Below are 72,089 nucleotides of genomic sequence, written 5' to 3'. Positions count from 1 at the left end.
TCTTTGTCTTCTCAAATGCACTAATTTAGGTATTCCAAAATGGGTGAAAGATACATCTCTTTGTCACTGTTTAAAACTCCACAAAGAGACTCTGAAATCCAAACACTGCATGTTCTCACTCATGAGTGGAAGATGAACAATGAGAACACATGGTCACAGGGAGGGGAACATCACACACTGGGTCCTGTCGGGGGTTGGGGGGCTAGGGGAGGGAGAGCATTAGGACAAATACCTAATCCATGTGGGGCTTAAAACCTAGATGATGGGTTCATAGGTGCAGCAAACCACCAGGGCGTATGTATACCTATGTAACAAACCTGTACGTTCTGCCCATGTATCTCAGAGTTTAAATTAAAATAAATAAAAAATTTTCAAAAAATTTATAGTTTAGTGGCCTAAACTCTTTAAATCTGATTTAAATCTCTCTTGTTTCAATTTAAATTCAATGCCTCTTCTATAGTTCTTGGAGTAAAGAGAGAGACTGCCCTTCTTGGGAAAACAGATTCCTCTGCCCAAGCAGATCTACAACTGGTTAGGGTATGGCTGCACATAGTGTGCTTTATACTGCAGTGCAAAACACTGCGTTCCGTAAACATTTCTAAGAATTATTATAAAGTATTAAGGCTGCTCTGCCAATCAGATTCTAAGTGAGCTGAACACTCCTTACCCTCTCATAACAGAGTACATGTTGCCTGCAGCTCTGGCTGTTAAAAGGACAGAGCAATGTTCCTAAACAGATTGGGTGGTGAGCAGAGGTCCCGTGATTCACCCCTAAATTAGTTTTAACTGACAGGTTTTGGAAGTGAGGCTGGCTAGGGTCTGGCTGCGTGGATACCACGTGCTGCTCTGTCCAGTCCGAATTGCTCAGAAGGAATCTTGAGCTGTGTGATTGGGTAGGGTGGGGGTGGGCAGCTCAAGAATGTGGGGTTAAAAATAGGAGCAATGATTTCCAAAGTCCTTGGCCAGCTGTGTGGAACCTAGTGTCTCATTCAGCACATGTTCCTTGAAGGCAAACTACCAGATCAAGTTTGGAGAGATTGTTGTTTGGGCTGGTTTGTCCTTTGGGTTTTGTACAACTTTGAAAAGAACAAACAAGAAATTGGTGTTTCTCTTTCATACTCAGTCTCATTCCATTCTCTATTTTATTGGATTCCACTGTGTCAGCTGAATAGAAGAAATATACAGCCCTTGTCTCATATTTCCATAAGCACATATTTTACTCATACTACAAAGTAGTAATTATTCCCATAAAATAATGATGTAATATTAACAAAGATGAAATTTTGAGATTGACACCAACAATGGCAAGATAAAGATTATTTATTATTGCTATTATTGAAGTGTTTCGTATTGTACTCTTTGTCCAAGGCTTCACAGATAATTAAAATTCATGGACTGCACAAGTGTCTCATGAAATGTGTTAGATTGTTTTCTGATATGCGAAAATGTCCTGACATGGTTTGTAAATGTGTACTGCACATCTCCAGCCAATTACCATACAAAATGCAACTATTTCTTTTTGTCTATCACTGAAGCCTGAACAGACAGCATTAGACTCCACTGCATAATTCTGGCCTAATTTTCGTGTCTGATACTGTAGTGATGTTGTGAGGCATTGACTTAACAACAGGAGTAAATGTTCTTTTTGAATACATATTTTTTTCTTCAGCCTCTTTGGAAATATGCCTACATGAAGAAGCACTCCTTCAGCCTCTTCAGAAAAATGAGCATGTGTTTACACCCCTTTTGCCCCCACCCTTTGTTTTCTCTTCCTAATTTGTGATGATTTTGATGGGATGAGGGTTTGTGCTGGCAAAATTCCAAACGGTGGACAAATTGGGCTGTACTTTCATTAATGCAAAACTGAAAATATTGCTAAATTATTGTGGCTAATATGATTTGTGTCTGCTCAGGCTTTGTATTAGTTTGCTAGGGCTAGTATAAGAACCACAAACTGGGTGGCTTAAACAACAGAAACTTATTGTGTCACAGTTCTGGAGACTGGAAACCCAAAATCAAGATGTCAGTGGGATTGGTTCCTGCTGAGGGCTGTGAAGGAAAATCTGTTCCAAACCTCTCTCCTGGCAGTTTGCTGGCAATATTTAATGTTCCTTGGCTTTTACATCTCTGCCCTCTCTCTTCATATGACATTTCTCTGTGTGTGTATCTATGTCCACATTTTGCTTTTTCAGAAGGACACCAGTCATACTGGACTAGGGACCCATTTTACTCCAGTATCTTAATTAATTACATCTCTTAATTAATTACATCTGCAATGACTCTATTTCCCATTCTGAGGTACTTGGTCCCATTATGGGATACTTGGGATTAGGATTTCAACATAAGAATTTTGGAAGGACACAATTTAACCCATAACAAGCTTCAAATAAATAATAGACTCTGTAATTCAATGAATATATATTGAATTGTAGGTTCAAAAATAATGAAATAGAGAAACTGGTTTTCAAGATTAACATGATATTTGCTTTTCAACTCCCCCAGAGGAGTTAAAAGTGGCTCCCCCAGAAGGACTCTTATATCTTGATTTGCCAAGCAGTAGGAAGAAGAGTTATAACTAATGGAGTGAGCCTCGCTGTTGGCAGAACTTTAGTCCAGCCTTTCCTAGTTCAAGATATAAAAAAGACTTTTTATATAGTGAAGTTTTCAGTGACTTCTATCACTTCTTCCTTCACTGCTTCAATTGCTTCTGGTAAATATACAAGAGCATGTGCTTACTTAGAGGGGCACAGCATTTATTGGGGTTTGACCTGGCTCAATCACAAAGTATATAAAATGAGCCAAGGACCTTTTGAGGTTGAATTCAAAATCCAGTGCTTGTCATCTTCTAGACCCTAAAAAATACTGTAACAGAGTAGTGGGTTGGTTAGTAAGTGTCCCATCGAAAGGCACGGCTGACCAGAGCCTTATTAGTTATTATAAGATATATAGACTAAAGAATCCAGAAATTAGGACTAGAACTGCTCAAGAGAAGGTAGGAAAGGAAATGTATGTATTTGAGATACAGGAGAGAGGTTCAGTATAGCAGGCAGAATATAGTATCTGAAAAGGCCTGGCAACAGATAGCAGGTGGCATGCCAGGATAGCACTGGGGGGCCCAACTTGAAGACACAAGGGTCTGTGGTAGAGCTTGGCCCTGGGAATCCAGGAGCAGATGGTGATCAGAAACACAGGCAAGCAGTTGGGATCTGAGAAGTCAGAGCCAAGCCTCAATGTTTCTTAGAATTTTGCTCTCAAATATGGTATAAACCCTCCTTGACACTTTTCAGTTCTTAATATGTTGGAGGCATTGATCTTTCTCTGCTAGAGTCTTATCACTGTGACATTGCTCTAATTCTTCTCAATTCTCCTGCCTCCTAACTATTTCTTTACTAAATCCATTCACTTTGTGTTTCAGGGAAAGAATGGTGATCTTAACGAAGGCAGATTCAGTAGCATGGTGGGGTTATAGATGTGAACTGGAGTTGGTTGAGGAGAGATTGGAAGATAAGAACAGGAGAGTCTTACCATGATGGGAAGCAGCCCACCTGCACCCACTCTGGAAGTCATGTCATCTTGCTCCTTCTCTTCCAATGTCATCCATACTTTGATGACTCCTCAATTTGTATCTTCAAGCCTGACTTCTCTGCTGGACTACAGACTCCTATTTCCAGCTTGCTGGAGCTCTCTACTTGTACGTCTCTAAGAGAGTCAACACTGCAAAAAAGCCAGAGGGATTTTCTGAAAATGTGAAGTAGAGCATGCCATGTTTTACTTAAAGCCCTCCCATGACTTTCTAAAATGCTTAGAATAAAATCCGAATTCCCTATTATGACCTCCAAGACCCCCAGTAATCTTCCTCCCTAATCTCACTTCTATGACTTTATAGTTGCTCCACTATTCTCCAGCCAGTCACACTACTAGTCTTCCATTTGTTTATTGAGCAAGCCTCATGTGCTTCTCTGATTGCAAACTTGCAGTTCATTCTACCTGGAGCAATCACCCACCTGGCTTCCTTCTTCTCATCATCCATGTCCAAGCCAATAGGTTCCCTGGTCTTTAGAGTAGCCTTTCCCAAAGAGATAATCTGAAGTAGCAAAGTAGCATCCATCCACCCAGCCAGTCACTCTGTCACATTAAACTGGTTAATTTCTTTCACACTACATATTGCTATCTGAAATTTATCTTGCCTATTTCTTACAACTATGTTGCTTGTTTCTGCCCCCAACTTCCCTTCTCCAAATTCAGAGAGGAATAGAGACCATGGGTTCGATTTTTTGCTACGCATGGCTTTTCCAGTAATCAAAGTAGCATCAGTACATAGTAGGGACTTGATAGACATTGAAAAAGTGAGCAAAAATAGGTCCAAAATTCAACCTACTGCGCTGGTGCAAGCCACCACCTTTTCTTGGGTCAATTACTGAAATAACATCCTAGTTGGTTTTCATTCTGCTTTTGTCTCCTTCGGTCTCTTCTCAACACAGCTCTCAGAGTGAACTCATTAAAAAGGAAGTCATTAAAAAAGTAACCACTCTTGTGCCTAAAATCCTCCAATGACTTCTTATCTCAGTGTGAGAGCTGGAGTCCTCATATCTTTTGCTCCCTCTCTGACTTCACCTATTATTTTCTCTCTTCCTCATTATACTCCATCTATACCGACCTCTTCAGTGTTCCCTGAGGACACCAAGCAGCTCAGGGTCCAGGAATGTTGCACTTGCTGTTCCCTCTGAGTGGAATGCTCTTCCCTCAGATATCCATATAGCTGGCTCCTTCACTTCCTTCAAATCTTGACTAAAATATCACTTTACCAGCAAGAACTTTAAAGGCCACCATAATATAAATATTCAACGTAAGTTCCAATCTTAATGAAAATAAAAAATATCAGTAAAGGGCCAAACATTTAGCTCAATATGATTTTCATCAAAAATCTTGATATCATTTATTCAGCATTAATAATTATGCTATTTCAGGCCTGGAGTAATTAGTTGTCTATTAAGATATTGGCTATATTCTGAGATACATCTCTTGTGAAAAACCCTTAAAAGCATTAATCTGGTCTTTATTGATATTATCAGGGTCAGAGGGAAATGATTTTCCCTTTCCTCATTTGAAATCCTCTTATGACAACTTATCAATGAAAAAGGAGCAAGATATTTAATAATTATTGCCAATTTACTTGCTCATTGGATCAAAAAGATGTGGGCTTATTGGCTAGAACTTGATAAAATTTGTTTCTTTCTCATTTTATTCAATATTAGATCAAGATCAGGAAACATTCTGCCAACTGTTTTCTTTGCAAACAATAAGGTTCTAGCACTCAAGTACTTTATGTTCCTTTAATGTCCACAATAGCATATGTAGATGATCTCCTTTGATCCTGATCCCAATATGCCTACTGCATGATTTCACTATTTGTTTAACTCTAGTAAAATGGTTTTGTTTTTCTTACTAGTAAAATGTTTTCTTCCTATAGCATGGCTTTCCAATATTAACATAATAAAAATATGTTGCTTACTTCTTCATATGTATTCTACACATGCTGAGAAACTACTTAAATGTATACATCAGTGGTTTCAGCCAAATGTGAAGCAAAGTGTATGCTATCAGCTATACAAGCTCCTACCTATTTTATGTAGTGATACTATTAGTACATTATTATCAATGTTTTAGTTTCTGAAATTAGAACTGACTGTATATTCCCTGGAATCATCAGAGGTTTATGGATCACACTTGAAGAAATACTGCTACATTGATGGGAGCCAATAAAGCTGTTTTAAAAATTATGTTTAAAATATATTTAAAGGAAAGTGAGTAGGGCAGATGAGGAAACAGGCAGAGAAATGGTGGGATGAAGGAAATGGATGTTCATTTATATCTACTCACCCTTCCAGTCGACTTCACCAAGGCAGGAAGTCGCATTGGGAGCAACTGGAGTCCTACTACCAGGTGACCCCATTTCTCCCATGCTGTACCTCTAAAAGGACATAAGAGATTGAGTGCTCTCAGTTCTCAGTGCTCTCAGCTCAGCAGCTCCAATCTTTTCTTGTCTGGGTTTCTCTGAGAACACAGTGCATTCTTCTTCTTTTCTGTCTGTCAGTTTCCCACAAGGAAACTCTTGAGCAGTGTTTTGCACATTGGAATGGGAACAGTTTAAGCAGAGTAGAAAGCCCCACTAGCTTCTATCCATGGTTGGCCATCATCATTTCATAGCCTAGTGCAGAGCATAATGTTCACCATGAGGACTCCACACAGAACTTCACTCTTAAAGTGCTTTCACATTCATTGTTTTCTTAGGTGTGGCTAAGCTGCCCAGCCCAAGGAAATTTTTCTCCAGCACTGGCAAGAGGTTTATTGAAGGTACAATTCAGTCATAATACCTCCTCCCATTGAGGCAAAACATTTATACAGTTGATAAACTCTACAATTCAGAAAGATAATGAAAGTCTTCAACCATCTTATTCTGTTTCTGAAACTTAGGTTTTGCTGAAAGAAAGGCACAGAAATTTCTAAGAAAAGGATCAGGGTGAAAATGGAGTTCAGGTCATTAAGAAAGGAAGAAATGGGTCTCTCAAAATATGGGAGCAGCTCAGAAATATTTGCCTTATTCAAGAAATAAAATTTGCTAACATGGGTGGCAAGTATCAGAGCCTACTAAGAACGCAAGTTCCTGCAGTTCAGACATGTAGCTTAACAGATATGTAATCTATGGTGCAAGCAGCTAAAATCTTTAATCATATTGATGGAATCTTTGGGATTTCAATGCACTTGAGAACATGAAGTAATTCTCAAGGACAGCTGCATTCATGTGCCAGATATCAGAACCAGGAAGTAGGTTAGATTCTTCTTTTTCTGTTAGTATCATAGTGATGGTCAGGAGCTGCTCCTCCCTTTTTTTTCATCTCTTTTTTACTCTCTTTCTCCCATCCCATACCCTCTCCTCTCTCTCTCTCCAGAATTATTTAGCCCCTACCATGAGCCAAGCCTGGTACTCCATTCCAGAAATTCTGAGATGAATGTAGCACTTTGCCTGCCTTCAAGATGCTCATACACTAATGAAGAGGCAGACATCTGGTTCATGCTCTACCAACTCAGGGCATCTCCGCTTGTCAATATCTCCCATTATGTCTCATTAATACAGTGCCACTTCCTTAAAGGGGATTTAAATAGCTGTGTAATTCCATCCTGTCTCACATTCCCAGGGCAAAAATGCAACAAATTAAAATTAGAGTATGATGGAATTACTGAACATAGAATATACTTCATTAATGTATTCTATATGTTAATTAGAGCCCTAAATTGGGGTGTGATTTCTACATATTTATAAGAACTTTTGACATGAGTGCTTGTGCAGTGATTCAAGCCACTAACAGAAATATTAAATGTAGGAAAACACTTCCTAAAAGATATGCAGTAGGAAACACCAAGCCCTGCTCTGTGATCATTACAACTGACCTTATGCTACTCTTCCTTTGTGTCATTAGGTGGACTAAATATAATGTAACTTCAAATCTGGCATACAATTATCATCAAACTCTTCAAACTTTGAGACATTTAAAGAAACAAATTCAGGTCTTCTTGTTCATTAAATAATGTGAATTTACCTGAACCCCATCTTTCCTCATAAGCACATAATATATAACATTATTTTAAAATGTGTAGTCGAGGTAACAGGAAAAGTAAGAAAAATCCCCAGGTGACAGGTATTCTGAGAGGCAGGGTATAATACTGTGAGGCACAGCTGAGGCTTTCATGGTTAGTTAGCTCTGGGTGACAGGGTCTGTGAGAGACTGGGGTAGTAGAGTTTGCCAGTTCAAGTAGCCTAAGAGCTTTTATGTTAAAGTCCTTAAGGTAACAGAGTACATTACTCAGAAGCCCATGAGGGGAGAGCTGGAAACCTTGAAGGACTAGGCCTCAGTAAAATACAGGACTAAATCATCTGTGCCCACTGACACAGGAAGACAACAGAAAAGCTTACCTATCTCTGCTTGAGTTCCTGAAGAATTTGTACTCTGAGCCTGTTTCATGAACAAGTGTGTGGTTCAAATTTGTACTAGCTTCAAAATCTTCAATGTTCAGGAATATCCAAAATAAGAAATTAACGTAAATATGCTCCTGTACCAGTGATAATTCTGGACACCTGTTAGACACAATGACAACATTAGAGCATGTGTGCTCCACAACTTCCACAGATAAAGTACCTCTAAACTTGAATCTTCACAAGTAAATAATCTAAAATGGATGAGAAACTAAAGACACAATAGGTAACAGCATTAGAAGATCAATATTTTCACATTAGAGTGTCTTCTAATAGATAATATAAACTTATTGTGTTCACATAATTAAAAGTAATGAGAATTAAAGCTGTAAGAAATGTACAAAAAATAAAATAAGCAAAAGCCACATAGATTAAAACAAATAAAAAGGACTTTTAAAATCAAGCCATAAACAAGTAGCTTATGCTGCATATTAAAAACAACTAAAAGCAAATATTTTGAATTAGAAGGTAGATTTGAGGAAATTAAATGAAATGTATCAAAGGAACATAAAGAAATTGAAAATGCGAAAGAGATTATTCAGTGACATGAAGGAGAATGAGATCTAATATATGTATGCAAAAAGTACAGGAGGAAAAAGAGAAAGAATGACAAAGAGTCATAATGTAACAAAATGGTGGCTGAGAATTTTATAGAACTGATGAAAGACATGAATCCTTAGATCCAAGAATTAAAAGCTTTAACTAAGATAAACAAAGGAAAAACTCTTGACAATAGACTTCTTATTGGTAACAATAGAGGCCAGAGTATAAATGAGCATTATCTTTACATTGCTGAGAAAAAAATAACTGTCAACCTAGAATTATATACTAGACAAACTATCAATCAAGACTGAAAGTATAAAAAGGGCAATTTTGGACAAAAAAAGACATACAGGCTTTATCATAACATACCCTCACTAAAGTAGCTATATACCTCAGAAAGAAGAAACTTGAACACAGAAGGAAGAAAAGAGTTTCCAAAGGCAATAATGGGCAAAATAATTGGCAAACATAAGGTAAACCTAAACACATGCTAATGATATAAACATGAGAATAATGATACACAATGTGGGGTTCATAAAAATAAAGTTAAAGTAAAAATCTTAGACAAATGGCATATAAGAGAAGAGGGGATAATCAGAATTAAAGTTTCTAAAGGCTTTGTAATATTTGAAAAGGTTGTAAAATTATGAATTCACTTTGGACTTTGTTCAGACAGGCATACATTTTAAAAATGAAATGGTAAATCATAAAAGTATAGAGATTAAATGTGTAATTTCCAAACCAATGATAGAAAAGAAACAATTAAGAAAAATAAATCAGTCTAATACTTGTTTTCAGAGAAAACCCAGATATAATATAAAAATCATAAAATAAAGTAATATAAATAAAAACTGCCAAAATAAAATAAACTTAAATGAACTAACCTCATCAGTTAAAAGATTCCAAGATTAGATTAAGAAACAGAATATAGCTCTTTAACATCTACAAAAGTTATATTTTGCCTTGTTCTGGTGGTATCAGTATGTTTGGGCTACCATAACAAAATACCACAGGCTAGGGTGGCTTAAACAATAAACATTTCTTTTCTCATAGTTTTGGAGGCTAAAAGTCTCATATCAAGGTACTATCAGGGTTGGTTTCTGGTGATAACTCTCTTCCTGGCTTCTAGACAGTCACCTTCCAGCTGTGTCCTCACATGGCCTTTCCTCAGTGTCTGCATAGAGAAAAAGAGGGTGAGGTTCCCTCTGGTATCTCTCCCTATAAGCTCACTAATCCTATTGGCTTAGGATCTCACCCTTATGACCTTATTTAATCTTAGTTACTTCCTTTGGCCAAATACAGCTACAATGGGGCTTTAACATGAATTTTGAAGAGACACAACCATTTAGTCTGTAACATTGGCCTTCCACAAAACAGAACACAAGGCAAGGATTAAGATACTAACACTTTTTAGTAAATGGAAGCATGAAGCAGGATGAAGAGGAAAAAAAAAAAAGGAAATAAGCCACTGAAGAAAAAGAACAAACTTGGAAGGTTCATACCACTTAGTATAAACCAACAGTAATCAAGACAGTGTGGTACTGGTGAAAGAATAACAGATAAAGAAAACAGAATAGAGGTGGGTAGAACCAAGATGGCTGAATAGGAACAGCTCCAGTCTACAGCTCCCAGCGTGAGCCACACAGAAGATGGGTGTTTTCTGCATTTCCAACTGAGGTACAGGTTCATCTCACTGGGGAGTGCCAGACAGTGGGTACAGGACAGTGGGTGCAGCACACCGTGCATCAGCCGAAGCAGGGTGAGGCATCACCTCACCTGGGAAGCACTAGGGGTCAGGGAATTCCCTTTCCCAGTCAAAGAAAGGAGTGACAGACGGCACCTGGAAAATCGGGTCACTCCCATCCTAATACGGCACTCTTCCAACGGGCTTAACAAACGGCACACCAGGAGATTATATCCCGTACATGGCTTGGAGGGTCCTATGCCCACAGAGCCTCGCTCATTGCTAGCACAGCAGTCTGAGATCAAACTGCAAGGTGGCAGTGAGGCTGGGGGACGGGTGCCCACCATTGCCCAGGCTTGAGCAGGTAAACAAAGGGGCTGGGAAGCTCAAACTGGGTGGAACCCACCACAGCTCAAGGAGGCCTGCCTGCCTCTGTAGGCTCCACCTCTAGGGGCAGGGCACAGACAAACAAAAGGCAGCAATAAACTCTGCAGACTTAAATGTCCCTGTCTGACAGCTTTGAAGAGAGTAGTGGTTCTCCCACCACGCAGCTTGATATCTGAGAACAGGCAGACTGCCTCCTGAAGTGGGTCCCTAACCCCCGAGTAACCTAACTGGGAGGCACCCCCTAGTAGGGACGGACTGACACCTCACACAGCCAAGTACTCCTCTGAGACAAAACTTCCAGAGGAACCATCAGGCAGCAGCATTTGCCGTTCACCAATATCCGCTGTTCTGCAGCCACCGCTGCTGATACCCAGGCAAACAGGGTCTGGAGTGGACCTCCAGTAAACTGCAACAGACCTGCAGCTGAGGGTCCTGACTGTTAGAAAGAAAACTAACAAACAGAAAGGACATCCACACCAAAAATCCATCTGTATGTCACCATCATCAAAGACCAAAGTTAGATAAAACCACAAAGATGGGGAAAAAACAGAGCAGAAAAACCGGAAACTCTAAAAATCAGAGCACCTCTCCACCTCCAAAGTAACGCAGCTCCTCACCAGCAACAGAACAAAGCTGGACAGAGAATGACTTTGAAGAGTTGAGAGAAGAAGGCTTCAGAAGATAAAACTACTCCGAGCTAAAGGAGGAAGTTCAAACCAATGGCAAAGAAGTTAAAAACTTTGAAAAAAAATTAGATGAATGAATAACTAGAATAACCAATGCAGAGAAGTCCTTAAAGGACCTGATGGAGCTGAAAACCACGGCACAAAAACTACGTGATGAATGCACAAGCCTCAGTAACCGATGAGATCAACTGGAAGAAAGGGTATCAGCGATGGAAAATGAAATGAATGAAATGAAGCGTGAAGAGAAGTTTAGAGAAAAAAGAATAAAAAGAAATGAACAAAGCCTCCAACAAATATGGGATTATGTGAAAAGACCAAATCTACGTCTGATTGGTGTATCTGAAAGTCACAGGAAGAATGGAACCAAGTTGGAAAACACCCTGCAGGATATTATCCAGGAGAACTTCCCCAATCTAGCAAGGCAGGCCAACGTTCAAATTCAGGAAATACAGAGAATGCCACAAAGATACTCCTTGAGAAGAGCAACTCCAAGACACATAATTGTCAGATTCACCAAAGTTGAAATAAAGGAAAAAATGTTAAGGGCAGCCAGAGAGAAAGGTCGGGTTACCCACAAAGGGAAGCCCATCAGACTGACAGTTGATCTCTCGGCAGAAACTCTACAAACCAGAAGAGAGTGGGGGCCAATATTCAACATTCTTAAAGAAAAGAATTTTCAACCCAGAATTTCATATCCAGCCAAACTAAGCTTCATAAGTAAAGGAGAAATAAAATCCTTTACAGACAAGCAAATGCTGAGAGATTTTGTCACCACCAGGCCTGCCCTAAAAGGGCTCCTGAAGGAAGCACTAAACATGGAAAGGAACAACCAGTACCAGCCACTGCAAAAACATGCCAAATTGTAAAGACCATCAAGGCTGGGAAGAAACCGCATCAACTAACGAGCAAAATAACCAGCTAACATCATAATGACAGGACGAAATTCACACATAACAATATTAACGTTAAATGTAAATGGGCTAAATGCTCCAATTAAAAGACACAGACTGGCAAATTGGATAAAGAGTCAAGACCCATCAGTGTGCTGTATTCAGGAAACCCATCTCACGTGCAAAGACACACATACGCTCAAAATAAAAGGATGGAGGAAGATCTACCAGGCAAATGGAAAACAAAAAAAGGCAAGGGTTGCAAACCTAGTCTCGGATAAAACAGACTTTATACCAACAAAGATCAAAAGAGAAAAGGAAGGCCATTACATAATGGTGAAGGGATCAATTCAACAAGAAGAACTAACTATCCTAAATATATATGCACCCAATACAGGAGCATCCAGATTCATAAAGCAAGTCTGTAGTGACCTACAAGGAGACTTAGACGCCTACACAATAATAGTGGGAGACTTTAACACCCCACTGTCAACATTAGACAGACCAATGAGACAGAAAGTTAACAAGGATATCCAGGAATTGAACTAAGCTTTGCACCAAGCGGACCTAATAGACATCTACAGAACTCTCCACCCCAAATCAACACAATACACATTCTTTTCAGCACCACACCACACCTATTCCAAAATTGACCACATAGTTGGAAGTAAAGCACTCCTCAGCAAATGGAAAAGAACAGAAATTATAACAAACTGTCTCTCAGACCACAGTGCAATCAAACTAGAACTCAGGATTAAGAAACTCACTCAAAACTGCTCAACCATATGGAAACTGAACAACCTGCTCCTGAATGACTACTGGGTACATAATGAAATGAAGGCAAAAATAAAAATGTTCTTTGAAACCAACGAGACAAAAGACACAACATCCCAGAATCTCTAGGACACATTCAAAGCAGTGGGTAGAGGGAAATTTATAGCACTAAATGCCCACAAGAGAAAGCAGGAAAGATCTACAATTGACACCCTAACATCACAATTAAAAGAACTAGAGAATCAAGAGCAAACACATTCAAAAGCTAGCAGAAGGCAAGAAATAACTAAGATCAGAGCAGAACTGAAGGAAATAGAGACACAAAAAACCCTTCAAAAAATCCATGAATCCAGGAGCTGGTTTTTTGAAACGATCAACAAAATTGATAGACTGCTAGCAAGACTAATAAAGAAGAAAAGAGAGAAGAATCAAATAGATGCAATAAAATATGACAAAGGGGATATCACCACCAATCCCACAGAAATACAAACTACCATCAGAGAATACTATAAACACCTCTACGCAAATAGACTAGAAAATCTAGAAGAAATGGATAAATTCCTCGACACATACGCTCTCACAAGACTAAACCAGGAAGAAATTGAATCTCTGAATAGACCAATAACAGGATCTGAAATTCAGGCAATAATTAATAGCTTACCAACCAAAAAAAGTCCAGGACCAGATGGATTCACAGCCAAATTCTACCAGACGTACAAGGAGGAGCTGGTACCACTCCTTCTGAAACTATTCCAATCAATAGAAAAAGAGGGAATCCTCCCTAACTCATTTTATGAGGCTAGCATCATCCTGATAACAAAGCCTGGCAGAGACACAACAAGAAAAGAGAATTTTAGACCAATAACCTTGATGAACATCGATGCAAAAATCCTCAGTAAAATACTGGCAAACCGAGTCCAGCAGCACATCAAAAAGCTTATCGACCATGATCAAGTGGGCTTCATCCCTGGGATGCAAGGCTGGTTCAACATACAAAAATCAATAAACATAATCCAGCATATAAACAGAACCAAAGACAAAATCCAGTTGATTATCTCAATAGATGCAGAAAAGGCCTTTGACAAAATTCAACAACCCTTCATGCTATAAAAACTCTCAATAAATTAGGTATCAATAGGACGTATCTCTAAATAATAAGAGCTATTTATGACAAACCCACAGCCAATGTCATACTGAATGGACAAAAACTGGAAGCATTCCCTTTGAAAACTGGCACAAGACAGGGATACCCTCTCTCACCACTCCTATTCAACATAGTGTTGGAAGTTCTGGCCAGGACAATCAGGCAGGAGAGGGAAATAAAGGGCGTTCAATTAGGAAAAGAGGAAGTCAAATTATCCCTGTTTGCAAATGACATGATTGTATATCTAGAAAACCCCATTGTCTCAGCCCAAAATCTCCTTAAGCTGATAAGCAACTTCAGCAAAGTCTCAGGATACAAAATCAAAGTGAAAAAATCACAGGCATTCTTATACACCAATAACAGACAGAGAGCCAAGTCATGAGTGAACTCCCATTCACAATTGCTTCAAAGAGAATAAAATACCTAGGAATCCAACTTACAAGGGATGTGAAGGACCTCTTCAAGGAGAACTACAAACCACTTTTCAATGAAATAAAAGAGGACACAAATAAATGGAAGAACATTCCATGCTCGTGGGTAGGAAGAATCAATATCATGAAAATGGCCATACTGCCCAAGGTAATTTATAGATTCAATGCCATCCCCATCGAGCTACCAATGACTTTGTTCACAGAATTGGAAAAAAAACTACTTTAAAGTTCATACGGAACCAAAAAAGAGCCTGCATCGCCAAGTCAATCCTAAGCCAAAAGAACAAAGCTGGAGGCATCACGCTACCTGACTTCAAACTATACTACAAGGCTACAGTAACCAAAACGGCATGGTACTGGTACCAAAACAGAGATATAGACCAATGGAACAGAACAGAGCCCTCAGAAATAATGCTGCATATCTACAACTATCTGATCTTTGAGAAACCTGACAAAAACAAGCAATGGGGAAAGGATTCCCTATTTAATAAATGGTGCTGGGAAAACTGGCTAGCCATAAGTAGAATGCTGAAACTAGGTCCCTTCCTTACACCTTATACAAAAATTAAATTCAAGATGGATTAAAGACTTAAATGTTAGATCTAAAACCATAAAAACCCTAGAAGAAAACCTAGGCAATACCATTCAGGACATAGGCATGGTCAAGGACTTCATGTCTAAAACACCAAAAGCAATGGCATCAAAAGCCAAAATTGACAAATGGGATCTAATTAAACTAGAGAGCTTCTGCACAGCGAAAGAAACTGGCCAGTCATGGTGGCTCACTCCTGTAATCCCAGCACTTTGGGAGGCCGAGGCGGGCAGATCACGAGGTCAGGAGATCGAAACCATCCTGGTTAATACCATGAAACCTTGTCTGTACTGAAAATACAAAAAATTAGCCGGGTGCGGTAGCAGATGCCTGTAGTCCCAGCTACTCGGGAGGCTGAGGCAGGAGAATGACGCGAACCTCGGAATGGGAGACAGAGCTTGCAGTGTGCTGAGATCGCGCCACTGCACTCCAGCCTTGCGGACAGAGCCAGACTCCATTTCAAAAAAAAAAAAAAAAAAAAAAAAGAAACCACCATCAGAGCGAACAGGCAACCTAGAGAATGGGAGTAAATTTTTGAAACCTACTCATCTGACAAAGGGCTAATATCCAGAATCTACAATGAACTCAAACAAATTTACAAGAAAAAAACAACCCCATCAAAAAGTGGGCGAAGGATATGAACAGACACTTCTCAAAAGAAGACATTTATGCAGCCAAAAGACACATGAAAAAATGCTCATCATCACTGGCCATCAGAGAAATGCAAATCAAAACCACAATGAGATATCATCTCACACCAGTTAGAATGGTGATCATTAAAAAGTCAGGAAACAACAGGTGCCTGAGAGGATGTGGAGAAATAGGAACACTTTTACACTGTTGGTGGGACTGTAAACTAGTTCAACCATTGTGGAAGTCGGTGTGGCAATTTCTCAGGGATCTAAAACTAGAAATACCATTTGACCCAGCCATCCCATTACTGGGTATATACCCAAAGGATTATAAATCATGCTGCTATAAAGACACACGCACACGTATGTTTATTGCGGCACTATTCACAATAGCAAAGACTTGGAACCAACCCAAATGTCCAACAATGATAGATTGGATTAAGAAAATGTGGCACATATACACCATGGAATACTATGCAGCCATAAAAATTGATGAGTTCATGTCCTTTGTAGGGACATGGATGAAGCTGGAAACTATCATTCTCGGCAAACTATCGCAAGGACAAAAAACCAAACACCACATGTTCTCACTCATGGGTGGTAATTGAACAATGAGAACACATGGACACAGGAAGGGGAACATCACACACCGGGGACTGCTGTGGGGTTGGGGGAGGAGGGAGAGATAGCATTAGGAGATATACCTAATGCTAAATGATGAGTTAATGGGTGCAGCACACCAACATGGCACATGTATACATATGTAACAAACCTGCACATTGTGCACATGTACCCTAAAACTTAAAGTATAATAATAATAAAAAAAAAGCAAAAAAGAAAAAGAAAAGAAAACAGACTAGAGAGCCTGGAAAGAGACCCACACAATCAACTGGTCTTTGACCAAGGAGCAAAGACAACCAAATGGAGAAAAGATACTGTTCCCAGTAAATGGTGCTGACATTGACAAGTGGACATCCACATGCACAAAAAGAACATAGACATTTACTTTATTCCCTCCATAAGATATTAACTCAAAATTAATCATAAAGCTACATGTAAAAGAAAAAACTATGAAGCTTCTAGGAGAAAACGTGGGAGAAAAAATCTGTAAACTTGGATTTGGTGATGAGCTTTTAGCTACAACACTAAAAACATGACACATGAAGGGAAAAAACTGATAAGTAAAATTTATTAAAATTAAAAAATTTTTGCTTTGTGAAAAACCTGTTAAGAGAAAGAAAAGAGAAACCATATACTGAAGAAAAATTTGCAAATATTTGCAAAACATATATTTGAATAAGGACTTATATCTAAAATATGCAAAGAATACTTACAGCTCAACAAAAGAAAAGAAGTTAAAATGGGCAAAAGATCTAAACAGACACCTCACCAAAGAAAAGATGCGGATATACATATGTAAAATGTTCAACAAGATCTGCTGGTAGAAAATTGCAAATTAAAATAATGAGATACCAATACATACCTATTAGAATGGCTAAAATAAAGTCAAAAAGAAAAAGTTGGCAATACTAATGGTCAGAGAAAATTCAGAGCAATAGGAATTTTTATTCATTGTTAGTGCAAATGCAAAATGGTGCATGCAGCCACTTTGGAAGACAGTTTGGTAGATTCTTACAAAGCTAAACATAGTTTTACCATATGATTCAGCAATTGTTTCTAGATATTTAGACAACTAATTTGAAAATACACATCCATTAAAAACCTGTACACAAATGTTTAGTTTTATTCAAAATCCCCCCACCCCCCAAACTGGAAGCAACCAAGATGTCCTTCAGTTGGTGAATGGATGAATAAACCATGGTATATATACATAATGAATATTATTCAGCAAAACAGAAAGAGAGCTAGCAAGCCATGAAAAGACATGGAGCATTAAAAGTGTATTTAAATGAAAGAAGCCAGTTTTAAAAGGCTACATATTATATTATTTTAGTTATATGATATTCTAGAAAAGGTAAAACTATAGAGACAATAAAATCATCAGTAGTTGCCAGGAGTTCAGGGCATGTTTAGGGGCAGTGTTTAATGAATGAAGCACAGGGGACACTTTTTTGATGGTCAAACTATTCTGTATGGTGCTGTAATGGTAGATACATGTACTATGCATTTGTCTGAACCCACAGAACTTCACAGCACAAGGAATAAGCCTTAATGTATGCAAAGTTTTAAAAAATCATTTAGATTTGAGGAGTCCAGATTGAAGTTCAGAATGTGACAGAACAATCCAACAGTATTAGAATATGTACAACTTCACTGAAGAGCATGGGAAATAAAGGAGAAAAATCTAAGTAACATTGAAAATGACTGGAAAGTATAAGACTAAAAGCAAAAGAACTGTATGTAAGCACTGAACTCTAGTTGGTAAAGTTGTTTTCCATGGGGAAATGGGTTAACAGTTCTGACGCTGTTTTACATATATGCTGGATAATGGATAGTGGGAACCCGATTTCTCATTGTTATAGTGGTAGGATATAGATAAGCAAAGGGAAGGCTGGAATGATCCATATGGTAATGGATTCTGGTTGGAGATATCAGTATGAACTCATGTTTAGCTTACTATTTACAGAGATTATTACAAGTAGAAATATTTGTAGCTATGTGTGTATACAGAGGTGAATATAACACACATATTTCCTTGTTCTGCCAGCTAAGAGGACCTGGAGGCAATGATGTCCCAGCAGCAAGGAACATGCCTGATTTCTAACACTATATTCCAATTAAAAAAACTTATCAGGGCTCCTTGGAGAAATGGCTGATTCTAGGATTTGGGCAGGAAGTATACAAGATGAGTCTGGAACATCTTGTGCCAGAAAATAAGGAAATGCTCCAAGTAAAAATTTATAGGATACGTCAAAGAAATACAGGAGACAATTGAAAGAATTCCCAATAGTCAAAACTGAAACAATTTAAGAAAACAAAAACAAAAACAAAGTGTTGCATTATAAATGAAAGTATAAGATAAAATTCATGAGTTCATATTGACATAAATAAATGATAGAATAAGTAAATAAAAGGGGGAGAAAACACAAAACCCCCAGGCAGAATAATTCCAAATAATTTTTGTAGATACTCTGCCCTCAAGGGTAGGAGCATAATTCCCCACTTCTTCAGCATGGGCTATGCATAGGGACCTCTTTCTAAACAGTTCAGTATGGAAAGGGGAAGAAGAGTAACTTAACTGTGGAGAAACCTGACAAACACTACCTCAGGTTATCAAGGTTAACATCAGCAGTGATAAACCATGCTGATAGTATGTACTTTTGATGACATATGATGAAAATAGCAATCTGTGGTCTATCTCCTCAAAAACATATAATTCTAGTCTAATCATGAGAAAAACATCAAATAAATTCCAACTGAGAAAGATTCTACCAATTACCTCACCGGTATTCCTCAAAATGGTCAAAAGTTATTAAAACAAGTAAAGTCTAAGAAACTCTCTTGGTCAAAAGAAGCCTAGGGAGACATAATGACGAAATGCAAGGTGATAACCTAGGTAAGATTCTGGCACAGAAAGGGGATATTTAGATAAAACCTAAGGAAATCTGAATAAAGTATGGACTTTAGTTTTTAATAATGTCTCAATATTGATACATTAGTTATAACAAATGCACCATAGTAATGTAAGATGTTAACAATAGGAAAAATTGGCATGGGGTGTATGGAAACTCTTTATATTATCTTTGCATATCTTTATATACCTAAACTCTTCTAAAACAAAGTGCTTATTTTGAAGGACGTGAGGCAAAGAAAAGTGAAATACAAAGCAATGCAAAGTGTTCCTGCACTGGCTGCCTCCTTCTAATATGGTCCAAGAGACTCAGCAGGTAGCTAGGCAGCCATGTTCAGTTGGTACACAAGTCTCCAGAATGGTATAGAGGAGAACTTGTACCTTTGAGCAGTTAACGGGAGAGAAAAAAAGGGAGAATTTGTCTCACTTCTCCTTTCCTCTTAATTCTCTATTAGTAATGGCTCACTCCCTTGGGAGCTAATTTCTCTACATGTATGGATGATATCATTTGGGCCCTCAGTGGCTACTCAGGAAGCCAGGTTCCCCATCCCATGGTGTATGGCTTCACCAAATGCCAAAACTGAAGAGGCAGCAGACTGTTGGTGTGGTGACAACCAAGAGCAATAAAGCAAGGAGGTTAAAGGAAACTGGAAAGACACTCAATGTCTGTGTTCCAATGAATACCTATAAAAAGAAGACACAGGAAAGTTTAGATAAATGGGAAGAAAAATACAATGGAAAAAAATTATACATAATAAAAATTGTTCTGTTGATATTTGATAAAGTAGAATTTAAAATGAAAAACATTATTAAACATAAATATGTGTCACTGGCTACTGCTAAAAATAAAAATTAGGAAGGAATATATAATTTTTCAAAATCGATATATAGATAATAGCATAACCTCCAGATATAGAAAGTTAAATAGGAGTTGAAGAGAATATTTATAAACATCCATTATATTTGAATTAAAGTACATCTTTCTGAAGAGTTGATCATACATGCAAACAAAATTCTACAATATCTGAACTACAAAAATGAATTCTTATCCAATAAAAATTTATAGATCTCTGCAGTAGTAATTAGAGAATAAGAATTCACTTTGTGCTCATATGGACCATTATAAAATTTGCTTATGTATCTGACGTAAGGCAATTGTCATCAAATATTGAAGGACTGATATCTAAACACCTTTTCCAATCACCATGCGGGGGTCTCGTTTCAAATTCTTCAGAAGCATACCTTTAGACAAGGATTTGATTGAAGATGGTTTATTATTCCTGAATCTATGAACATTAGAAGGTGGGTGAGGAAGTGATACAGGAAAGGAAAGTCAGACAAGAAAGAATATCTTTTAAGACAGCTACAACAGTGGATAATTGGAGTTTAATTCAATTGAGAAACTCTGACAAATTGTGTAAATATGTCTCAAAATTATCCTACCCAAGGCGTGAGAGTACTGGGGTGTTTATGCACTAACTCCCCTTAGTCATTGGCTCGTGATAGTTCCTAGGGGATACTAATTATCCAGCACTTCCCTCCTGTATTTAAGCAGAACACTGTTTCATGGTTCCAGAAAAAACTCTCTGGCTCAGAGAAGCACATAATAGCAATTGGAAGTTGTCTGGAGTACAATGAAATAATAAGTCTAAGGAATATAGGTAGAAAAAATCAGCTATTGTAACAAAGCAAAAAAGCAATTTTAAAAACATAACAAAACCAATATGTTTATAAATTTTTTTATTTCCAATTTTTAAGTTTAGGGTTTAACGTACAGGATGTGCAGGTTTGTTGCATAGGTAAACGTGTGCCACGGTGGTTTGCTACCCAGATCATCCCATCACCCAGGTATTAAGCCCAACAGCCACTAGCTGTTGCTATTCCTCCTGATCCTCTCCCTCCTCCCACCCCCTGCCCTCCAACAGACCCCAGTCAGTGTGTGTTGTTCCCCGCAATGTGTCCATGTGTTCTCATCATTTGCACACACACATACAGACACATTAATTAATAACTCATAGGGCAAAGAAAAAACTTAAAACTTAAACTTGCAATTAAAGGCAAATTCTTGGAGATAGAAAATAGAATATACCAGGGACCGAGAGGAAGGGAGAATGGGGACTTATTGCTTACTGGGTACAGAGTTTTCTGAGATACTAAAAAGTTCTGGAAGCGAATACTGGTAATAGTTTGTGACATTCCGAATGAACTTAATGTCATTGAACTGTACATTTAAAATGGTTAAAATGATGAATTTTATGTTACATATGTTTTACAACAAAATTTATTTTTATTGCAATAATTTTATTGCAATTAAAAATATTTAGAACACAAATAATGGAAATACTATATGTTAAAACTTTTGTAGTCAAGTACTGGTGGACTTAGAAATTTATAGTCTTAAATGAACATATTAGAAAATAAAAACATATCAAAAATTAATAAGCCAAACATATAACTCAAAAGATTACAAAATATTTGAATAATTTCTATGACTGTGCAAAAAAGAAAAAATACTACTAAAAAGATAGTCCTAATTTGATTGTCCAAGAAAAAGGAAAGATGGCAAAAATTATAATACTGGAAATAAATGAGAGGTCAGAAATTAGGATTTAATACCACATGTTCTCACTTATAAGTGGGAGCTGAACAATGAAAACACATGGAGGGGGAACAACACCCACTGGGGGCTGTCGGTGGGGGCGGGGGACAGGAGCACATCAGGAGGAATAGCTAATGGATGCTGCACTTATTACTGAGGTGATGGGTTGATCTGTGCAGCAAACCACCATGGCACACATGTACTTATGTAACAAACCTACACATCCTGCACATGTACTCCAGAACTTAAAATAAAAGTTGATGGGAAAAAAAAGAAATTGAGATTTAATGGAGACTTAAAATTCAGAAATAAAAAAAGTTTTGGTTCTGGCTGTAATAGAGTGGTAAGAATCACATTCATCTTTCCACTGTAAATACCTATAAAACAAACTATATGAAAAAGCTGTTCTTTGGCATCGTACAATAGACAACATAAGGCTCTGATTCTCAAGAGAAGGGCTGCAGTTGTTGTCGTGAGTCATGCCTGTAATACCAGAATTTTGGGAGGCCAAGGCAGGAGGATCACTTCAGGCCAGGAGTTCAAGACAAGCCTGGGGAACATAGTGAGATCCCATCTCTAAAAACTTTTTTTTTTTTTTAATTAGCTAGATTTGGTAGTGTGCGCCTGTAGTCCAGCTGCTCAGGAAGCTGAGGTGAGAGAATCGCTTGAGCCCAGGAGTTTAAGACTGCAGTAAGCTATAATTGTGCCACTACACTCCAGCCTGGGCAACAGAGTGAGACTCTATCTCAAAAAAAGAAAGAAAGATACCGCATGTTCTCACTCAGAAGTGGGGGTTGAAGAATGAGAACACATGGACACAGGGAGGGGAACAACACACACCAGGGCCTGTTGGGGACTGGAGGGTGAGGGGAGGGAACTTAGAGGACAGGTCAATAGGTGCAGCAAACCACCATGGCACACGCGTACCTATGTAACAAACCTGCACATTCTGCACATGTACTCCAGAACTTAAAATAAAAGTTGATGGGAAAAAAAAGAAATTGAGATTTAATAGAGACTTAAAATTCAGAAATAAAAAAAGTTTTGGTTCTGGCAGTAATAGAGTGATAAGAATCACATTCATCTTTCTACTGTAAATACCTAAAAAACAAACTATAGGAAAAAGCTGTTCTTTGGCATCATACAATAGGCAACATAAGGCTTTGATCTCATATTGTCTTTTTTTTTTTTTAGAAGAAATTAAAAAAAAAGAGAGAGAGAGTAGGGATCCACATGAGGTGAGCCCCACATTCACCCAGCTCTCTCCATGAGGCACTTTCCCAATTGTAGCACAGGGAAGTAGGAACCTACCAGAGAGTAGAGGTCTGCCTGGTTCGAGCATGCACATATTAGAGTTTGGAGCTGCTGAGGCAACTGGGATTTGTGGGAACAAGGTACTAGGAGGAGAGAGCTGCACAAAGAAAGACTCCCAGAAATCTCCAAAAGGGTTCTCTGGACTCTTTGGCTAAATATTAAGCTATGCCTGCACAAAGCAAGACTCTGGAGGGCCAAAGAATAGCTTCTGGGGCAACCATGAGCAAAACAGAGATTCCGAGAGTGACACGGCACTGGGAAACAAACCACAGTGGGGAGACCTCACAAACAACCCAGGATCTCGGTTGAAATTCCAGAAATATGGTGCCTCAGGAGTAGAGCTACTGTGGCTCTAGGGTAGGGGCTGTTCTAGACTTATCCAAAAATGCCTAAAATCAATCTCAAATAGACTTAACCGTAAAATCCAACACTCCTTAAAAGAAGACTGCATAAGCCAAACTCTCACCAATGAAGCACCCCTGAAGTTGAGCATACAATAAAACAATTACTAGACATATAAAGAAGTAAGAAAGCATAAGCAAAACCAGGAGAGAAAACAGTCAATCAAAACAGCCAGAGGTGAGACAGATACGGGAATAAGCACACAAAGACGTTAAAACAGATAACAGAAATATGTTTAAGGTCTTAAAGGAAAAGCTGGACAAAAATCAGAGGATGGGTGGGCAAGCTAGCAGAAAAACAGAAGTTACAAAAAAGATGCAGGCAAATTCTAAAGTCAAAATGATACAATATCTAAAATTTTTAAAAATCACTAGAAATAAGTAGTTTGGAAACTACAGAAGAAAATATTAGTGAATCTGAAAATAGATTTTAAAAGCTATCCAAATTTAGACATAAAGTGGGAAAAAGAGCAAAAATAAGTAAATCGTGCCTATGAGATAAGAAGCAAACACATGTAACATTGGACACACAGCTAACCTACATATCATTGGAGATCCAGAAGGAAAGGGGAGGGGGATTGGGGTAGAAAAATCATTTGAAGAAATAATGACTAAAAGTTTTCCAAATGTGATGAAAATTATAAACCGATATTTCCAAAAGGCTTTAAAAACCCTGAGCAGAATAAACACACACATACAAATCACACCTAGGCACTTCACAATCAAGTGGCTAAAAAGCAAAGTTTAATAACAATCTTACAGGCAGCCACAGGAAAAAAAAAAAACAAACTCAGGGGAAAAATGATTTTTTACTTTTTATTTTATTTTATTTTTTAACCTATTATTATTATTATTATACTTTAAGTTTTAGGGTACATGTGCACAATGTGCAGGTTAGTTATATATGTATACATGTGCCATGTTGGTGTGCTGCACCCATTAACTCATCATTTAACATTAGGTATATCTCCTAATGCTATCCCTCCCCCCTCCCCCCACCCCACAACAGTCCCCAGAGTGTGATGTTCTCCTTCCTGTGTCCATGTGTTCTCATTGTTCAATTCTCACCTATGAGTGGGAACATGCAGTGTTTGGTTTTTTGTCCTTGTGATAGTTCGCTGAGAATGATGGTTTCCAGCTTCATCCATGTCCCTACAAAGGACATGAACTCAGAAAAATGATTTTTTAAATACTTGATAACATATTGGGACAGCTAAGATAATGGACAGCATTTTAAAGTGCTGAAAGAACAAACAAGAATAACACAGTCAACCTAGCATTCTCTATCAAGTGGAAATTTCATTCAAAAATAAAGGCAAATAAAGCCATTTTCATATGAAGAAAAGCTGAGAGAATTCATCACTAATACAGCTTTAGTACTACAGGAAATATTAAAGTACGTCCTTTAGGCCCAAGATATAATACTGGATGGAAATTTGGACCTTCATTCAGGAATAAACATACATCCTGAAAAATATATATGCACGTACAGAAGCTAGCCATATAACAGAGATGACATTTCACTTAACTGAAGAAAGGATGGGATCTTCCCTTACTGGTGGGGTGTTATATATACCGGTAACACTAAATTACATATGTATCTCATATCATATACAAACAATAACATCAGATGAAGACAAATTTGATAAGTTAAACTTAAAATTATTAGATGAAAAATAATTTCATTGGAATAAGGAATTATCTCTTAGTTAAGATAGAGAAAAACACAAACAAAAAAGAAAAAACATGACAAATTTGGCATTATCACTAATAATAAATAAAAGCTTCTTTTAATAATAATAAAATCTTTTAATGACAAAATGACTTACATGCTAAAAGAAAATATGTGCCATTTATTTATTAGACAAAGAATAAAGTTCTAGAACACATTTTTAAATATCTTTAAAAATAAGAGAAACAAAGTCAACCCAGTAGAAAAATGGTCAGTCTTGATCATGTGATTCACAGAGGAAATATAAGTGACCAGTGAGCTTGTGTTCAACCCACAAGTAATTAGTAAATATAAATTAAAACAATTGGTATTTCAAATTGGCATACTATTTAAAACTCCTCCAAAACATAATAACTAGCCTGAAAATACCAAGTACTGGCAAGAATGTGGGAAAATGGGAACTCTTTCACATTGTTTGTGGAAATTCAACTATTACAATCATTCTGGACAGTAATTTGACAATATATAGTCAGCATTAAGGTGTGTGTTCCAGTGCGCTGTCTTTTCCTTTCTAGATATTGTTGACTGCAGTAATTTTTTTTTTTTTTTTGATACGGAGTCTCACTCTGTTGCCCAGGCTGGAGTGCAGTGGCGCAATCTCGGCTCACTGTAATCTCTGCCACCCGGGTTCAAGCTATTCTCCTGTCTCAGCTTCCTGAGTAGCTGGGACTACAGGCGCCCGCCACCATGCCCGGCTAATTTTTGTATTTTTAATAGGGACGAGGTTTCACCATTTTTGTCAGGTTGGTCTCGGACTCCTGACCTCGTGATCCGCCGCCTCGGCCTCCCAAAGTGCTGGGATTACAGGCGTGAGCCACCGCGACCGGCCCAGTAATGTTTTTAATAGCAAAAATGTGGAGACCATCTAACTGCCCTTCAGTAGGGGAATGGATAATAAGTTGGCTTATTCACAGATTGAAGTTACATATAGGAGTTTCAATAAATTTGATCTATATACATTAACATGGATAGATCTCAAAAATAATATTGAGTGATAAATGAAAATTACAAAAGATAACTTATTGATATGCTGTATGAAACTGAGAAATAAAAATATTAGCCCAAATTATTTACGAATGTTTATATACAGTAAAAGTACAAATACATGCACAGAAATGGTGACTAACATCAGTATAGTGTTTTCTAAGGATGGTGGGGTATAAAGATGGGAGTAGAACTCCGACTATGTCTAAAACATATTATTTACTATAAAACTATATATACAGAGAAAGATATAAAGTAAATTTTTTAGAATGATAGAGTCCATTTAATTTTGGGTTCAAAGGTGTTTATTATATTATTTTTACATAATGTCTTTCATTTGTTTTATGTCAAACATTTCCTTTTAAAATTTTTATTTAAGTATAACAATTGAAATTACACAAATTCTAATTCTATAGCTTGATGATTTACCACAAAGGGAGTATATCTGTGAGTCTGAAGAATGATCTGCTCAAGTTCTTTTTCAGAATCTACAGGCGCCTTTAGGAGCAAAGTGAACCCATATGTCTCTTCTCCCTCCCCTCCCTTCCCCTCCCCTCCCCTTGCCTTCCCTCCCCTCTCCTGCTCTCCTCTTCCCTCCCCTCCCCTCTCCTCCCTCCCCTTTTTTACCTCCTTCCCCTCCCTTGGCATCCCCTCCTCTCTTTTTCCTCCATTCCTTCCCCTTCCCTCTTTCTTCCCCTCTCCTCCCCTCCCCTCACTTCCCTTCTCATCTCTTCTCTTTCCTTTCCTTCCCTTCCCCAAATATTTTTCACTGACTTATTTTAATTTTCTCCAGCTTCTCTAGCTCTTCTTTTAAATTACCGCACCCATCCCCTCTCCATCCAAAACAAAAGGATATCTTTTATTGATACACACATGCACACACCTACACACACACTCAAATAGCAAATCCAACAATTCAAGACTCTAAAGGACACTGTTTGATGGGACTTTAGCATTGTGTTAAATGTTATAACAAAAATATTATAAAAATTTAGCCTAACACCAGCAATATCCATTGGAGGAATGAACAAAGTTGGACAAGTAATGTTATTAGTGTAATGCAGTAGCTGTCAGTAATTAATAAATTGATACAGGAAGACACGTTGTAATGTAATCAAAGTACATAAAGTGTATCTCAAAGTAAGTTTTATCCCTAAAATAATAAAAGCCTTGAAATTCAGATGAAATACTAAAAACGCATAAAGAGAACTGGACATTAGAAATAAAAGTAGAACCACTGTTTTACCATGGCACATAGCTTCACGTTAAAAGACTACATTTTTCAGCCGAGTGTGGTCATATGACCACACTCATTTGGTTTGGGCCAAATGAACATGAATCAAAGTGATGTGTAAAGGCTCTGAAACCTGCCCTTAAAGAAAAGGGACAGGCCCTTTTCTCACCCTATTCCCCTTTTGGCTGGCAGGAAAGAGAATATGAAGGCAGGAGCTACCGTCGTCATTTTAGAACTCAAATGGACAGTGACAGTTGAAGATGACAGATCAAAAAATTAACAGTCCGGGTTGCAGTTACCATCTCCACTGTGTTCAAACTATTACACAAAAGGGAAACTCTTCTCTAACCTGTTTCAGCCATTGCTATTTTTGAATTTTAGTTATAGAAGCTCATGAGTTAATTCTTATACCATGCAAATTACCTACATTTCTTTGCCATGACAGAGAAATACATGAAGGTGAATGTCAAATAAAAATAGAAACAAGTAACAGGACACAATTGCCAAATACCTTTTAGGACCATGACCCAGTACTCATCAAACTACTCTTTGGCTTTTCATCATTTCAAGCTGAAGTTCTTGTCCCTGTGACCTAGTGAAACAGTGCTTATTTTCATTGCTGATATGATTATGTCCATCTAATGATAAGAACATTGGAAATCTGCTTTTAAGTATTGTTGTTTTCCCAGTCTATCTCACACTTGTTTATCTAGCCTACAGCACGATAAAGAAACTAGAATCTATTTCTTCCCAAGGTACCAGATATTATGACTTTACTTTTGATTAGTTTGATGGTTTTTTTTTCTTTTTCTCAGATATATCTTTGAATGATCATCAGAAAAATTATTACACTAACTTTACTGATTTTTGTTTTCTGTGAAGAAAAGCATGGAATCCTTTCTGCACAACATTATCTGTCACTTTCCTTGCAACTTTGGGTTTGACTAAATATTTTTTTTTAACCAATGAAAAATTTCTAGTTTAATATTGTACTACATATATATATATTTTTAATTATTATTATTATACTTTAAGTTTTAGGGTACATGTGCACAATGTGCTGGTTAGTTACGTATGTATACATGTGCCATGCTGGTGTGCTGCACCCATTAACTCGTCATTTAGCATTAGGTATATCTCCTAAAGCTATCCCTCCCCCCTCCCCCGACTCCACAACAGTCCCCAGAGTGTGATGTTCCCCTTCCTGTGTCCGTGTGTTCTCATTGTTCAATTCCCATCTATGAGTGAGAACATGCGGTGTTTGGTTTTTTGTCCTTGCAATAGTTTACTGAGAATGATGATTTCCAATTTCATCCATGTCCCTACAAAGGACATGAATCAACATTTTTTATGGCTGCATAGTATTCCATGGTGTATATGTGCCACATTTTCTTAATCCAGTCTATCATTGTTGGACATTTGGGTTGGTTCCGAGTCTTTGCTATTGTGAATAGTGCCGCAATAAACATACGTGTGCATGTGTCTTTATAGCAGCATGATTTATAATCCTTTGGGTATATACCCAGTAATGGGATGACTGGGTCAAATGGTATTTCTAATTCTAGATCCCTGAGGAATCGCCACACTGACTTCCACAAGGGTTGAACTAGTTTACAGTCCCACCTACAGTGTAAAAGTGTTCCTATTTCTCCACATCCTCTCCAGCACGTGTTGCTTCCTGACTTTTTAATGATTGCCATTCTAACTGGTGTGAGATGGTATCTCATTGTGGTTTTGATTTTCATTTCTCTGATGGCCAGTGATGATGAGCATTTTTTCATGTGTCTTTTGGCTGCATAAATGTCTTCTTTTGAGAAGTGTCTCTTCATATCCTTTGCCCACTTTTTGATGAGGTTGTTTGTTTTTTTCTTGTAAATTTGTTTGAGTTCATTGTAGATTCTGGATATTAGCCCTTTGTCAGATGAGTAGGTTGCGAAAATTTTCTCCCATTTTGTAGGTTGCCTGTTCACTCTGATGGTAGTTTCTTTTGCTGTGCAGAAGCTCTTTAGTTTAATTAGATCCTATTTGTCAATTTTGGCTTTTGTTGCCATTGCTTTTGGTGTTTTAGACATGAAGTCCTTGCCCATGCCTATGTCCTGAATGGTAATGCCTAGGTTTTCTTCTAGGGTTTTTATGGTTTTAGGTCTAATATTTGTCTTTAATCCATCTTGAATTAATTTTTGTATAAGGTGTAAGGAAGGGATCCAGTTTCAGCTTTCTACATATGGCTAGCCAGTTTTCCCAGCACCATTTATTAAATAGGGAATCCTTTCCCCATTGCTTGTTTTTCTCAGGTTTCTCAAAGATCAGATAGTTGTAGATATGCGGCGTTATTTCTGAGGGCTCTGTTCTGTTCCATTGATCTATATCTCTGTTTTGGTACCAGTACCATGCTGTTTTGGTTACTGTAGCCTTGTAGTGTAGTTTGAAGTCAGGTAGCATGATGCCTCCAGCTTTGTTCTTTTGGCTTAGGATTGACTTGGCAATGCAGGGTCTTTTTTGGTTCCATATGAACTTTAAAGTAGTTTTTTTCCAATTCTGTGAAGAAAGTCATTGGTAGCTTGATGGGGATAGCATTGAATCTATAAATTACCTTGGGCATTATGGCCATTTTCACGATATTGATTCTTCCTACCCAAGAGCATGGAATGTTCTTCCATTTGTTTGTATCCTCTTTTATTTCATTGAGCAGTGGTTTGTAGTTCTCCTTGAAGAGGTCCTTCGCATCCCTTATAAGTTGGATTCCTAATTTTTCCTAATATTTCTTTAACTACAGTTTGTAAAGCCCTTGTTCTGTCACTGGCACCTTTTTTTTTCACTTTATTCAGATTAACCAAAAGATAATGATTCTTTTTTTAACTAATGGTCCTGGATTATCTCTGTCAGTTGGCTGATGAGTTGAGGATGTGAAAAACACTATCCATTAGAATCTGGCTGGTGTCCCCAACAGAACAAAGGTCAGCCCCAGTATGGAGAGCACATATTGCCATGAGTGATGCTTTCTACCCAGTCTAATCCAATTCCTCCCAGTGGTCAGGCACGTAGAAATCTCCAAAGCTCAGAAGAATCAAAATACTTGTAAAATTCATCTGAGTCAAAGTGACTTGTTCACCAAATGCACAATTTTTCAGTTAAGAGCATTTTTATAAAATGACCCTTCCTTCTAAACTATTTTCAAGCCACAAACTACAGCATTTTTGTAAAGAAATTAAAATACGCCATCAGAAATTTGAGAAAATACACTCAAAAGCCACTGTCCTTCAAATGTCTGTGATCCCTTTTAAATCTTTGTTAAAGTACATGTCTAAACAGCCTCTATTAAAATAGCGCTCAACAATTCTAATTGCTTTATAATTGTAGAGAAACCACTAACAGCATGCATGTGTTTTCTTTACCAGAGAAGCACACCAGAGTTCAAGAATATAAAATTCTGAGACAAGGGATGTGTGGTAAAAGGAGACTGTGCTTGGGCTTTGTATTATACAGCTCTGCACCATTTCATTTCCAACTATCACTGCCAGATCTTAGGGTAGAGAATCAAAGCCTTGTTCCCTCATTAGGACAGGCTTCACTGATTGTTTAATGATGCTTTTATTTTTCTTTTATTATCTTTTGCTTCTTTTCATAAAAGATCTTATAGTTTACTGGATTTTAGCAGAAATCCCAGCAATATTATTGTTTCATTTTTCAATATTAAAGAAGATTGCTGCATAAGAAAAGTCATCTCCTGAGATTTGAGTCCTGCTGCCAGTGCCAGTGCCTCTTCACTGAAACATTTATGTTTTCATTTCTGAAACAGCAGCAAATGCTGCGATAAAAATATTCTTCTTCCTTCAGTGGCTGGCAAAAATTTGCCAAGGCAGCTACGAGCTGAGACAAAGTTTTGAAAAGGAAAAGAACATTCAAGAGCCCAAGCATTCTTGAATTTTAATTCTTTGTCAAACGCAAAGTTTCAGAGCAAATAGAAACACCTCCTTAAGGTGTAATTAAGCATTTTCATGGACTTTAATTATCATTTATATCCTGAGGAAGGATAGGGGAGCATGTTTGCAGTTGTACACACTTTCTTTTACTGTCCACAGAACATTATAATCACAACTTAATGATTTAAGGGACACATTAAATCATTAAGAGGGACACATTTGCAATAGAACTGTCTATGTAAAAAATACTGGAGTCTCTGAAATAGCCCTAGCATCTTTAAAATCTATCAAGTAGGCTGGCGCAGTGGCTCATGCCTGTAATCCCAGCACTTTGGGAAGCTGAGGAGCGAGGATCACCTGAGGTTGGGAGTTCGACACCAGCCTGACCAACATGGAGAAACCCCATCTCTACTAAAAGTGCAAAATTATCCTGGTACAGTGGTGCACGCCTGTAATCCCGCTACTTGGGAGGCTGAGGCAGGAGAATCGCTTGAACCTGGGAGGTGGAGGTTGTCGTAGGCCAAGATAGTGCCATTGCACTCCAGCCCGGGCAACAAGAGTGAAACTCTGTCTGAAAAAAAAAAAAAATCTATCAAATAATCAGTGGGAATTTACTACGTGCCTTGAGCCATGCTCATCTCTGTTGATGAAAACATATAATCCTTTGTCCATGAAGGAAGTGAGGAAACATGACACATATTAAAAATAAGAGAATAATGACAAGTCAAAGAGTCAAAGAGCTGTGTACCCAGAGAGCATTGTTTTGACCCAACTTACTTTTCTTGAATTAGACCCTGGTTTGATGCCAGAAGTCTGCTTTGAGAGATTTCTGAGAAACAGCTTGAGTGCAATTCACTACAGTATTTCTTATACAGTTATTAGAAATCATTTGCCTCAAATAAATAATCTAAAAATCACAGAAATAACAAACAAGGAGATGTTGTGAGATACAGATAAAATTGCTGAGGTTAGAGAAAAGTGAGGATACTCAAGGAAGTTTTCTTGGAAGAGATAAGGCTTGAGCAGTGCCTTGAAAAAAATTAGGTAAGTTACAACCATAAAAAGGGCAGGAGAGGAGTCAAGACTGAAAACATAGTCATTTATACATTAATTCAACACATATTTATTAACCCATGCCAAACTATGTACCAGCACTTAAAGTGCAACAACAAAAAAATGAACATCATTTCTGTCCTCAAGGAGCTTACTTTCTAGTGAAGAAATATAGGTAACAAGATAAGACCATGAAATATTTAACTTTGGGCATGGCTTTCTTTCCTGCACTTCCCGACCATAGTATCAGGCAGAGCCAGGGGTATTCATACTTCCTAAAGGAAAACTAGGACTGTTATGGCAGAAAGAGAAGAAAATAAAGAGTAAACCTCTATGGTTTTTATTTTTTATTCCTTCCAAGCCAAGAAAATGAGAAGACAGTCCCCAAGGGAAGTGGAGTACAGGAGCTTATCACACGCATGTGCACACACACATACAAACACAGGCACACACCACAGAAAGAAGATAGACTCTAGATGGGGTTTACCTGTGCTGAAAGGAGAAAGAGAGGTCATGAGGCAGTACTTTAGAGGAGGTCAGATAGGGAGGAGTCAAGCAGAGAGGAGGCTGTTAACAGAATGAGCATATCAGGGACTGCCAGTGGTCAGAGCCAGAGACTACGTGGTACTGACCCGACACTCACAGACCTCTGGCTTTTGGACCGGGAATGCCCATTGCCACTGCGGAGGAGGCAGCTATTTTCATCATGGGAACCAAAGGGCATCCCACTGGCAGTTCTTGCCCACACACCACCACGGATCATCACCGTGGATCATATGACTGATCCACAGTGGTATCAGTTGAGATTCAGTGTGCCTGTATCTCATTTGAGAATTAGCTGACACTCTGTGAATGACTCAGGTCACTTTTAACCTTCTGTCACACTCAAAAGAAAGTATAAGTTCTTGAATTCTGGAGAAGGGGTAGTGATAAAGAAGAGAAGATCCTAGTATTGGTTGTTGGATTGGCTGAATGGTGGGAAAAGCCATGCTTGTTACATAAGCTGCACTTTCATAAGTGTGTGTAGACACTTACCTATGGCTAAAGAAAGGGCTGTTAGATTCCAATAAAGTTTAACAACGGAATTTTAAAAAGTTAACCCTATGATGCCTGGTAATGTAATAGGATAAAGAATGATTGATGTAGATGTTTCCCAAACTTACCTAACTATAAGCATCACCTGGGGCAATTGTTTAAAAGGCCAGTTTCTAAAAGTAGATCTACCATTCAATCCAGCAATCCCACTACTGGGTATCTACCCAAAGGAAAAGAAATTGCTATATCAAAAAGACCCCTGCATGTGTATGTTTATTACAGCCCGATTCACAACTGCAAAGATATGGAATCAAACTTAGTGCCCATCAACTGATGAGTGGATAAAGAAAATGTAATACATATGTGTGTGTATATATATATATTACATATATATACACATACATACACTGTGGAATACTACTCAGCCATAAGAAAATAATGAAATAATGTCTTTGCATCAACTCAACTGTAATGGGAAGAGGATTATTTGCTCACTAGTTTGTTTCCAAGATTGTGTACAGCACCAAGCACAGAGCAGGTACTTGATGAGTATTTGTTAAGCGCTGAGGACACTGCTAGTGGTCTGGCCAGATCTCCTGGGCCCTAGGATCCTTTCAGTGTGTACCACCCCCCACACCCCCCACCCCAATTTTGTGTGATTTTGCTTCTAATGACCTACACCTTGATTTGCTTTGAGGGATCATCTGTGACATCTGGAGCCACATCATCCAGATATTCAGAAAGCTGGAGATACTTGGGGTTTTATATCTCTGAAACTGATCTTTAGGGAATGAGTGACTACTGACTCTGTGAGAATATGAAAGCCCAGCTCCCTGATCTTAAAGAAGAAAAACTTTGAGGCATAAACCGCACTCCTAAGTTTCTCTTTAGGGTCAGGCTGAAGCCAGCCTCCACCAGACTTTGCTTATAGTCACACCCTGGCTTAGCTCCTTCTCTTGCCCTCCTCTGCTGCCTGCATTCCTTTGCAAGTGTCTCTAGCATATCTTTAATCAATTATTTGCACACAAATCCTCAACTCGGGGGTTGCTTTTGGGGATCCCAACTCAAGACATTTAGTAAATTGAACTGTTCCTGATACAGAGGAATTTTTATTCAGTTAGTATGGCCTCCAAGGCTCATGAAGAGTAAGGCTACAGGGGTGAGGTTTGTATTGTGTATGTTCTAACAGATACCAGGTATCAGCCAGAGATTCATCAATGGAATAGGAATACCCAAATAGCTCTTTCTATGGGTAGCAAATGTCTATGTGCAACAAGGGCAGAAGAAAATAAGATGATAGGGGATTTTTAAGGTAGAAAAGTGAATCTCTATCAGGAGCATCTTCTCTCTGCTGATACACAGTACACTTGAGAGCACGGATTTCTTGGTAAATGATTATTAAAAAGCTTTGGCCTTTAGCCAGGCAATGAAAAGAAATGCATATTTTTCTTAGGTGTGTCTGAGCTATTTTTTAAAACCCTTTGCAAAGCTGAGCTATAAAAACATGAGAGGAAATGGCCAAAGAAATTTCAGCTTTGTAACTGTGAAGGCTGCATGTAAAGAGCAGAGATATTTGCAAGCTGTCAGAAAAGACCAGGGTGTGCATGAGTGTGATTATAAGTGTGAATGTTTGCAGCGGATTATGTCCCTGTAAAAGTAGTTTATTTCTGACAGCAAAAGGAAAACATAGAATTTCTTTAATGTGAAGTCATTTTGAATACAATTATGGAAAATTTCAGAGGGATTATTCATGAATTAAATCAGAATAGTGCTTCCTTTCATTTCTAGGATGAGAATAAGACATAAGATTCCTATATATGTGTTTATATATAGATACATATATATATAAACATCCATTTAAATGAAAGCTCCAAATGTAACTCATTCCTCTAGGCATAGCTAAAATTACTCACCATAGTCCTTGTGTTAGAAAACAAATTCTTCTGGTCTAAAATGCTTTTTTATATATTCTAAAGAATTTGGCACTCCAAATTTTGGCTGACCTGTAAGATATTCTATGGGAATATTACTTCCTGAATTCTATTCTGTTCTATTCTATTCCGTTCCATTGATCTATTTGTCTATCTTTATGTTTCTATGCCATCCAGCCTTGATTAATGAAGTTTTATAATAAATCTTAAAATCAGGTAGTAGTATTCTCCAATTTTGTTCTTTTTGAAAATCATTTTGGATATTTAGGCCCTTTACATTTCCAGATGAGCTTTAGAATTAGCTTTTTTTCTATCAAAAGAATACCCTGCAAATATTTGACTCTTATGTTCAATCCTTTTAATTGAGGTATCCATTTTCATTTAGTACAGTTATTGAGGTGGTTAGATATAATTCTATCATGTTATTTTATATTAATCTCATTCATTCTTTATTCTCCTTTTCCTTTCTATCTCCCTTTTTTGATCAACATAGCATTTGTTATTATCTCATTTTATCATATCCTATGTTGGCTTATTGGTTCTAACCCTTTGTTTTGTTTAGTAGGTACTTTATGGTTTATAGTATACACTGTTAATTTATCACAGTCTATTTTCCAGCCATATTATGCCACTTCATGGATATTTTAAGAAGCTTTACAACAGTATGCTTTTATTTTTCTCTACAGAGCCTTGGTTCCACTGGTGTGTCTCAACATATTTTCATATCTTTTATAAACTGCATACTATATGATTAGTTTTGTTTAAATAGCCAATTTTCTATTAAAGTTATATAAATTACAGGAACACAGTCTTGTGTATTTACTCATATTGATCCCATTTTAGTGCTCTTTATTCCTTTGTATAAATCCATATTTTCAGGGATATCATTTTCCTTCTATCTGAAGCACATCCTTTCACATTTCTTATAGTTCATTTCTGCTGGTGATGAATTCTTTCAGCTCTTGTATGTTTAAAAATGTTTTTATTATGCCTTGGTGTCTGGAAGGTATTTTCCCATGGCATAGAATTCTATGCTGACTTTTTTTTTCTTTTGGATGTGGAACACTGTTTTCTTGCATTGTTTCTGATTTTAGAAAAATCTACTTTGTTTCTTATCTTTGCTTTTCTGTACATAACTATATCATTTTTTTCTGGTTGCTTTACAAATTTTCTCTTTATCACTGTTTTTGGGCAATTTTATTATGATGTGGTTAGGTGTAGCTTTTTTTTTTTTCTTTTTTTGTGCTGGTTCTTGTGTAGCTTCTTGGATCTATGATTTGCAGTTTTCATCAAGTTTGGAAAAAGTGCTATCATTATTTCTTCGAATATTTTCCTGTCACCTATTCTCTTCCAGGGACTTCAATTACACATGTATTAGGCTGTTTGAAGCTGTTTCACAGCTCATGGACACTCTTTTTACTTTTTAAAATTATTTTGTTTCCGAATGTTTGATTTTGAGTGCTTTCTATTACTACATCTTCAAGTTCACTATTCTTTTCTTCTGCCATTTCTAATTTGATGTTTATCATATCCAGTTTATTTTTTCATACTGGGCATTGTAGTTTCCATCTTTTTAAAAAAATTGATTTGGTTCTTTTTTTATATCTTCCATGTCTCTACTTAACATTTTGAATATAACTGTCTGAAAGTCCTTGTTTGCTAATTGTAACATTTATGTGAGTTATGGGTCAATTTTAATTAATTGATTTCCTTCTCATGTTGGTCGTCGTTTCCTTACTTTTTCCATACTTGGTAATTATTTATTGTATACCACAGATTGAGAATTTGACCTTCCTAGGTGTTGGATATTTTTGTATTTCTTTAAATATCCTTTTGTTTTTGTTGTGGGACATAGTTACCTGGAAACCGTTTGATCCTTTTGGGTCTTTCTTGTAAGACTTCTTATGCAGTACTAGAATTATGTTTAACTTGGGAGTAATTCTCCTCTACTACTGAGGCAAGACCTTTCTTTCTACTCTAGACAACTGCATGTGACTTACAAAGTTTTCCACTCTAGCTGATAGGAACAGGCACTTCCTGACCCTGTGTGAACAATGGGTGCTGTTCTCGCTAATGCTTGTGGTGGTCCTTTCTTCAGCTTCAACTCCTTTCTTCACATGAATGTGTTGATCAGTACTCTGCTGAACTCAAGAAGCAACCCCTGCAGTTCTCCAGAGTCCTCTCTCTATGAAACCCTTATTTTCTCCTACACTATTGTGAGCTTTAGCTGCCTTGGTCTCCCTGGATACTCAGCTCTGTCTCTTTAATTCAGGGAGTTTGCTGAACTACACCTGATTTCCCCTCTCTGCTCTAGTCCAGGAAATTCTCTCAAGGCATTAATCTGAGGCAGCCAAAGGTCTTACTTCATTCACCTCCAATATTCCAGAGGTCACTGTCCTTCATTATCTAATATCAAGTTTCTTAAAAGCTAATGCCTCATATATTTTGTTCAGTTTTTCATTCACATCAGGCAGAAGGGAAAAACCAGTCTCTAAAACTCTGTTTGGACCATGAGTAAAATTCCTAGCATGGTGTTTAATTCAGATTTATATTTATTTTCTAGATATGAAAACTAAGGCTTAGAGACGTTGGGTAACTTAATCAGCCTCACACACCTGGTAAGAATTGTAGCCAAAATTTGAAATCTGGTTGTCTGACAGAGTCTTTGTGTTTCTTCACTTCTTTGCTTTACCCTAATTCCTGGATATTTCAAATCTAGGCATAGGTGACAATGGTGACTAAACTGCAACATATTATTAACCAGAGGACCTCATTCTCTAACCATACCAGTTAACAGAGCATTTACTGTAGGTCTTTGGTGATTTTTCAATACAGAGACCCCCTGCAGGGGTTCATGGCTTTAACTAATTTTCATATGTATCACTCCACAATGCAATGACATCCTTTCCTAACTAATCTTTCAAAAATAAATAGTCCACTGTGCCTATATAAAAAGCATTGTTCCACCAGATTATTTCACACTTCTCTTTGCCTTCCCAGTGCACAATGAGTGAATGTGACGGGAGGAAATTTACCATCTGCAACATAACACATGGCTCCTTTTTCTACAGTGACTGAGAGACTACAGCTCTTTCTCTAGATTGCAGAGAAAACAATGCTTCTGTGCAGACATCCAGAATCATGTGCACAAACATACTGTTTGCAAAATAATCCTGGTCTCTTAGCCTCTGTCAGCAAAAGCAAAAGTCAAGTTTCACCGACTAGTCTCACTTCTTCTTTCTCATCCTATGGTTTCATTGTTTTACTAAAATTTATAAAAGTTTATATTTTTCCTGAAAAATCTTAGCATTGAATTTAATCCATGGTTATTCAAAAGTTTAAATTCTTCAGGAGCCTTTCTAATATATATGGTATGTGTATATATCAGAAGTCTACATGTATATAATATATGTAATAATTACATTACTAGATTAAAATGAAGTGGTGAGTGAGCCAGCGTCCTTTTTCTTTTTGGTTATTTCACTTAGTAGGCTTTGGTGTCTGTAAGAAATGAGCAAGATTTAGGAGAAATCCATCTAGAGAACAGAGGAGGGTGGAGTCTGCCCACAACTAATAGAGTTATAACTATCAGCATATTTATGAGGTTACCACAGATATGACCTCTTTTAAACGGGCAGCATTGAAAGTGTTTCTTAGTCATATGTAAATAATTGAATGTATATTGCACACTACTTGGAGGAAGAACTGAAACCTGGTTTATCAAATAACTGAATTAGCTTCCTTTCTTGATGAGATTTTTCAAACATCTTAATTTCTATCTGCAAAAGGTTTGAGGTTTGCTGTTTTGGGGATCTGCACGTAAAACTGTTTCATCTCATTGACAGGCTGAGACATTCCTTCTTGATTTAGCTTGATTGTGTGTTCATATTGTTGGTTGTTATCATTTTAAAAGACACTGAGCCAAACTTGGATGCATTGATCAGAAGAATTCACTTAAGTAATTAAAAAAAAAACAAAATTCATGTACCTGCTAGATTTCAGATGCCGATAAGATACATAATTCCATTTGGAATTCACTGGAGTAGAGCCAGTGGCTCCCATCATCACCAGGAGTCATTTTTTGGACTGTAAAATGCTGCATGTGACTTAGGATAGTTCTGTGTGCTGAATTAGTTCCAGAGACTTGAATATACAGGTCAGTGAACACACAGAATCTCTTTTGGTTCTAAAAATAATAATGGTATTTTTTATTATTTTTGGAACCAAAAGAGACTCTGTGTTCACAGAATAATGGTATCTTTTATTTGCATATGGTGTTATAATTTTGAAAACACAGAACTACATTTTTAAAGAAGTTTATAATCCAGCTTGGGAAACAAAACAAAAATATGTAGAACGATTAAGTGCTCAAATATAGTTCAGCTGATTATAGAAGCAAAGGAAAATAGAAGGAAAAATCTAAATAGAGTCATTGAAAGAAGCTTTCTATAGATTGCTTAGTAGACACAGGTGAGGAGAAAAGCTCTCACAAATCATGTAAAACAGCATGGGCAAAGGCAAGAAATAAGAGTATAATACATGAGGCCGGGCGTTGTGGCTCACGCCTGTAATCCCAGCACTTTAGGAGGCCAAGGCGGGCAGATCACAAGGTCGGGAGATCAAGACCATCCTGGCTAACACGGTGAAACTCCATCTCTACTAAAAAATACAAAAAATTAGCTGAGCGTGGTGGTGGGCGCCTGTAGTCCCAACTACTTGGGAGGTTGAGGCAGGAGAATGGCATGAACCTGGGAGGTGGAGCTTGCAGTGAGCTGAGATCACGCCACCGCACTCCAGCCTGGGCAACAGAGTGAGACTCCTCCGTCTCAAAAAAAAAAAAAGAGTCAGGAAGTGACTGTGAAGGGATCCTGTTGTGGGGGCTGGGAGACAAGTTGCTATCAGATGATGAACGGCCTAGAAAGCTGAACAGAATGTATATCTAATGCCAAATATAACAGAAAGCCACTGTAGGCTTTTGAGCAGATGAAAACTCTTAAGTGCAGTTTTGTGATTAGCCTGCAGTGATATGCAAGAGGGCTTGGGGGAAGATGATGAACTTAGAGAGACCAGCTTGAGCCTAGAGGAGGAGTTTAAATCAGGAGTACTACATCGGGGGATTTAGGAAGGGCCAGTTAACACTGTAAAGAAAGAAATGACAAGTCTTGAATATTCCCTGTCTCACTGTTCACAATTCCAATGGGACATTTCAGGAACGAGTAGTGGAGGTCAGAGGGTGTATATGATCATTTCTCTGATATCATCTTATGTAGGTATTTTGCTACTCAACTCCTTTGGATGCCATCTGTGTGAATAACTGATCTTTCTCCAAGAAAGAATAGAGTGTGGCGTGGTGTTTAAATGCATAAGTGCTAGGATATTCGTACTCTCTCCCCCGACCCCTTTATAGAATAGAATGGAAATTTTAAAAGGTAAAATTGAGTAACTAGAAACAATTAAGAGAAAAATACTGGGAAAAAAGATTGCTAAGAAAGGAAAGGTAAGCAAAGGGGAGCCAGGGAATAAAAATAAAGAAAAACAGGAAAAGGAAGAGACAGAAACTGGACAAGAAGCAGACAGCCCAGCTTCTCAGGGTTTGAATTGCCTCAGTGAAAAGCCAGTCTCTAAGTGCCACCTGTGTCTGCCAGAAGAAAGGTAGAATTATACAGCTTACAGACTTTTCCCCTCCTTTTGATTCTGCAGATAACTGATGCCCAAGAGGTCAAATGACCTGCACAAGATTAGATGACTATTGCCACTGGAGACAGGTTGAGAATGCAGGTCTGGAATAGAGTGTGGCATGGTCTTTATTCCAGTCCCACACTTCTTTGTCCAGAAAGGGACTGCCTAGTTTAGATAATACCATTCTGACCACCAAATTATGCTGCTGTGGTCCATATTTCATTCAGATGTGAAGAAAGTAGAACATAAAAACTAAAGAAGAGAAAGTGCTATCGTAAGAGAAAAAGAAACAAATAGGAAATAAAAGACGAATCAGAAATAAGAAACTAAAAGAAAAAACATTCCTCAAACAATCTTGAAAAAAGAGAACAAAGTTTGAGTTCTCACACTTCCTGATTTCAAAACTTATTTTATTACAAAGCTACAGTAACCAAAACAGTGTGGTACTATCAATCATAAATACAGACTTAGACCAATGGAACAAAATAGAGAGCTCAGAAATAATCTCTCACATATATGATTAAATGACTTTCGAGGAGGATCTCAAGACTGTTCAGTGGGTAAAGGACAGTCTCTTCAACAAATAGTGTTGGGAAAACTGGATATCCATAAACAAAATAATGAAATTGGACCCTCACCTCACACCATATACAAAGATTAACTCAAAATGGACCAAAGACCTAAATATGCGACCTAAAATTATGTAACTCTTAAAATAGAAGAAATGCTTCTTGACTTTGGATTTGGCAAGGATTTCTTGGATATGACACAAGCAGCACAGGTAACAAAAATAAAAATAAATAAATTGGACTACATCAAAATTAAAAAATTTCTGTGCATTAAAGAGCAAACATGGAGTGAAAAAGGCAAATTGTGGAATGGGAGAAAACATTTGCAAATGATATAAAGAACTCCTACAACTTAACAGTAATAGAAATCAAATAATCTATTAAAAATGGGCAAAGTTCTTATATAGACATTTCTCCATACATGATATTCAAATAACCAATAAACATATTAGAAGATGCTCAACATCACTAATCATTGGAGAAATTCAAATCAAAACCACCTCACACTCATTAGGATGGATGTTATAAAACTAAAACCAAACCAGAAAATAACAAGTGGTGCTAAGAATGTGAAGAAACTGACACCCTTTTGCATTGCTGGTGGGAATGTACAATGGTGCCGTTGCTATGCAATTCCTCAAAAAATTAAATATAGAATTATCATATGACCTAGTATCCTCCACTTCTAGCTATATAGCCAAAAGACTTGAAAGCAGGTCTTGAAGAAAAATTTGCACACCTATGTTTATATCAGCATCATTCACAATAGGCAACAGGCAGAAGCAACCCAAGTGTCCATTGGTGGATGACTGAAAAAACAAAATGGACTGCATACTATTATATATACATAATATCAATACATATATACATACGTACATATATATGTATATACATATATATACATATATACCAAAAGTCCATGGACTCATGTATGTGTGTGTGTGTGTATACATATTATATATATATACATGGTATACATGCACACACGGAATATTATTCAGACTTAGAAAGGAAGGAAATTTTGATATATATTACAAGATGGGTGAACCTTAAGGATATTATTTTAAGTGAAATAAGTCACTTACAAAATGACAAATACTATATATACCACTTATATGAGGTTATCTAGAGTAGGGAAATTCACGGAAAAAGAAAGTAGAATGGTGTTTTCCAGGGGCTGAAAGGGGAGAAATGGAGAGTTGTTTAATGAATATTGAGTGCCAGTCTTGTAAAATGAAAAAGTTCTGGAGATTGGTTGTACACAAATGTGAATATATATAACACTCCTGAACTGTACACTTAGAAATAGTTGCGATGGTACATTTTATGTTATTTTTTTACCACGATTAAAAATTTTTTAAAAATAAAATGAGAAATAAAAGTATTTAATGCCATAATCTGTTCATATCCTTATACTCTCCCCAGAAATGTTTAAAAAACAAATGTAATTGAGAAAATTAACATATCTCTTTTTTAAACATTTATTTGACCTATTCATGAGTAGACAAACATGTAGCTCATTCACATATAGATAAAAATATCACATTTTAATTTTAATTTTATTTTATTATTTTATTTTTTTATTATACTTTAAGTTTTAGGGTACATGTGCACATTGTGCAGGTTAGTTACATATGTATACATGTGCCATGCTGGTGCGCTGCACCCACTAACTCGTCATCTAGCATTAGGTATATCTCCTGATGCTATCCCTCCCCACTCCCCCGACCCCACAACAGTCCCCAGAGTGTGATATTCCCCTTCCTGTGTCCATGTGATCTCGTTGTTCAATTCCCACCTATGAGTGAGAACATGCGGTGTTTGGTTTTTTGTTCTTGCGATAGATTACTGAGAATGATGATTTCCAATTTCATCCATGTCCCTACAAAGGACATGAACTCATCATTTTTTATGGCTGCATAGTATTCCATGGTGTATATGTGCCACATTTTCTTAATCCAGTCTATCATTGTTGGACATTTGGGTTGGTTCCAAGTCTTTGCTATTGTGAATAATGCCACAATAAACATACGTGTGCATGTGTCTTTATAGCAGCATGATTTATAGTCCTTTGGATATATACCCAGTAATGGGATGGCTGGGTCAAATGGTATTTCCAGTTCTAGATCCCTGAGGAATCGCCACACTGACTTCTACAATGGTTGAACTAGTTTACAGTCCCACCTACAGTGTGAAAGTGTTCCTATTTCTCCACATCCTCTCCAGCACCTGTTGTTTCCTGACTTTTTAATGATTGCCATTCTAACTGGTGTGAGATGGTATCTCATTGTGGTTTTGATTTGCATTTCTCTGATGGCCAGTGATGATGAGCATTTTTTCATGTGTCTTTTGGCTGCATAAATGTCTTCTTTTGAGAAGTGTCTGTTCATGTCCTTCACCCACTTTTTGATGGGGTTGTTTGTTTTTTTCTTGTAAATTTGTTTGAGTTCATTGTAGATTCTGGATATTAGCCCTTTGTCAGATGAGTAGGTTGCGAAAATTTTCTCCCATTTTGTAGGTTGCCTGTTCACTCTGATGGTAGTTTCTTTTGCTGTGCAGAAGCTCTTTAGTTTAATTAGATCCCATTTGTCAATTTTGGCTTTTGTTGCCATTGCTTTTGGTGTTTTAGACATGAAGTCCTTGCCCATGCCTATGTCCTGAATGGTAATGCCTAGGTTTTCTTCTAGGGTTTTTGTGGTTTTAGGTCTAACGTTTAAGTCTTTAATCCATCTTGAATTGATTTTTGTATAAGGTGTAAGGAAGGGATCCAGTTTCAGCTTTCTACATATGGCTAGCCAGTTTTCCCAGCACCATTTATTAAATAGGGAATCCTTTCCCCATTGCTTGTTTTTCTCAGGTTTGCCAAAGATCAGATAGTTGTAGATATGTGGCATTATTTCTGAGGGTTCTGTTCTGTTCCATTGATCTATATCTCTGTTTTGATACCAGTACCATGCTGTTTTGGTTACCGTAGCCTTGTAGTATAGTTTGAAGTCAGGTAGTGTGATGCCTCCAGCTTTGTTCTTTTGGCTTAGGATTGACTTGGCAATGCGGGCTCTTTTTTGGTTCCATATGAACTTTAAAGTAGTTTTTTTCCAATTCTGTGAAGAAAGGCATTGGTAGCTTGATGGGGATGGCATTGAATCTGTAAATTACCTTGGGCAGTATGGGCATTTTCACGATATTGATTCTTCCTAACCATGAGCATGGAATGTTCTTCCATTTGTTTGTATCCTCTTTTATTTCCTTGAGCAGTGGTTTGTAGTTCTCCTTGAAGAGGTCCTTCACATCCCTTGTAAGTTGGATTCCTAGGTATTTTATTCTCTTTGAAGCAATTGTGAATGGGAGTTCACTCATGATTTGGCTCTCTGTTTGTCTGTTGGTGGTGTATAAGAATGCTTGTGATTTTTGTACATTGATTTTGTATCCTGAGACTTTGCTGAAGTTGCTTATCAGCTTAAGGAGATTTTGGGCTGAGACAATGGGGTTTTCTAGATATACAATCATGTTGTCTGCAAACAGGGACAGTTTGACTTCCTCTTTTCCTAATTGAATACCATTTATTTCCTTCTCCTGCCTAATTGCCCTGGCCAGAACTTCCAACACTATGTTGAATAGGAGTGGTGAGAGAGGGCATCCCTGTCTTGTGCCAGTTTTCAAAGGGAATGCTTACAGTTTTTGCCCATTCAGTGTGATATTGGCTGTGGGTCTGTCATAGATAGCTCTTATTATTTTGAAATACGTCCCATCAATACCTAATTTATTGAGAGTTTTTAGCATGAAGGTTTGTTGAATTTTGTCAAAGGCTTTTTCTGCATGTATTGAGATAATCATGTGGTTTTTGTCTTTGGCTCTGTTTATATGCTGGATTACATTTATTGATTTGCGTATATTGAACCAGCCTTGCATCCCAGGGATGAAGCCCACTTGATCATGGTGGATAAGCTTTTTGATGTGCTGCTGGATTCGTTTTGCCAGTATTTTATTGAGGATTTTTGCATCAATGTTCATCAAGGATATTGGTCTAAAATTCTCTTTTTTGGTTGTGTCTCTGCCAGGCTTTGGTATCAGAATGATGCTGGCCTCATAAAATGAGTTAGGGAGGATTCCCTCTTTTTCCATTGATTGGAATAGTTTCAAAAGGAATAGTACCAGTTCCTCCTTGTACCTCTGGTAGAATTTGGCTGTGAATCCATCTGGTCCTGGACTCTTTTTGGTTGGTAAGCTATTGATTATTGCCACAATTTCAGATCCTGTTATTGGTCTATTCAGACCTGTTATTGGTCTATTGGTTTAGTCTTGGGAGAGTGTATGTGTCCAGGAATTTATCCATTTCTTCTAGATTTTCAAGTTTATTTGCGTAGAGGTGTTTGTAGTATTCTCTGATGGTAGCTTGTATTTCTGTGGGATCAGTGGTGATATCCCCTATGTCATTTTTTATTGCATCTATTTGATTCTTCTCTCTTTTTTTCTTTATTAGTCTTGCTAGCGGTCTATCTATTTTGTTGATCCTTTCAAAAAACCAGCTCCTGGATTCATTAAGTTTCTGAAGGGTTTTTTGGGTCTCTATTTCCTTCAGTTCTGCTCTGATTTTAGTTATTTCTTGCCTTCTGCTAGCTTTTGAATGTGTTTGCTCTTGCTTTTCTAGTTCTTTTAATTGTGATGTTAGAGTGTCAATTTTGGATCTTTCCTGCTTTCTCTTGTGGGCATTTAGTGCTATAAATTTCCCTCTACACACTGCTTTGAATGCGTCCCAGAGATTCTGGTATGTTGTGTCTTTGTTCTCGTTGGTTTCAAAGAACATCTTTATTTCTGCCTTCATTTCGTTATATACCCGGTAGTCATTCAGGAACAGGTTGTTCAGTTTCCATGTAGTTGAGTGGTTTTGAGTGAGATTCTTAATCCTGAGTTCTAGTTTGATTGCACTGTGGTCTGAGAGATAGTTTGTTATAATTTCTGTTCTTTTACATTTGCTGAGGAGAGCTTTACTTCCAAGTATGTGGTCAATTCTGGAATAGGTGTGGTGTGGTGCTGAAAAAAATGTATATTCTGTTGATTTGCGGTGGAGAGTTCTGTAGATGTCTATTAGGTCCTCTTGGTGCAGAGCTGAGTTCAATTCCTGGGTATCCTTGTTGACTTTCTGTCTCGTTGATCTGTCTAATGTTGAAAGTGGGGTGTTAAAATCTCCCATTATTAATGTGTGGGAGTCTAAGTCTCTTTGTAGGTCACTCAGGACTTGCTTTATGAATCTGGGTGCTCCTGTATTGGGTGCATATATATTTAGGATAGTTAGCTCTTCTTGTTGAATTGATCTCTTTACCATTACATAATGGCCTTCTTTGTCTCTTTTGATATTTGTTGGTTTAAAGTCTGTCTTATCAGAGACTAGGATTGCAATCCTTTCCTTTCTTTGTTTTCCATTTGCTTGGTAGATCTTCCTCCATCCTTTTATTTTGAGCCTATGTGTGTCTCTGCACGTGAGATGAGTTTCCTGAATACAGCACACTGATGGGTCTTGACTCTTTATCCAATTTGCCAGTCTGTGTCTTTTAATTGGAGCATTTAGTCCATTTACATTTAAAGTTAATATTGTTCTGTGTGACTTTGATCCTGTCATTATGATGTTAGCTGGTTATTTTGCTCATTAGTTGATGCAGTTTCTTCCTAGTCTCGATGGTCTTTACATTTTGGCATGATTTTGCAGTGGCTGGTACCAGTTGTTCCTTTCCTTGTTTAGTGCTTCCTTCAGGAGCTCTTGTAAGGCAGGTCTGGTGGTGACAAAATCTCTCAGCATTTGCTTGTCTGTAAAGTATTTTATTTCTCCTTCACTTATGAAGCTTAGTTTGGCTGGATATGAAATTCTGGGTTGAAAATTCTTTTCTTTAAGAATGTTGAATATTGGCCCCCACTGTCTTCTGGCTTGTAGGGTTTCTGCCGAGATATCTGCCGTTAGTCTGATGGGCTTCCCTTTGTGGGTAACCCGACCTTTCTCTCTGGCTGCCCTTAACATTTTTTCCTTCATTTCAACTTTGGTGAATCTGACAATTATGTGTCTTGGAGTTGCTCTTCTCGAGGAGTATCTTTGTGGCATTCTCTGTATTTCCTGAATCTGAACGTTGGCCTGCCTTGCTAGATTGGGGAAGTTCTCCTGAGTAATATCCTGCAGAGTGTTTTCCAACTTGGTTCCATTCTCCCCATCATTTTCAGGTACACCAATCAGACGTAGATTTGGTCTTTTCACATAGTCCCATATTTCTTGGAGGCTTTGCTCATTTCTTTTTATTCTTTTTTCTCTAAACGTCCCTTCTCACTTCATTTCATTCATTTCATCTTCCATTGCTGATACCCTTTCTTCCGGTTGATCGCATCGGCTCCTGAGGCTTCTGCATTCTTCACGTAGCTCTCGAGCCTTGGTTTTCAGCTCCATCAGCTCCTTTAAGCACTTCTCTGTATTAGTTATTCTAGTTATACATTCGTCTAAATTTTTTTCAAAGTTTTCAACTTCTTTGCCTTTGGTTTGAATGTCCTCTGGTAGCTCAGAGTAATTTGATCGTCTGACGCCTTCTTCTCTCAGCTCATCAAAGTCATTCTCCATCCAGCTTTGTTCTGTTGCTGGTGAGGAACTGCGTTCCTTTGGAGGAGGAGAGGTGCTCTGCTTTTAAGACTTTCCAGTTTTTCTGCTCTGTTTTTTCCCCATCTTTGTGGTTTTATCTACTTTTGGTCTTTGATGATGGTGATGTACAGATGGGTTTTTGGTGTGGATGTCCTTTCTGTTTGTTAGTTTTCCTTCTAACAGACAGAACCCTGAGCTGCAGGTCTGTTGGAATACCCTGCTGTGTGAGGTGTCAGTGTGCCCCTGCTGGGGGGTGCCTCCAAGTTAGGCTGCTTGGGGGTCAGTGGTCAGGGACCCACTTGAGGAGGCAGTCTGCCCATTCTCAGATCTCCAGCTGCGTGCTGGGAGAACCACTGCTCTCTTCAAAGCTGTCAGACAGGGACATTTAAGTCTGCAGAGGTTACTGCTGTCTTTTTGTTTGTCTGTGCCCTGCCCCCAGAGGTGGAGCCTACAGAGGCAGGCAGGCCTCCTTGAGCTGTGGTGGGCTCCACCCAGTTGGAGCTTCCCGGCCGCTTTGTTTACCTAATCAAGCCTGGGCAATGGCGGGTGCCCCTCCCCCAGCCTCGCTGCTCCCTTGCAGTTTGATCTCAGACTGCTGTGCTAGCAATCAGCGAGACTCCATGGGCGTAGGACCCTCCGAGCCAGGTGCGGGATATAATCTCGTGGTGTGCCATTTTTTAAGCCCGTTGGAAAAGCGCAGTATTCGGGTGGGAGTGACCCAATTTTCCAGGTGCCGTCTGTCACCCCTTTCTTTGACTCAGAAAGGGAACTCCCTGACCCCTTGCGCTTCCCGAGTGAGGCAATGCCTCGCCCTGCTTTGGCTTGCGCACGTTGCGCGCACCCACTGACCTGCGCCCACTGTCTGGCACTCCCTAGTGAGATGAACCCGATACCTCAGCTGGAAATGCAGAAATCACCGTCTTCTGCGTCGCTCACGCTGGGAGCTGTAGACTGGAGCTGTTCCTATTCGGCCATCTTGGCTCCTCCCTCAATTTATTTTAAATTACATTTTAAAGTTTTATTTCTCGGAGATGTTAGAACATACTTCTTAACTCATGAAATCTGTTATCTTTGTGTGCATGGATTAAAAAAAAAGCTATCCCATAACATTTTCCCTATACCCTTATCTCCAGCCCATCAGTAACATCTTTTCTAATCAGATTAGAAAAGAGAGAAGACAAAATAAACTAACTGCGTCTTGGAAAGAGTATGAGCATGAAGGCATTGTCTAACATTGTTACAGTAGCCTGTTGTCTCCATGTAGAAAGTGAAGAACCTGGATTCATTTGCTCAAAGAATAGAAAGCACTTTCTATTTTCAAGGAACTTTCAGTCTAGAGAGATATGATTTGCCACAATTGCGTATGATTAATACATATCTATAAATAATCTCAGATAAGGAATATATGAGACATAGTCCTAGATGAAGAAAACACAAAAATTTGCATATAAAAATATATACCTTGTTATTTATATGTATGTATATACATACACACACATATTCCTTACATTTACACACAGTCTTTTAAATATATTTATACAGTATTTCTATTAATTAGGGAATATACATGTATATATGCACACACATAGACATATACACCTTTTCTAAGGTGGATATTTTATTATCATCAGTTCTGTACAAGTTAATAATTTCATTTAAAATCCTAACAGATATCTTCTTAAAAATCTGATAAAATTATTTTAAATTCACTTGAACATAGAAAGAAACATTCATGAATGACTAAAATACATTTAAGCATTAAAGCCGGGGTCCCCAACCCCCAAGCCATGGACTAGTACTGGTCCATGGCCTGCTAGGAAGCAGGCAGCACAGCAGCAGGTAAGCAGTGGGTGAGTGAGTGAAGCTGAGTTTTGCCTCCTGTCACATCAGCGGAGGCATTAGATTCTTATAGGAGCGTGAACCCTATCGTGAGCTGCGCATGCAAGGAACATAAGTTACGTGCTCCTTATGAGAACCTAATGATAAATGTAATGCATTTGAATCATCCCAAAACCATCCACCACCCGACCGCACCCCTGTCCATGGAAAACTGCCTTCCATGATATTGGTCCCTGGTGCCAAAATGGTTGGGGACTGCTGCATTAAAGTACAAGAGGAGTCATGTTCTATCAAGTGTTTTAGAATCAAGACTGTTACTTATTTTAAAATTTTCTTTCATATCTTATTATAGTACTATAATAGTACCGAAATAGTTAAGTACTAAAAAATGTTTGCCAAAGTAAAACATATCATAGCACTGTAGTCCTTAAAACAATTCCAAAAGCAATTCTACTCATAGGAATTGATTTTGCAAATATTCTCACATAGTTTTGAATTCACATATGCATAAAGCTATTCACTGTAACATTGTTTTTGATAGCCAGAAAAGAGAAACAATCTTCCTGTCCATCAATAGGGAACATGTTTAATTAATTAGAACACATCTATGACTCAAATAATATATTGTTGTAATAATGAATGAAGAGGCTTTTTATCTGACTACATGGAAATACCTTCAAGATTTACTGTTAATTTCCAAAAAAACCCACCATAAAACAAAAACAAAAACAAAAAAATAACAGCAAAGTGCAGAACAATGATTATATTACGTTAGCATTGTGGAAAAAAAGTTTATTTTATTTATCTGCTGTATTTGTATATATTTTATGTATATCTAGGATAATGTATAATAGACTAACAATAGTGTTTTCCCGTAGGAAAATTAAATGGGCAAATAAAAATGACAGGGAACCATTTTTACTTTTTGACTTTTGAACCATGTGAATTTATATTATTTAAAAAATAATATAAAAATAAGAAACCAAAAACTCTAAATAGTGTACTTCTATAATTTACACAGAAAAATAAAGCAAAGATAGTTCTCACTCATAGGTGGGAATTGAACAATGAGAACACATGGACACAGGAAGGGGAACATCACACACTGGGGCCTGTTTTGGGGTGGGGGAAGGGGGAGGGATAGCATTAAGCGATAAGCGATACACCTAATGTTAAATGAAGAGTTAATGGGTGCAGCACACCAACATGGCATATGTATACATATGTAACAAACCTGCACGTTGTGCACATGTACCCTAAAACTTAAAGTATAATAAAAAATAATAATTAAAATTTAAAAAATAAAAAAATATAAATAAATAAATAAATAAATAAAAATAAAGCAAAGATAGATAAACCGTAGTGTGTACAGTGTATGATAAGGACAGCATCAAAAATCAATAAGAGGATCCTGATTTCCAGTCTGGTATGTAAGGAGCTTAGAAGTTATCACTTCATCCTAACAAGCAAAAAGCTGATAAAACTGAAAAATCAACAACTCTTCTTAGATATTTCAGAAAAAATGAGTTCACAGGGCAAACCACTGCCCCCAAAATTGGAAAGATGGGCAGATGCAGAAAATCACAACCTACCAAATAGGGAACCTTCCTATGAAACAGTCCTGGGTAGGAAAACCTGAACTCTGACAAACTGCTAAAAACTCAGTGTATTCAAGTCTGAGAGTTAAAAACTCAGGGGGCTCAAGTCATAGGAGGACCCCTAAGCCTTTGTGATTTTTACTTTTAGGGGCTCTAGCAGGATCTCGCCATGACCACCAGATAGAAATTCCCTTGTGCCTCTGGCAGGGAATGGGAAAAATGTAGGCATTTAAAATACATCCCAGAGCCTGTGTTCTTAACAAGGCCTGCCCTCAGGGGAAGCTATTTTACCAGTGCCTAACCCAGTAGAGTTTTATCAGTTTATAAGAGCCTAAGTAGTCTAGTAGAATACCCAACTCCACCCTCCTCTGGCCACCCTGTCTTTCTTACCTAAGGAGTGAGTGAGGGGATTGAGAAGCACTTGTAAAGGTCACAGCCCAGGGCACAGGCTCACTAAAAGCCTGAAACCTAATCACAGGACTACAGAATGCTTTCTCTCCCTTCATACCTTACCACCACACCACTAAAGGCCTATCTACAGCAGTTTCTTTTACACAGTACATCATGTCAAGATTTCTGTTGGGGGAACCCACCCCAATATTTCAACGTAGGTTCTATCTTCCATAAGTGTCAGCCAGCTGAGAAATAAAGAGAGACAGTACAAAGAGAGGAATTTTATAGCTGGGCCGCCAGGGGTAACATCACATGTCAGTAGGACCATGATGCCCACCTGAGTCTCAGACCAGCAAATTTTTATAAAGGGTTTCAAAAGAGGAGGGGATGTAAGAACAGGGAGTAGGTACAAAGATCACATGCTTCAAAAGGCAAACAGCAGAACTACTAGTAAGGGTCTAACAAAGATCACATGCTTCTGAGGGAACAGGACAGAGGGCAAAAGTAGAACTACTGATAAGGGTCCAACAAAGATCATAAAGCAAATGGCAAAAGCAGAACTGCTGATAAGGGTCTATGTTCAGCAGTGCACGTATTTTCTTGATAAACATCTTAAATAACAGAAAACAGGGTTCAAGAGCAGAGAATTGGTCTGACCACAAATTTACCAGGGCAGAGTGTTTCCCCACCTTAGTAAGCCTGAGGGTACTGCAGGAGACCAGGTTGTATCTCAGTCCTTATCTCAACCTCATAAGACAGACAAGTCCAGAGTGGCTGTTTATAGACCTCCTCCCAGGAATGCATTCCTTCCCCAGGGTATTAACATTGATATTCCTTGCTAGGAAAAGAATTTAGCGATATCCTCGCTACTTGCACGTCCATTTATAGGCTCTCTACAAGAAGAAAAATATGGCTCTTTTGCCCAACCCCGCAGGCAGTCAGACCTTATGGTTGTCTTCCCTTGTTCCCTAAAAATCGCTGTTATTCTGTTCTTTTTCAAGGTGCACTGATTTCATATTGTTCAAACACACATTTTACAATCAATTTGTACAGTTAACACAATTATCACAGTGGTCCTGAGATTACGTACGTCCTCAGCTTACGAGGATAACAGGATTAAGAGATTAAAGACAGGCATAAGAAATTATAAAAGTATTATTTGGGAACTGATAAATGTCCATGAAATCTTCACAATTTATGTTCCTCTGCCACGGCTCCAGCCGGTCCCTCCATTTGGGGTCCCTGACTTCCCACAACAAATTTCAACAAATAACTACTACAAGGCAAAAAACACATTTGAAGAGACACAGCAATCATCAGATCCAGATGCAGGCATGGCAGGGATATTGGAATTATCTGACTGGGAATGTAAAACAACTGTGATTACTATGCTAAGGAATGTAATGGAAAAGGTAGACAGCATGCAAGAGCAGAGGAATAAGGTAAGCAGAGAAATGAAAATTGTTAAGAATAAAAAAGAAATCCTAGAGATAAAAAACACTGTAAGAGAAATGAAGAATGCCTTTGATAGGCTCAGTAGTAGACGAGATGTGGCTGAGGAAAGAATCTCTGAGTCTGAGGATTTATCAATAGAAACTTCCAAAATGGAAAAGTAAAGAAAAAAAATGGAATAAAATAGCCAAGGACAGTGAAACACCTACAAAATGTGTAATATACCTGCAATGGGAATACCAGCAGGAGAAGAAAGAGACAGAGGAACAAAAAATGTTAGAACCAATAATGTCTAAAAATTACCCCTAAATTAATGCTACACAATAAACCACAGATCAAGGAAGCTCCAAGAATACCAAAAAAATTGAATAACAAAAAAACTATACATAAGCATATCATATTCAAATTGTAGATCATCAAAGATTAAAAAAAATCTAAAAAGGGGCCAAAGGTGGGGGAAAAACCCACCTTAACTATAGAGGAACAAAGATAAGAATTACATCTGATGTCTCAGAAACCATACAAAGCAAGGAGAGAATGGACTAAGATATCTAAAGTGTTTTGAGAAAAAAACTCACCTACCTAGAATTCTGGACCCTGAGAAATTATCCTTTAAAAGTGAAGGAGAAATAAAGACTTTCCTGGACAAACAAAAATTAGGAGATTTGTTTTCAGCAGACTTGCCTTGCAAGAAATGTTATCAGAAATTCTTCAGAGACAAGGATAATGATATAGGTCAGACACTAAGATTATGTAAAGAAAGTAAAAGCATTCGAGAAAGAATAAGTGAACCCTAAGTGACATAAGAGGGTGCATCCAGCCTGACACACTATAGCCAGCAGCACCTTCAAATGGAATGACCATGTGCAGGGTCACACAATTTCAGAGCAACATGGTAGGAGCCACTTGCAGGCCGGGCTGCAGCTCCCTGTAAAAGCGTCTCTTCTGCTTACATGTTCACTAGCCCAGTAACAAACCAAGCATACCTAAAAAACCTTCCCTGGAAGGAGGGGCAACCCACTGACACCCATTTGACTGAAGGGCTGAAACGAGGGAAATGAAATGTTAAAGCAATATCCTACAGATTATGGCCACTGCGTTTGGTTGGTTTGTTCAGAGCTGTTCAGGAGGAAGTACATGCACAAAATCTCTTTGATAAAACATCTTGTGGCACACTGTGATAGAAAGGCCCCTTGTGTAGAACCAGGATGTTTTGGGGATGAGCTATGTTTGTCTTAAGCAGGGCCAGGCTGTGTTTGTCAGGCCTCTGAGCCCAAGCTAAGCCATCATATCCCCTGTGACCTGCAAGTATACATCCAGATGGCCTGAAACAACTGAAGATCCACAAAAGAAGTGAAAATAGCCTTAGCTGATGGCATTCCACCATTGTGATTTGTTTCTCCCCCACCCTTAAGAAGGTTCTTTGTAATCTCCCCCTCCCTTAAGAAGGTTCTTTGTAATTTTCCCCACCCTTGAGAAGGCACTTTGTGAGATCCACCCCCTGCATGCAAAACATTGCTCCTAACTCCACCGCCTATCCCAAAACCTATAAGAACTAATGATAATCCCACCACGCTTGCTGACTCTTTTCAGACTCAGCCCGCCTGCAACCAGGTGAAATAAACAGCCTTGTTGCTCACACAAAGCCATTTGGTGGTCTCTTTACACAGACACTTTAGACAGTGTTGATACTCCCTATGCATCCTTCTATCCTTTTGCCTGAAGCTGCATTGACCCCTCACTTCCTCCTTTAGTGTGCATTGGATAGCGCTGCCAGGTCTCCCTACTTTCAGCCAAAACCTTAGATAGCCATGAACACCTTAGTGAGAATAATCAGACAAGGAATTCATTCATTTACAGCAAAAACTAAGTACCTTTCCAAAAGGCACTTATTTCCCATATTAGGCTTATACTGAAGTGTGGAACAGCAGTATGCTCTGTTTCTGAGTTTGAGGAAACTTGGGGAGAGGCAGATGTCTTTCCATGGGCAGCTGAAATCACAGCATGGCCCATTCCTGACAATCCATGCTTAAGTGTCTGTAAGGCAATGGTGTCTCTCTATTTGGAAAAAATTTCCCTAGAGACGTTCTGTGTATCTGAAAAGGACCCATCTTGTGTCCATCCAGCACTGTTCTTTGTAGAACTGAATCACCCCACCAAAGAGTTTCCATGACAAAAAGGTCAAAGGCCTGACTTTAGGTTTAGGCTACAGGAATGATAGCATCCTGGAGCACCTTGTTTCTGTGTATAAAGAACTGCAAGGTGAAAGTCAGCAGTCTCAAGACTTTCTGATAGCTCAAGGCTAAGAAAAACATCCTTTCCGTGGTGATTCTCGTGGCTTTGTTTATAGACACAGAAGCTAGCCTCCAGCCCCAAGCAGAAGTTTGCTGGAATTTATTTGTTGGAGGTGGTAGTATCTTGTTTGTATTGTTAATAAAGCAACTGCTTTAGAAGTATATATATATACGTACGTATATATATATATATATATGTATATATATATATATATGTATATATATACACACACACATATATATGGAAAGGGATGAAGTACAAAAAAATGAAGTTGGTGATGGTAATAATAATATGATGCTGATGACGATAATTATAGCTAACCTATCTAACATTCAGAATGTGTCAGACACTGCTCTCTGCACATTACATGTTATAACTCGTACTTACCTTACCAAACTTATGAAGTAGGTATTATTGTATTTAATTTACAAATGAGGAAACTGAGGTAAAAAGCAATTAAGTTCATAGTATATAGCTAGTACATAGCTTAGTAGGTTATAGATTTAAAAATTAGTTTCTTGCCCATATCATATACCAAAATAAATTCTAAGAGAATTTAATTTAAACAGTTAAATCACAAAATTAAATCAGAAAATAACTAGAAGAGAATTTTTTTGAATATTTATATGATGTCTGATGGGGTCAGATATTTTCCAAGCATAAATACAGTGAAAGAAATCACAAAGGGAAATCTCAACATCTCTAAACACCTACTTTTAACTTTGAAGCGTCTACAAGCACACAAAATTAAGAAGCAAAACATGCTCCTGAAAAGCAAAAAAAATACTCCTAATGGCTAATACCCTCAATACGTAAAGTGCTTATAAAAGTCAGTGAGAAAAACAAAAATACCTTGAAAGATAGATGATCAAAGAATAGGAAAAGACAATTCACAAAAGAAAAAAATAAACATTACTAGGACTATATGAAAAAGAATAATAATAGCTATTATTGAGTTTTTAATCTGGGCCAGGACTGTACTAAATACTTTTATTAAATTATTAAATCTTCAAAACAGTTGTGTATGGTATGCATACCCAAGATCACAAAGTTAGTAAGTAATGGGAATAGGAACCCAAGTCTGGCCAACTCCAGACTCATTATTTAACCATTATAGTATACTTCCTCCCGTGGTGTGCAACACATTCCAACTTGCAAGGGTCCACTGAATACCTCTTCCCAACTCTATGTTCAGTCATGTTGTGTTGGTGGCTTGAAATGGGCCATGGTGGCCCATTTCAAAGATCAGTAAATGCTACAAATGAGCCCCCACTACCTCCCCAGAAAGCTAGTTGTTAAATATTTACCATAATACAAAAAATGTGAACTAAAATTCCAGTTAGATACTATGTTTGTCTAGAAATTAGCAAGGATTAACACACAACCACAGTAAACTAAATTTTGATGCTGAAGGCATGTAAATTAGCTCAACCTTTTTGGAAAAGTATTTGGTAGTATGTATCAAGAGTCTTTCAGAAGCTTACATATTTCAATCTTATAAATCTACTGAAAATCTAGAGGAAATAATCAGAGATGCATATAATGACCTGTGGGTGTTCATTTTAATATTATTTAAAGTAAAAATGTGAAAACTCCTAAAGTAGACAATATGAGGACTACAGTTAAATAATATGTGTAATAATCGTATGATGAAATATAACAAAGCTATCAGAAAGTTTTGTTTTTAAGTGAAGGAAGATGGCAGATAGGAGACAGGGCTAACATAACATGCAGCTCTCACCTGGACAGACAGAACAGCATGTGGGACTCACACTGTGGACTTTTGCTCTAAGAATCACCACAGGAATGTACCAGGAAAGCCAAAAGAATTCACAGAATCCTTTGAAAGGAGTGACATGCCAACCAGGCATGGTGGCTCACTCCTGTAATCCCAGCACTTTGGGAGGCCGAGGTGGGCAGATCACCTGAGGTTGGGAATTCAAGACCAGCCTGACCAACATGGAGAAAGCCAATCTCTATTAAAAATCCAAAAAAAAAAAAAAAATTTGCCAGCCATGGTGGCACATGTCTGTAATCCTGGCTACTTGGCAGGCTGAGGTAGGAGAATCACTTGAACCCGAGAGGGAGAGGTTGTGGTGAGCCAAGATCGCACCACTGCACTCCAGCCTGGGCAACAAGAGCAAAACTCCATCTCAAAAAAAAAAAAACAAAAGGAAAGAAGTGACATGCCACTGCAAGTTCCACGAGACAGGTGATAAACTGAGTTCCCGAAGTGTGAGATGGGGAAAGCCTGACTCTAAACACATATCCGCACTGGGGAACCTGAAAATCCAGATTACAGGAGAAGGATTTAACCTTACCAAGAGTTGAAATGGATTTAGCATGAAATATAAAAGTAGAAGCAGCAGTGGGAAGAGCCTTGTAGGCACTCCCATTCTCCAGCTCAAGCCCAGGGAAGCCATGCATGACTATACTCATGGGGGCCCTTGGGGAAGGCAACTGGCAGGATTTGGGAAGGGTCACAGGGTGAAAGAAGCTTCCAACTGAACGTTGAAATAATTTTGACTGGATGCAATTTATCTTGAGCAGAATCCAGGGGTCAAACTGGAACTGCTGCAGAAAGAAATGCAGGAGCTGCAGCCAAGAATGTGGGCAGCGGGGGAGGGGTGAAGCCTGAAAACTATGCTTGCTTTCTCAGCAGGGAAGCTTATAACCTGGGGCAAGGTCTGAGTCCCACCTGCAGGCTGCCTGCAGGGAGAGAGCGAGACTGGCCTTGTCAACTGCATGGGAACCATGGGAGAACTATGGTGACAGAAGCAGCCATAATCCCCTCTGGAACATAATCCTGTTGGCCTGAGAACCACTCCCCATCCCCCACAGTTGCCATGGCAAGCCCCACCCAAGGAGAACCTGAGCTCACAGAATCTATTTCACTTCCCTGCCACCTTCACCAGGGCAGGGGCTAGCATCCACAGCTGGCAGACCTGAAGACAGATCACAACACAGGACTCTTTACAGACAATCCTGGCACTGGCCCATAGCCTGGTAGCCCTGCTGGGTGGCAGGATCCAAAAGAGCAATAACAATCACTGCAGTCCAGCTCCAAGGAAGCATCCCTAGGGGACGTGGGAGAGTACCACATCAAGAGATCACCCCGTGGTGCAAAATAATCTGAACAGCAGCTCCTGAGTTCCAGGTTTTTCCACTGAAGTGGTCTACCCAAATGTGAAGGAATCAGAAAACTAATTCTGGTAATATGACAAAACAAGTGTCTATAACACCCCTAAAAGACCACACTACCTCCCCAGTAATGGATCCAAACCAAGAAGAAATATCTAAATTGCCAGATAAGGAATTCACAAGGTTGATTATTAAGCTACTCAAGGAGACACTAGAGAAAGGTGAAAAACAACTTAAAGAAATTTTTAAAAAAATACAGGATATAGATGAAAAATTATCCAGAGAAATAGCATAAAGAAAATACAATCGCAACTTCTGGAAATGAAAGACACACTTAGAGAAATACAAAATACACTGGAAAGTGTCAAAAATAGACTAGAAAAAGTAGAAGAAAGAACTTCAGAGCTCAAAAACAAGGCTTTCAAATTAACTCCATCAGACAAAAATACAAAGAAATTTTAAATAATGAACAAAGCCTTCAAGAAAGTTTGGTTGTTCCTGAGGAAGCAGAGAAATCCAAAAGTTTGGAAAACTTGTTTGAGGGAATAATTAACAAAAACTTCCTTGGCCTCACTAGAGATTTAGCTATCCAAATACAAGAAGTTCAAAGAATACCTAGGAAACTCATCATAAGAAGATCATTACCTAGACACATAGTCATCAGGTTATCTCAAGTCAACAAGAATGAAAGAATCTTAAGAGCTGTGAGGCAAAAGCATCAGGTGACCTATAAAGGAAAACCTATCAGATTAACAGCAGATTTCTCAACAAAAACCCTATAAGCCAGAAAGGACTGGGGTCCTATCTTTAGCCACCTCAAACAAAATAATTGCCAGGCAAGAATTTGTATCCAGCAAAACTAAGCTTCATCAATGAAGGAGAAATAAAGTCTTTTTCAGACAAAGAAATGCTGAGAGAATTCACCATTACCAAGCCAGCACTACAAGAATGCTAAAAGGAGTTAAAAAGTCTTGAAACAAAACCTCTAAATACACCAAAATAGAACCTCCTTTAAATCTCACAGGGCCTATGAAACAATAACACAATGAAAAAGAAATCAAGATATTCAGGCAACAACTAGCATGATGAATAAAAGAGTATCTCACTTCTCAATAATAATGTTGAATGTAAATGGCCTAAATGATCTACTTAAAAGATACACAATGTCAGAATGAATAAAAATCTACCAATCAAGTATCTGCTGTCTTCAAGAGAATCATCTAATGCATAAGGATTCACATAAACTTAAGGTAAAGGGGTGGAAAAAGATATTCCATGCAAATGGACACCAGAAGTGAGCAGGAGTAGCTATTTTTATATCAGACAAAACAAACTTTAAAGCAACAGGAGTTAAAAAAGACAAATAGGGACATTATATAATGATAAAAGGATCAGTCCAACAGGATAATATCACAGTCCTAAATATGTATGCACCTAACAAACACTGGAGCTCCCAAATGTATAAAACAATTTTATTAGACCTAACAAATGAGATAGACAGCAACACAATAATAGTGTGGGACTTCCACACTCCACTGATAGCACTAGACAAGTCATTAAGACAGAAAGTCAACAAAGAAACAATGGACTTAAACTACACCCTAAAACAAATGGACTTAGCAGGTATTTGTGGAACATTCTACCCTGTAAGTGCAGCATATACATTCTTTTCATTAGCACATGGAACATTCTCCAAGATGGACCATATGATAGGCCACAAAACAAGTCTCAATAAATTTAAGAAAATTGAAATTATATCAAGTACCATCTCAGACCACAGTGGAATAAAGCCAGAAATTAACTCCAAAAGGAACTCTCAAAACTATACAAATACATGGAAATTAAATAATCTGCTCCTGAATGATTCTTGGGTTAACAATGAAATCAAGATGGAAATTTTAAAAAGTATTTGAGCTGAAAAATAATAGTGACAAAATTTATCAAAACCTCTGGGATATAGCAAAGGCAGTGTTAAAAGGAAAGTTGATAACATTAAATGCTTATATCGAAAAGTCTGAAAGAGCACAAATAGACAATCTGAGGTCACATCTGAAGGAACTACAGAATCAAGAACAAACCGAACCCAAACCCAGCAGAAGAAAAGAAATAACAAAGGTCAGAGCAGAACTAAATGAAATTGAAACAAAAAATACAAGAGATAAATGAAATAAAAAAACTGGTTCTTTGAAAAGATAAACAAAATTGATAGACCATTAGTAAGATCAACCAAGAAATTAAGAGAGAAGATCCCAATAAGCTCAATTAGAAATGAAACAAGGGTTATTACAACCAATACCACAGAAATAAAAAAGATCATTTGAGGCTACTATGAACATCTTTACACACACAAACAAGAAAATCTAGAGGAGATGGATAAATTCCTGGGAATATATAACTCTCCTAGATTAAATCAGGAAGAAATAGAAACTCTGAACCAACCAATAACAAGTAGTGAGATTGAAACCGTAACAAAATATTGCCAACAAAAAAGTCCACGATGAGATAAATTCACAGCTGAATTCTATCAGGCATTTGAAGAAGAATTGGTACCAATCTTACTGAAACTATTATAAAAAATAGAGAAAAAGAGAATCCTCCCTAAGTCATTCTATGAAGCCGGTATCATCCTAATACCAAAACCAGGAAAGGACATTACAGAAAAAGAAAAACCACAGACCAATATCCCTGATCAACAAAGATGCAAAATTCCTCAACAAAATACTAGCTAACAAAATCCAACAGCATATCAAAATAATAAAACACCATGATCAAGTGTGTTTCATACCAGGGATACAGGGATTGTTTAACATACACAAGTCAATAAATGTGATCCATCACATAAACAGAATTAAAAACAGAAATCATATGATCATCTCAATAAATGTAAAAAAAGCATTTGACAAAATCCAGCATCGCTTTATTATTAAAACCCTCAGCAAAACTGGCATAGATGGGCCATACTTCAAGGTAATAGAAGCCATCTGTGACAATCCCACAGCCAGCGTAATACTGAATGGGGAAAAGCTGAAAGCATTCCCTCTGAGAACTGGAACAAGACAAAGATGCCCATTTTCACCACTGCTATTCAACATAGTACTGGAAGTCCTAGCCAGAGCAATTAGACAAGAGAAAGAAATAAAGGGCACCCAAATCAGTAAAGAGGAAGTCAACCTGTCACTGTTTGCCAGTAAGATTGTATACCCAGAAAACCCTAAAGACTCATCTAAAAAGCTCCTAGATCTGATAAATCAATTCGGTAAAGTTTCAGGATACAAAAAATCAATGTACGCAAATCAGTAGTGCTGCTATATACCAACAGTGACCAAGCTGAGAATCAAATCAGGACTGAAACTCCTTTTGCAACAGCTGCAAAAATAAAAACAAAAACAAAAACCAACTTAGGAATATATCTATCCAGGGATGTAAAAGATCTCTATGAGGAAAACTACAAAACACTGCTGAAAGAAATCATCAACGACACAAACAAATGGAAACATATTTGTTTCCATGCTCATGGACAGGTGAAATCAATATTGTGAAAATGACCATACTGCCAAAAGCAAGCTACAAATTCAATGCAATTCCTATCAAAATATCACCATCATTCTTCACAGAAATAGAAAAAACAATCCTAAAATTCATATGGAACCAAAAAAGAGCCCACATAGCCAAGGCAAGACTAAGCAAAAAGAACAGATCTGGAGGCATCACATTACCTGACTTCAAACTATACTACAAGGCCATAGTTACTAAAACAGCATGATACTGGCATAAAAATAGGCATGTAGACCAGTGGAACAGAACAGAGAACCCAGAAATAAAGCCAAATACTTACAGCCAACTGATCTTTGACAAAGCAAACAAAAACATAAAGTGGGGGAAGGACACCCTATTCAACAAATGGTACTGGGATGATTGGCAACCCACATGTAGAAGAATGAAGCTGGATCCTCAACTCTCACCTTATACAAAAATCAACTCAAGATGGATCCAACACTTAAATCTAAGACCTGAAACCATTAAAATTCTATAAGATAACATTCATAAAACTGCTCTAGACATTGGCTTAGGCAAAGACTTCATGACAAAGAACCCGAAAGCAAATGCACCAAAAACAAAGATAAATCGATGGCACCTAATTAAACTAAAATGCTGCACAGTGAAAGAAATAATCAGCAGAGTGAACAATCAAGAGAGTGGGAGAAAATATTCACAAACCATGCATCTGACAAAGGACTAATATCCAGAACCTACAAGGAACTCCAGTAAGTAAGCAAGAAAAAAAAATCCCATTAAAAAGCGGGCTAAGAATATGAATAGACAATTCTCAAAAGAAAACACACAAATGGCCAAAAAACATGAAAAAATGCTCAACATCACTGCACATTAGGTACGGTGTACACTGCTTGGGTGATAGGTGAACCAAAATCTCAGAAATCATCACTAAAGAACTTTTCCATGCAACCAAACACCACCTATTCCCCAAAAACTATTGAAATTTTAAAAATTTAATTTAAAAAATTGTTTTTAAGTTCAAAAACATTGTAAAACCATAAATGAAATGATTCATATATTATTTAATATATATGCTTCTATACATATATACTATATATATTACTCAGGTACATGGGTCTTTTTTATATACTTTAGTTGAGTTTTGTATTTTTCTTCATATAAAACCTATATATATATTTTATATATGTCTGTGTGTGTATAAATGTATATGTGTGTATATATATGCATATATGGACCTATTTTAAAACACTAAATATATATTTGAAATCTATATACTTAAAGCACCAAATAAATTGAAGTATATTTCATGCTTATGAGTGTGAAGACTGAATATTATAAATATGACAATTCTTTAAAAATTAACTTATAATAGATGGCCAAATAGGAACAGCTCCAGTCTACAGCTCCCAGCATGAGCAACGCAGAAGATGGGTGATTTCTGCATTTCCAACTGAGGTACTGGGTTCATCTCACTGGGGAGTGTCAGAAAGTGGGTGCAGGACAGTGGGTGCAGCACACCGAGCGTGAGCCAAAGCAGGGCAAGGCATCGCCTCACCTGGGAAGCGCAAGGGGTCAGGGAATTCCCTTTCCTAGTCAAAGAAAGGGGTGACAGACGGCACCTGGAAAATCGGGTCACTCCCACCCTAATACTGTGCTCTTCCAACTGGCTTAACAAACGGCACACCACGAGATTATATCCCGTACCTGGCTTGGACGGTCCTACGTCCACAAAGCCTCGCTCATTGCTAGCACACCAGCCTGAGATCAAACTGCAAGGTGGCAGCAAGGCTGCGGGAGGGGTGCCCGCCATTGTCCAGGCGTGAGTAGGTAAACAAAGCAGGTGGGAAACTCACTGGGTGGAGCCCACCACAACTCAAGGAGGCCTGCCTGCCTCTGTAGACTCCAACTCTGGGGGCAGGGCACAGCCAAACAAAAGGCAGCAGAATCCTCTGCAGACTTAAATGTCCCTGCCTGACAGCCTTGAAGAGAGTAGTGGTTCTCCCAGCATGCAGCTGGACACCTGAGAACAGACAGACTGCCTCCTCAAGGGGTCTCTGACCCCCAAGTAGCCTAACTGAGAGGCACACCCCAGTAGGGGCAGACTGACACCTCACACGGCTGGCCAGGTACTCCTCTGAGACAAAACTTCCAGAGGAACGATCAGGCAGAAACAACTGCTGTTCACCAATATCCGATGTTCTGCAGCCTCCACTGCTGATACCCAGGCAAACAGGGTCTGGAGAGGACCTCCAGCAAGCTCCAACAGACCTGCAGCTGAGGGTCCTGATTATTAGAAGGAAAACTAACAAACAGAAAGGACATCCACACCAAAACCCCATCTGTACATCACCATCATCAAAGACCAAAGGTAGATAAAACCACAAAGATGGGGAAAAAACAGAGCAGAAAAACTGGAAACTCTAAAAATCAGACCACCTCTCCTCCTCCAAAGGAATGCAGCTCCTCACCAGCAACGGAACAAAGCTGGACAGAGAATGACTTTGACAAGTTGAGAGAAGAAGGCTTCAGACGATCAAACTACTCCACGCTAAAGGAGGAAGTTCGAACCCATGGCAAAGAAGTTAAAAACTTTGAAAAAAGTTTAGACGAATGGCTAACTAGAACAACCAATGCAGAGAAGTCCTTAAAGGACCTGATGGAGATGAAAACCAAGGTATGAGAACTACATGACGAATGCACAAGCCTCAGTAACCGATGTGATCAACTGGAAGAAAGGGTATCAGTGATGGAAGATGAAAGGAATGAAATGAAGTGAGAAGGGAAGTTTAGAGAAAAAAGAATAAAAAGAAACAAACAAAGCCTCCAAGAAATATGGGACTATGTGAAAAGACCAAATCTATGTCTGCTTGGTGTACCTGAAAATGACGGGGAGAATGGAACTAAGTTGGAAAACACCCTGCAGGATATTATCCAGGAGAACTTCCCCAATCTAGCAAGGCAGGCCAATGTTCAGATTCAGGAAATACAGAGAATACCACAAAGATACTCCTCGAGAAGAGCAACTCCAAGACACATAATTCTCAGATTCACCAAAGTTGATATGAAGGAAAAAACGTTAAGGGCAGCCAGAGAGAAAGGTCGGGTTACCCTCAAAGGGAAGCCCATCAGACTAACAGCGGATCTCTAGGCAGAAACTCCACAAGCCAGAAGAGAGTAGGGGCCAATATTCAACATTCTTAAAGAAAAGAATTTTCAACCCAGAATTTCATATCCAGCCAAACTAAGCTTCATAAGTGAAGGAGAAATAAAATACTTTACAGACAAGCAAATGCTGAGAGATTTTGTCACCACCAGGCCTGCCCTAAAAGAACTCCTGAAGGAAGCACTAAACAAGGAAAGGAACAACTGGTACCAGCCACTGCAAAAACATGCCAAATTGTAAAGACCATTGAGGCTAGGAAGAAACTGCATCAACTAACGGGCAAAATAACCAGCTAACATCATAATGACAGGATCAAATTCACACATAACAATATTAACTTTAAATGTAAATGGGCTAAATGCTCCATTTAAAAGACACACACTGGCAAATTGGATAGAGTCAAGACCCATCAGTGTGCTGTATTCAGGAAACCCATCTCACGTGCAGAGACACACATAGGCTCACAATAAAGGGATGGAGGAAGATCTACCAAGCAAATGGAAAACAAAAAGACTAGGGGTTGCAATCCTAGTCTCTGATAATGCAGACTTTAAAGCAACAAATATCAAAAGAGACAAAGAAGGCCATTACATAATGGTAAAGGATCAATTCAACAAGATGAGCTAACTATCCTAAATATATATGCACCCAATGCAGGAGCATGCAGATTCATAAAGCAAGTCCTTAGAGACCTAGGAAGAGACTCAGAATCCCACACGATAATAATGGGAGACTTTAACACCCCACTGTCAATATTAGACAGATCAACGAGATAGAAAGTTAACAAGGATATCCAGGAATTGAACTCAGCTCTGCACCAAGTGGACCTAATAGGCATCTAAAGAACTCTCCACCTCAAATCAACAGAATATACATTCTTCTCAGCACCACACCGCACTTATTCCAAAATTGACCACTTAGCTGGAAGTAAAGCACTCTTTAGCAAATGTAAAAGAACAGAAATTATAACAAACTGTCTCTCAGACCACAGTGCAATCAAACTAGAACTCAGGATTAAGTAACTCACTCAAAACTGCTCAACCACATGGAAACTGAACAACCTGCTCCTGAATGACTACTAGGTACATAACGAGATGAAGGCAGAAATAAAGATGTTCTTTGAAACCAGTGAGAACAAAGACACAACATACCAGAATAATCTCTGGGACACATTCAAAGCAGTGTGTAGAAGGAAATTTATAGCCCTAAATGCCCACAAGAGAAAGCAGAAAAGATCTAAAATTGACACCCTAACATCACAATTAAAAGAACTAGAAAAGCAAGAGCAAACACATTCAAAAGCTAGCAGAAGGCAAGAAATAACTAAGATCAGAGCAGAACTGAAGGAAATAGAGACACAAAAACCCTCCAAAAAATCAATGAATCCAGGAGCTGGTTTTTTGAAAACATCAACAAAATTGATAGGACACTAGCAAGACTAATAAAGAAGAAAAGAGAGAAGAATCATATAGATGCAATAAAATATGATAAAGGGGATATCACCACCAATCCCACAGAAATACAAATTACCATCAGAGAATACTATAAACACCTCTATGCAAATAAACTAGAAAATCTAGAAGAAATGGATAAATTCCTCAACACATACACCCTCCCAAGACTAAACCAGGAAGAAGCTGAATCTCTGAATAGACAAATAACAGGCTCTGAAATTGAGGCAATAATTAATAGCTTACCAACCAAAAAAAGTCCAGGACCAGATGGATTCATAGCCAAATTCCACCAGAAGTACGAGGAGGAGCTGGTACCATTCCTTCTGAAACTATTCCAATCAATAGAAAAAGAGAGAATCTTCCTTAACTCATTTTATGAGGCCAGCATCATCCTGATACCAAAGCCTGGCAGAGATGCAACAAAAAAAGAGAATTTTAGACCAATATCCCTGATGAACATCGATGCAAAAATCCTCAATAAAATACTGGCAAACTGAATCCGGCAGCACATCAAGAAGCTTATCCACCATGATCAAGTGGGCTTCATCCCTGGGATGCAAAGCTGGTTCAACATACAAAAATCAATAAACATAATCCAGCATATAAACAGAACCAAGGACCAAAACCATATGATTATCTCAATAGATGCAGAAAAGGCCTTTGACAAAATTCAACAACCCTTCATGCTAAACACTCTCAATAAATTAGGTATTGATGGGACATATCTCAAAATAATAAAAGCTATCTATGACAAACCCACAGCCGATATCATACTGAATGGGCAAAGACTGGAAGCATTCCCTTTGAAAACTGGCACAAGACAGGGATGCCCTCTCTCACCACTCCTATGCAACATAGTACTGGAAGTTCTGGCCAGCGCAATCAGGCAGCAGAAGGAAATAAAGGGTATTCAATTAGGAAAAGAGGAAGTCAAATTGTCCCTGTTTGCAGATGACATGACTGTATATCTTGAAAACTCTATCGTCTCAGCCCAAAATCTCCTTAAGCTGATAGGCAACTTCAGCAGTCTCAGGATACAAAATCAATGTGAAAAAATCACAGACATTCTTATGCACCAATAACAGAAAAACAGAGAGCCAAAGCATGAGTGAACTCCCATTCACAATTGCTTCAAAGAGAATAAAATATCTAGGAATCCAACTTACAAGGGATGTGAAGGACCTCTTCAAGGAGAACTACAAACCACTGCTCAATGAAATAAAAGAGGATACAAACAAATGGAAGAACATTCCATGCTCGTGGGTAGGAAGAATCAATATTGTGAAAATGGCCATACTGCCCAAGGTAATTTATAGATTCAATGCCATTCCCATGAAGCTACCAATGACTTTCTTCACAGAATTGGAAAAAACTGCTTTAAAGTTCATATGGAACCAAAAAAGAGCCCGCATTACCAAGTCAGTCCTAAGCCAAAAGAACAAAGCTGGAGGCATCACACTACCTGACTTCAAACTATACTACAAAGCTACAGTAACCAAAACAGCATGGTAGTGGTACCAAAACAGAGATATAGACCAATGGAACAGAACAGAGCCCTCAGAAATAATACCACACATCTACAACTATCTGATCTTTGATAAACCTGACAAAAACAGGAAATTGGGAAAGGATTCCCTATTTAATAAATGGTGCTGGGAAAACTGGCTAGCCATATGTAGAAAGCTGAAACTGGATCCCTTCCTTACACCTTATACAAAAATTAATTCAAGATGGATTAAAGACTTATATGTTAGACCTAAAACCATAGAAACCCTAGAAGAAAACCTAGGCAATACCATTCAGGGCATAGGCATGGGCAAGGACTTCATGTCTAAAACACCAAAAACAATGGTAACGAAAGACAAAATTGACAAATGGGATCTAATTCAACTAAAGAGCTTCTGCACAGCAAAATAAACTACCATCAGAGTGAACAGGCAACCTAGAGAATGGGAGAAAGTTTTTACAATCTACACATCTGACAAAGGTCTAATATCCAGAATCTACAATGAACTCACCCAAATTTACAAGATAAAAACAAACAGCCCCATCAAAAAGTGGGCAAAGGATATGAACAGACACTTCTCAAAAGAAGACATTTATACAGCCAAAAGACACATGAAAGAATGCTCATCGTCACTGGCCATCAGAGAAATGCAAATCAAAACCACAATGAGATACCATCTCACACCAGTTAGAATGGCAATCATTAAAAAGTCAGAAAACAACAGGTGCTGGAGAGGATGTGGAGAAATAGGAACACTTTTACACTGTTGGTGGGACTGTAAACTAGTTCAACCCTTGTGGAAGTCAAGTATGGCGATTCCTCAGGGATCTTGAACTAGAAATACCATTTGACCCAGCAATCCCATTACTGGGTATATACCCAGAGGATTATAAATCATGCTGCTGTAAAGACACATGCACATGTATGTTTATTGCGGCACTCTTCACAATAGCAGACTTGGAACCAACCCAAATGTGCTACAATGATAGACTGGATTAAGAAAATGTGGCACATATACACCATGGAATACTATGCAGCCATAAAAAATGATGAGTTCATGTCCTTTGTAGGGACATGGATGAAGCTGGAAACCATCATTCTCAGCAAACTATTGCAAGGACAAAAAAACAAACACCACATGTTATCACTCATAGGTGGGAATTGAACAATGAGAACACATGGACACAGGAAGGGGAACATCACACACCGGGGCCTGCTGTGGAGTGGGGGGAGGGGGGAGGGATAGCATTAGGAGATATACCTAATGTTAAATGACGAGTTAATGTGTGCAGCACACCAGCATGGCACATGTATACATATGTAACTAACCTGCACGTTGTGCACATGTACCCTAAAGCTTAAGGTATAATAAAAAAAATTAACTTATAAGTTTAATAAAATAAACATAAAATATAAAACACAATTCCAGTAGAATTTTTTTAAAACTTGATAAGATGATTCTATAATTTATCTGTACAATTGTGTGGAATTATGAATTATTTCCTTATTCAGGAATTTTACATACCAAATTTTATATAAAGATATGTAATATATCACTCTACATCTGAAAAATACTTGATATAGTAATATAAATGTTTAATTCATATTAAACAAACAGTAGAGATTTTATAATATGTTTAGTTTTTTATATATGTAGATCTTATTATGGGGAACACACGAGAAGTATAAACCAAGTGCACTCGATATCAAAAGGAAGAGATTTCTTCTGTTTGGGGACATGAGGAGTAAGGAACATCACTATCATCCACGTAAGTGGTGAGTGTTTGAGAGAAACAGTCTAATCAGGATTATAATCTGTTCACTTGAAATCAAGATGACAAGCTTTTTGAAGTTACATTAGTGATATCACTCTTTATTGTAAATTGACTGGAAATACCCTCAATTCATGGCGGTTTTATAGCTCCCACTCATGGAGAAGCTATTGTTTTGGTTGTATAGCTTTGCATTCTCTTAGGGAAACTGTTGCTTTCAACTTTGGTAAGACTAAAAATTAAATGTCTGATAATATGTGAGCTCTAAATCTTAAGAATTGTGACAGTGGCCTTAGGATTCCTGTCCGGATTCATTTATTTTTTCCCTAGAATAAACATTAAAACCAAATATAAGTTTTGCAATGGAGGCAACCTTGTGTACAGGGAATAGCATGGAATTTGAAATCCAAAGACCAATGCTTAGAGTCATATCTCCTCTTTGGCTAACTGAGTAATATTGAGCAAGCCAATTAACTATACATTTTTCTTACATCATTCATTCACTGAATCAATCAACAAATATTTACCACTCTACTAACATACATCAAACACTGATCCACACTACAAATCAGTAAAGACAGAAAAAGCCTGTGCTCGTATGAATCCTGCGTTGTAGTTGCAGACACAGAAAGCAACACCAACATAGCCCAATAAAGGCTAATGTAATTTTTAGATAGTTAAAAGTGCTGGAAGAAAAATAAGACAGAGTAGGGTGATAGAAAGTGTAGGGATAGAGATGGGTGGATTGGAGGAGTAGGTTGATGAGATGGTCAGGGAAAGCCTTTCTGAGGTTGTGGTGTTTAAGAAAAAACTCAACTGGGGATTTAGCTCTGCGAAGAATGTGGGGAGAACTTTGAGGCATGAAGCACAGTTGTAAAGGCCTAGGGGTAAGGGAAGAACTACAAGAAGGCCAGTGTGGCCAGGGTGGGTGAGCAAAAGGAGAAAGGTGGTAGGAGATGAGACTGGAGTGGTAATACCAACCTCATTACCACAGGGGCCATGGAGATTAAATGAGATACAGGTGTGAGGATAGCCACAGTGTTAGTCCACAATTCACTCTATAAATACTAGAGGATAGTAAGAAAGGAGGGCCCTGGCATCTTTATCATCATTTGTGGTTTGACCAAGCCATAGACGTTGTGATTTAGACAGAAGGCAATTCAGCAGGTAAGATTTTCCTCTGGAAGTCTTACCAAGGCCAGTCCATCTGGGGCTCACTGGAGGCCACATTTTGTTCTATGCAACATGTTTATTTCTTCTGAAGAACCCACCATTGGCCAGCACCAATGGCTACCTCCTTCATGCTGCAGATATTTGGCACTGAGCGTGCACTGCTGCCACTCACTCTTGCAATGTCATATACAAGAACAACTATCTGGTAACACAAGAAATGGTTAGGGAAGCTTTGACAATGCATGGCACAGTATAAAGAGGATGCCGTCAAGGAAAGTTTCATTTCTAAATGTATGCAGTTGTATATGGGCAATACTTACCATCTTACCTTTATCAGGCCCTTTCCATCTGGGCTCGATTACATGTCTTGTAGCCAATGTAGTCTCACTTAA

The sequence above is a fragment of the Gorilla gorilla genome, chromosome 19, assembly GCF_029281585.2.
Source record: "Gorilla gorilla gorilla isolate KB3781 chromosome 19, NHGRI_mGorGor1-v2.1_pri, whole genome shotgun sequence".
NCBI lineage: Eukaryota > Metazoa > Chordata > Mammalia > Primates > Hominidae > Gorilla > Gorilla gorilla.
This window is presented reverse-complemented; position numbering follows the sequence as displayed.